The following is a 63,681-nucleotide window of genomic DNA, read 5'->3' on the forward strand; positions in this document are numbered from 1 at the left end:
GCCATGCTGTCATGGAGATCAAGAGATGAGCAGGCTAGAAAAAGCAGAAAAGCAGCCTGAAAGAGAAGCCAGTGAGGAGGAGAACTCGGGTTGAGAAGAGCCAGAGCAGGGTCCTGGCAGGTGGGAGTTGATTGCAGGCTTCTTTCCCCAAGAGTATGTGGCCTGTGGACAGCTTCAGTGGGAAGTCGGAAGTTGCAATGGTCTGTAAGATGGCTCTCTAAGGGAAAAGTTGGCTGGATCTGCGTGCCAGATAGAAAGGAGAGGAAAGATGCCCACAAGACATTTGGGTGGTGCCAGTAATTTTTAGTTCTTTGTTGAAAGGATGGATACCCATGATGCCTTGCGCCACTCTGTGTCACTATTCTTGCTCCTCCCACATCTGCTGGAGGACACCTGACACTCCCTGCCAATCTATTATCAGAAAAATGGCGCCCGCCGTCTTAGTCAACTTGTGACCTTCTTCCCAGGTTCAGGAGGAGGGTGTTCCCACCCTTCCCACGGGCCCACGCCCAGTTTCCAATCTGTCAATATAGGCCCTGCTCGCTCTGTCTAGGCAGTGTGGAGTGTCCTCTGCTGGCACAGAGGTGTCTTTACACGTTGACACTGCTAAGCTGTACAAGGCATAGGCTTCCGGAACAAGGAGGAAAGATGCTGTAGCTGGAACTGGTCAGGAAGATTCTTCGCAGTGATGGCAGAACCAGAGATTTCCTTGGTTCTGCTCCTTGGTTGTAAAGACACGGAAAGCAGTTAGGGCCCTCTTGGTAGGGGGTTCTACTGACAGTGGGTCAAAGGTCTTATCCATGAGGATTGGGCTCAGTCCTCAGCACGTGGGAGTGTCAAGAACTCCACTGAGAAGCTCAAGTGTTCCAAGGCCAGAAAAAGGGCAGAGAGAGGACTTGGAAGACCAGAGATGGTGAGGGAGGGTTGGGTGCAGTGGCCACTTTTGGTGAATGGAAGAGGGTCAGGCTTCTTAGAAATTGAGATTCACTCTGAGGAACGTTCACTCAGGCCTAGTCCTGTGAGATAAATTCAGCTCCCTTAGACCTGGAACAGAGAGGACTCTGGCTAGGGCCCAGTGTAGAGGGAACTCAAACCTGGGGAGGAGGTAGGTCACTTCTTACTTGGAGATGCCATGGCCAAGCCCACTCCTTCAGATTTCCTCTCTTGTTCCTGTTCCAAATAGTCTCAGGTTCCTAGACTGAACTTCTAGAATGTTTTGACCAGTTACTTTGAAAATGCAAAGGTCCCGTTCTCACTCCAATGGTTGGCTGCGAGAACAGGGTCCCCAATGGAGGAGTTAGAGAAAGGACTGAAGGAGCTGAAGGGGTTTGCAACCCCATAAGAGAAACAACAATATCAACCAATCAGATCTCCCAGAGCTTCCAGGGACTAATCCACCATCCAAAGAGTACACACCGAGGGACCCATGGCTCCAGTCGAATATGTAGCAGGGGATGGTCTTGTTGGGCATTAATGGGAGGAGAGGCCCTTGGTCCTATCAAGACTTAATGCCTCAGTGTAGGGGATGTCAGGGCAGGGGGGTGGGAGGGAGTGGGTAAGTGGGTGAGCACCCTCATAGATGCAGGGGGAGGAGGGATGAGGTAGGGATTTCCAGAGGGGAAACCAGAGAAGGGGATAACACTTGAAATGTAAATAAAAATATCCATAAAAGCAAAAAATATGCAAAGGTCATCGTTTTGGCTTGGGCTATCTCATAGGCCACCTGGAAAACATTTTTGCCTGATCAATTAAAATAAAAAGCTAGGGTCTGGAGAGACTGCTCAGTGGTTAAGAGCACTCTGGCTGCTCTTGAAGAGAACCTGTGTTCAGTTCCCAGAATTCACATGAAAGCTCACAACCATCTGTAACTATAGTTCCAGGGGACACAGTGTCCTCTTCTGACCCCCATGGATACCAGACATGAGTGTGGTATACATGCGTGTGTGCAGGCAAATGCTTATGTACATAAGAGGAAAATATGGAGCTCCTTTGAAAAGGAGTTCAGTCTTTGGCATGTTCTGCTCGGGTTCTTGCTACGTACCCAGAATGTCTTAACAGCTTCCAGGCGGGGACTGTAAAGAAGCTGAGGAAGCGTGTGGGCTGACAAAGTCTCACTTCCTTTTATTCAGTTGGTGGGAGCCTTCAAGAATTCCATCTTTTATTGCCCTAGGATACCTGACTTTTGCTAACCTCCTATTTGCCACCTGAGCTTTTAGAGTCTCCCCTCTCCATTGGGGCCAACACTTCTTCAGTTCAGAAGGAATGTTGCCATTCTAAGGAACATGGCATGGAACAGGTCAGGATGGCTTAGCCTCTGGGGCCATTTCCAGGGTGATATGAGCCTCTTCGCCTTGATTTTTACTAGAAAGGTGAGCAAAAGGCCACTGGTTTGGCCTCAGTCATTGGTAGGCACTGTGAGCTTTGACCATGGAATGAGCAACCTTTGGGGTGGTAATCTTGGAGTCACTGTTGCCCTTTCTCTCTCTCTCTCTCTCTCTCTCTCTCTCTCTCTCTCTCTGTGTGTGTGTGTGTGTGTGTGCACTAGAAGCCAGCTTGGTGTTGTTTCTCAAGCACTGTCTTGAGGTAGGCTCTCTCTCTCTCTGTGTGTGTGTGTGTGTGTGTGTGTGTGTGCACTAGAAGCCAGCTTGGTGTTGTTTCTCAAGCACTGTCTTGAGGTAGGCTCTCTCTCTCTCTGGAGCCACTGGCCCCCTGGGTAGGATAGACCAGCCATTAAAGCACACACCACCACTCTTGGCTCTCTACCCAGGTGCTGGGCATTGAATTCAGGTCTTCACGCCGACTCAGCAGACACTTCACTAACCGAGCTGCCTCCCTATTCTTGCCAGTCCTTTAAAAAGAGAGTTCCACCAAGTTCACCCAATACAGGAGACGAACATTAGCCACAGAGAACATGTAACTTTAGTTCAAGGCACTCTGCCTCAGGTGCTCCCATTATGACAGATAGCGCAGAAGCCCAGCTGAAGTTATTTGGTGGGGGTAGGTGACAAGGTCATGGGGTCCTGGCAGAGACCTTATCGTATTACTACCAACTTAGTTCTTTCCCAGGGCCAGGCCTCGGTGGAGGTGTGGTACTGTCGTCTGCTAAACAAACCAAACATATATATCTTTATGAAACTGCTTCTTCATCTCAGAGCTCCCCTCTCCCTTTTCGGTGCATAACACTTATCCATCCTTTGGAAACTAGCTCATGAGTGCTCTTCCTTCCGCACTCCTGTATCACCTTTTCTATCTCCATTCTCTTGCTCCTGGTCGACACGTATGTCTGGTGATGTGCCAGCTCATGAAGTCCAGTGTGTTAGGAAAAAGATGAAGAGGGTGGGGGGTATGCTCCGTGGAGGTGTGGAGAGGCATGGGGGCAGGGGGATGCCTCTGGGGGATCCATGTTGGGAATCCCTTCTCCTGATGGACCAGCCACATGATGGTATAGTACAGAATAGAGTTTATTCAGGGAATGGGGAGGGTAGTAGAGGCAGAGAGAGAGAGAGAGAGAGAGAGAGAGAGAGAGAGAGAGAGAGAAGAAGAAGAAGAAGGAGGAGGAGGAGGAGGAGGAGGAGGAGGAGGAGGAGGAGGAGGAGGAGGAAGAGGAGGAAGAGGAGGAGGAGGAGGAAGAGGAGGAGGAGGAGGAGGAGGAGGAGGAGGAGAGAAGTAGGGGCTGTCCATTCATGAGTACATGAAGAGAGAGGGAGAAGACAATGAAGAGAGGAGGGGCAAGAAGGAAGAGCAAGAGTGAAAGAGCAAAGAGCAGGAACACAAGAGAGAGGGGGTAGGAGGCAAGCAACCCTATAACTTTATAGTGTTAGGTAACTGGGGTGTAGCATACCTGGATATTGCCAGGTAACTGTGGGGTGGGGTTTACAGAATCCCACCACAGCAACGTGCCTCTGTTTTTATCTATAATCCATCATATCTTGTGATAGGCTGAGATCAGCTTTGGTGGCTATTTTTACTCCACATAAATTAGAAAATACTCCACATCAGGGCTTTCCTCCACCAGAGACCGAGCTGTTAAACCTGGACCAGTGCGTCATCTCCACACTGTGCGTCTGCGTGGCATTCTTGCTCTTAAGTCTTTCACCCATGGGTGGATGAACTTCTTGTATCTTCATCTTTTCATCCGAAGAATACAGCAGAGTGTGTATTTTACTACATGTGAACAGAGAACTCTTGTTCAGTGACTGGAACAGACAGGATTCGGAGGGAGGGACCCCATCGACACAGGTCTGTGTCCACCAATCTGGAAGAAAGTGTGTCTGGGTTGGGTCTTGGAAGGTGGGTTATGGTCTTGGGTGTAGGATCCCAGGAATTCCTCATCCCCAAAGAAGAGCCCGTCCAGCCTAGGCTTAGCTTTCTGTTCCCAAATCCCACAGGGTCTCATACTCTTTCTTCTACTCTTTCACACATGGCTACCAGTTGATCCCTTTGTTATCAGGTGTAAGTTTCTCCTGATGTCAGCACAGTGGATTTTCTCCTGTCCCATACCCGGTGACGCCAAAAGAACATTCCAGGCAAGAGAAGAATGTGATGTCTATCTCGGTGTCCCAGAAGAAAGAATGAAATGAGTCTCAGGTGAAGTCACTCTCGATCAGCACGTCCTGCGAAGAGCTGGGTGTCTTCATCCCTGCTGTGCTAACCAGAAGGTGTGCCTGGATTAGAGAAGGCCCTTTGCGTTCCCAGGGGATGCTCTGGTTTGTTGGCTGCATCTCATCATCCATTCTCTCTTGGCTTGACAGTGGATAAAAGGGATTTCCACGGTAGAGACAGGGCTTGGAGGCAAGGTAGTGTGCCAGCACTGGGCTACCTCATTGGTACTTGTGGCCTGCCAGGGGCCACCACAGAGAGGTGCGAGCTCAGCAGGAGCAGGGGGCAGCACAGTCTTCTCACAGTAAAGCCGTTGGCAGCCTATGACTGTTCAGGACGGTTTGGGCTTCCGAACAGTCCATCAACCCCTCTCCTGGCCCATCTACAGGGAAGGCAGTAGGAAGGTGCGGCTGGTCTGGTTCCCTGACGGCCCCGAGGGAAGGAAGCATTCCAATGAAAGATTTAGACAGTGAACGACACAGCCGCATCCTTCCTCTTTTCCCTCGTTATGTGTAATTGAGTGTTGACTGCAGTGTTTATTGGGCCCCTGCCTTTGGACTCCCTCGCCTTGTTCTGGCTGTGAAATCAGTGTGCCTGTGTTGGTGCAGCAGGGTGAGGGAGCCTCTGGGCTGGGATCCTGCTTTGCTCTGTCTGTCTGTCTGTCTATGTGTCTCTGCCCCCCCCCCCGTCTCTTAATTGAGTCTTTATTGAAGACAAAATTTCCCCTAGACTTAAAATCCTTCTGATACCTTTCTTATTGAGCCAGGGTCTCGGAGTGCAACCCCACAGCACTGGTTGGCTTGGAATTTGCTAAGACAGACCTTGGGCTCACAGAGATTGGTTGGTAGGGATGAAAACCGTGCCAATCACATGATTAAACTAGGCCTGGGCACTGATGAAGATGAGGTTACTCTGACAGATTCCCCCCACTTGAGGGTAGCAAGGATGCCTCTCAAGTAGAAGAGGTGGATTAAAGGCTCCTGGGAAGCCCATGCCCACTGCATAGTATCCCTGTGGCTCCCCTGACATCCTGCAGCCTTGACTGGCCTTGACCTGCCTGGGTCTCTGTTCATGTCTACAAGAATCTCTTCCATCCTGTCCTTGAATCTTAAGTCAGAAAGATCCCCTCCCACAGAATAGCAGGGTCGGGTGTTGTGTATTGTGGGTTTTTTTGTTTGTTTGTTTGTTTTGTTTTGTTCTGAAATTAAAAGTATGCAAAATAAAGGAGATGCAGTTAAAAAAAAAAACAAAACAAAAACAAAAATCAAAAACCAAAATGGTGCCCAGTTCTTGCTTTTGTTTTGTTTTCTCTCTTTTAAAATTCTTCTCTCATGTTGTAGATCTTGACCACAGCTTCTCCTCCTTTCCTTTTCCGAGTCTCTCCTCCTCACCTCTCCTCTCTCCCAGAACTACCCCACCTCTGGCTCCTCTCAGAAAAGAGCAGGCCTCCCAGGGACATCAACCAAACCCAGCATAACAAGCTACTGTCAGGGACACCACAAGATCACAGTCTTAGAATGACCGTCTGAGGCTCATGGGGCTGGCAGGGCCTGTAGGGTTCTGACCTAGGTCCTCTGCATACAAGTTATGGCGGAGTAGCTTGGTGTTCTTGTAGAAATCCTCACAGTGGGAATGGGGGGGGTGTCTCTGACTTTTCTGCCTGCTTATGGATGCTTTTTCTCCTACTGGGTTGCCTCATCCAGTCTTGATGCAATGCTGTGTGCCTGGTATCATTGAAGAATCTCTTCTTAACCGTGAAGACAGCAAGCAGCTAAGATGATCGGTCTCTGCCAGGTTTCTGAGTTGTCCACACAGAGACCAGAAGGGAGCAAGCCGGGCAAGGGGCAGAACACTTAGGTTCTGGTTTTTTTTTTTTTTTTTTTTTTGCTTTTTGGGTTTTTTTCCCCTCAGCAGGGAGAACTGGGCCAGAGAAGGTGGAGCTGACATCCGTCAGGCTCTCAGACAGACGTAGGGTGTGTGGTTGTCAGCAACTCTCTCTGCTCTGGTGGAGGCTCTGCTGGTGTGTGAAGATTTAGTATTGACTGTCATCATTTCAGAAGGAGGTTGTCAAAGCAAATAACACACAGGGTGACCTGCAGTTATCGAGAAGGGGACCTTGTCCCTGCTCCTCCTTGACAAGGTACTCAGTGCAGGATGGGCTGCATCTGGGGTTTCCGGGAAGGGCCACTTCCTCGGTGGCCAAGAGGTGTGCCCTGCCTATCCTTCATAATGTCTCAAGTATCCTCCTTTGAGCAGAAATGCTAACGCCCCTGTTTGATCAGTACATACAGTCACCTGTGTGGAGTCATGTTGGACTGTGCGCCATAAACAGGGGCAGTTAAAACCGGAGTGGAAACTCTTTCAGAAGCAAAAGCTTGGCTGGAGAGGTGGTTCCTCATTTAAGAGTGCTTGCTGCTCTTCCAGAGGACCAGAAATCGGTTCTCAACACCCAACACCCATGTGGGTCAGCTCACAGCTGTCTGTAACCTTGGCTTCAGGAGAAGCTGGCCTCTGCTGGCCTCCATAGGCGCCTCTCCAGCGCCCCATGAGAGTGGACAAACACACACAGTCTTTTAAAAAAGGAAAATCCATTTATTATGAGGAAGTCCATTTCCTAGAACTGCTATATAAAGGCTGGGATTGGCAAGAAGGGAAGAATGCAAGGATGGTGAGAGTCTGGGAGATGGGCTTACAAACCATGGGTGAGGGCTGTCCCACCAGGCAGCAAGATGAAGCCCAGGAGATGTGCATGTTTACATCTTGCTATCACAGTTAGAACTTCTCTTACATTGCAAACCGAGGGAAAGAAGCTTGCTTTGCACTGGGAGTTGTGCTGTGGCACTATGGGTCCTTTAGCTAATCCTGGCATTGTCATTCCCTCTTCACAGGCCAGATGACAAAGGCCAACAAGGCATAAATAGTTCTTGTGAGGAGGTTGAGTGGCTTGCAAGTGATGATGCCCTGCCTCTGTCCAGCTATGCAGGATAGGTACATGTTCTTCATTAGGAGAACTAGAGGAGGACTTGGGGGAGCGTCCACCCTCCAGTTAACTCCTCTTCAGACAGTTGTCCTCGAGACAGCACCGCTGCTATGTTCCTTAAAGGGCCCCATGCCAGGATTAGAGCCATTGCTTTAGCCCCTAAATAAATAATCCCCCAAAATCATTTCTCTGGGGGATATTGCAGGCATTGAGAAAGAAATACTAGGCCTGGGGCAAAAAGAAGCCCTAAATATTGGAGAGAAGTGGCTGCTGGACAGCGCCACTGTCCCAGTTCATAGGGGAAGTGGGGAATATGACTGCCACTTGTGGGCGGAAGACAGGAGCCAATGTTTGGGACAAAGCTGAACTCTGCTTTTCAAGGTGAGTATCTGCCAGATGTAGTGTGATGCTCTGTGATGAAGGCCATAGGGCCAGGCAGCCATGCCGTGGGGCCAGGCCAGAACAGGCCAGGGGCATGCTCATCTAGGGAGGAAGGATCTGAAGGAAGAACCCAGGAGGGTGTACAGTGAGTAAGAGATCAGATCTGAGGGTGGAGCTGGGCAAATGTGCTCATCTCTCAATACTAGTAGGCGGTAGGTAGAGCTGGCTCCTTGCTTCCTAGGTGCTCTCATCATTTTCTCCCCTGTTCATCTATCCATCCATCCATCCACCCATCCATCCACCCATCCATCCACCCGCCCATTCATCTACCCATCCATCCATCCATCCATCCATCCATCCATCCATCCATCCATCCATCTATCACCCATTTATCCATCCATCCATCATCCATCCATCCATCCATCCATCCACCCATCCATCCACCCACCCATTCATCTACCCATCCATCCATCCATCCACCCATCCATCCATCTATCTATCCATCACCCATCTATCCATCCATCCATCCATCCATCCATCCATCTGCCCATCCATCCATCCATCTATCCATCCATCACCCATCCATCCATCCATCCATCACCCATCTATCCATCCATCCATTCATCCATCATCCATCCATCCATCCATCCATCCATCCATCCATCCATCTATCCATCCATCCATTCATCTATCTATCCATCCATTCATCCATTCATCCAGTAGACCCATCCTCCACCTCTTCTGGAGAATCCTAGTAGTCAGTACTTTGAGGTCTGTCTCCCAGTCTTCTCTCAGCTGTCATGACAGGGATGTTGGGAACACCCTGTGATGTGGTGGCAGTTCAGCTTCATGCCTGACTCCCAAAGAAAGGCTTAGGGGTAACTCAGGCCCTCATCTCTTTTGTTAACTCTTTGTCTTCAGACTATTGGCTTAGCCAACACCGCGTGTTTCCAAAGTCAGCAGGACAAGGGCTTCTGAAACATGCCTTTAAAAGATCCCATGGGAGTTTCCTTCTGACACCACACACCCAACAGGATGTAAGCTATGCTTTCTCCTAACAGAAAGAAAGGATGACAAGACTCTGACTCTTTGAGTCTATGGCATATGGACTCTTGAGATGCCAAGGCACCAAGGGTCCACTCTTCCTCCTCACATTCAACCTGACAATTTGCAATTCTCTTCTCTCCTAGTCCTTTGGCCCTAATACTCCCTGCAGCCCCTCCCACTCTGTGCTGGCCCATCCACCGTCTCCACCCTCCAGGGTGTGAGCAGAAACCAAGGGAGTTCAGACACAGCAAAGCTCTTTCCACATAAGTCCTGGTATGTGCTTGGAGAGCAGTGGCCTAGGAAAAGGCAGACAATCAGGAGACCGCTTGGGCTCTGTCATGTGCTGGAGTTGATTCTGGGAGCCATGGCCTGGAGCAGCTAGTGAGAAACACAGGAAATCAAGGGCAGCTCAGGACATAGGCTAATGTATGTAGGTCATGAAGCCTGTGAACGTGAGATTCCTCCTCCCGGAGGAAAACTCTCCTGGGTTGGCTTCCAGCTTTGCACAGATCTCCCAGAGACTCCTGCATTAGAACCCAGCTGAGAAGTTTGCAATCTGAGAACACCAAATACTCACTGACAGTTAGGACCTGGTGTGAGAAAAGAAGGGGAAATGAAGGCAAGGCTGAGATAGAACCGAGCAAGGAATATTAGCTTAAAGGAATAAAGGCAACTGGCAGGGTGAGCAGCTTGGGAGGTGTGGCCTGGAATGGGCTTGGGGAGAGCAAGGGCAGCTTGTAGAGGAAGTCAGGGGGTGCACACACTGAGCCACCAACCATCTGGAGTTCACACAGGTGCTGGGAATCCTGTGATGAACACCACAAGCAGATGTCCTGGGCACAGACCTCACACTCCTGAGAGACTTCCTGTCACTGTTTACCATTCCCATTATTCTCCTCTCATGGGGGTGTTAGCAGATTAAGTATAAAAGTGGAAAAGTATACACACACTCATGTATGTATATATTCACTCGTGCACATACACACAGTCATGGACACACACACTCATACACACATACACTTGTGCATCCACACACATGCACTCATGTACACACATTCATACACACACTCGTGCACACACTCATGCACACAGATATGCACACACACATGCACACACCACACACATTTATGCATACACACACTCATGAACACACACATATGTACACACAATCATGCATATGCACACTCACACACACACTTGTGCACACACTTGTGCACACACATACCACACATGCCTGGAGGGACTCTCCTGTCACTGTTTACCATTCTCTCATGATTCTCTCATGGGGGTGTTAACAGATTAAGGATGAAAGTAGAAAAGTACACACTCATGCACATACATATACACTCATGCAAACACACTCATGAACACATACATACTCACACATATACATGCACACATACACATACTCATGCACACATGTACTCCTGCACACACACACTCATGAACACACACACACTCATGCACACACATGCACTCACTCATACACACATACTTGTGCACACTCATATGCATGCAATACATGCGCAACAAGCACACTCACACACACACACACACACATACACAAACACAGAAGAAGGAAGTACAGTTCCAATGAGAAGACTTTCAGGACCTACCAAAGATGCCAAAGAAAAATGGAGAAGCCGCTTCAGTCTGCTGCCCCTGCTCCCTGGGGTCGGGGGAAACAGAAACTCAAGGTGCTGTCTCCTCCTGTGAAGTGGGAGGAGCCTGCGGAGTGGGTGAGACTGGGCCCTCCTGCTTTCCAGCATCGGCACTGAGCAGGGCAACGGTAATGTATGTTGGCAGAGATCTGGCTTCATGGATCTGCCTGGACAAGCCTGCTATAACATCTTCATCGTAAAACTCTGACATTATAATTTTTCCTACCAGAGAGATATTGTTTCTGCTTGACAGTGAACGGCTGGCTTGGAGATAAACCTTCTGCAGTGAGCATTCTGTCCGGACACTTCATGACATCTGTGGGTCTCGCTCGGTGTAGGAGACACAACACAGAAGCACGCAGACCCAAACCAGGCAGGTGTCAGGTGAGCCTCAGACACAGGTGTCCGAGGGAGAGGAGGACTTGGGGGTGATACAGGAGGAGAGACTCCAATCCTTTTGAAATTTCTTTAAAGAATTCCTGTATGACGAGTGGAGTACCTCAGAAGGGAGGTGAAATAGCCTTCCCGGGTGCCCCAGAGAATACTAAGAGAAGAGAAGAGACAGGAACAATAGAGTTACAGGTTAGAGGGACTCAGCTCCATTTTAGAGGCAAAAAGGAGTCTCCAGGAGACATTGTGTGTGGATCTGATCTAGACATCTGTGAATGACCTGAGATAACCATCCCCCAAGAGCCCACAGTTGGGGGTATCAAATATAAATGTTGACCTTTTAGATTCTAAATGTCTACCGCACAGGGGAAACCCCATCACCAGCTGGTGGTACCTGGTGGCCTTCCTCTCCCCTCTGCCTGGCTTCTGAGGTCTATAGGTCCTTTGTCATTGCCTGGGACTGGGCGGAAGCCGGCTGGCACTGCACATCATTCCTAGGCTCCCCAGAGCTACCTCAGTGCTGAATGTGCTTGAAGCGTCGTCGTCATCTGAGCCTTTCGGATCAGTAGTGCAGCAGCTACGTCTCAGGAACCCAAAGCCCAGGATAATTAGGTGCTGGGGACCAGAGTGGTCATGAGTCAGGGGAATGCAAGTCCCCTGACACCTTCTCTAAGTCTCCTTGATGGTCACCAAACCCTTCAGGCCACAGGCAATGAATGGTGCCCGGTGAACTGACGTGTGCTGGTGACACATTTGCTTTCTGACACTGTTCCTGGGTTTTCACTCAGCCTCCCTTGTAAAAGTCTGCTAGCCAGAGGTGAGCACACTTTTTTTTTTGAGTACTCAATGGGCTGTGAAGTGTGCCTAAAGCTCATAAAATTAAAGCTCACGTCATAAATTTAATGCATCCAGGAAGAATGACTGTACTAGATCTGTTTTTAATCATTTAATCAGCAATGGCTTTGTCTATACCTTTTGTTCTGTTTTGTATTTAAAAGGTTTTTATAAAGAAGAATTTGCAAGATCTGTTGTTTTGGATGTCAAGAGACAAAAAGCTGTTCAAAGAATTCTGACCGGTTGTCTGTCTTTTCCTCAAATCCTTACAGCAAACAACTTGCCCAGGATGGCTGTCTTAAAATGTTTTATTTTTTAAAGTTTATTACTAGGTTGAGCAACAGAAATCACTTGAATTTTGCCTTCTAAAATAAAAGCCATTTTAACGTATATTTTGACTCATTTTACCAGGAGAGTGTGACTCCGCTCTACCAGCCCCCACCTACAATGGTCCACATGGGCACAAGACAGAATTCTCACAGAAGAGTTCTTCCCACTGATGTTGGAGGGGGTGGGAGGTTGGGTGTGAATTCCGACCATCAGTGGTGGAAGTACAGTGAGGCTCATCTCCCCACCTCTGAGGGACTGGGTGAGAACGGGGCAGCACTGGACCTGGGAGATCTCCAAAGCATGAGAAGGGCATCGATACATATCTGTGGTGACTCTCCTGTCCCAATCCTGACTAGGGTGGCCTGAGGTAGCCAATCATCTGGTTCTTCCAGGTCTGAGTGGCTCCTCATGGAATTGACAAAAGTAAGCACCCAGGTCTGGCAACCGAGGACGTGGTCCAGGGAAACCATGGGGCTAGAGGGAGGATTGGGGCTGAAATAGCAAGGCTGTCCAGGAAGACCCTGGGTAGTTCTCTGTGTGAACAAAGGCCTGGGGCCAAGATATGCTCATGTTGTTGCACGTTTGCCAACAGGGGCCAAATCTCCACTCACCTTTAGGATACCCACAGAAGAAGCTGAGTTGGTGGAGCTGCAGACTCACCATGTAGAGAACAAACTCACAATAGGAAACTTGCAGTTTTCTGAGCCAGAAATCTGGCCACAGCAGTATGTGTCTGTAATCTTCACACTTGTGAGCATAGAACAGAAGGACATCTGAGTTCAGTGCTAGCTTGGGTTATTCGACTGTACTTTTTACACACACACACACACACACACACACACACACACACACAAATTAAAATTAACTTACATATGTCATGTATGTCTGTAGCAAGGAGAACTGAAGTAGCATTCATTCATTCATTCATTCAGCCTAGCCAGCCACGTTCCGCGCTGGTGCCTTTCTTCACTGACTGCATGATTTGTTTTTTACTGATTATTGCATTTCACAAATGTTCATCAAATGCCCGCTGGCCACTGGGCCTGTCCCTGTCCTCATTTGCCCTCTGCTTCTGAAGCTTGCACACCCTGCTTTCTCCAGGAGCCTGGAATATGTGTCCTGGGATGTCCTCATTCCGGGACTATCTGTCTTCACAGAGTTGTTACAGAGTTACAGAGTGAGTGAGGCTTATGGGAACAGCCAGCTAACCTCTTTGGTGACAGCCGGCTTGGTCAGGACCCTTTAAAATCAGCAGCCACACGGTTTGTTGTTTCAGAAAAGGGGGGCAGACAGAAACCAAACAAAAGCCCAATCTGCTGAAAAAGAGCAGGTTGGGTAAGACAGGAAGAGGAGGCTAGAGTTGGGCAGGGCAACTGGGTCAGGGGCTGGACTTGGACTGAATAAACAGCTTTAGACTAATCGTTTACAAAGAAAGGCCCTGGAGGGAGACGTTGAGCAAGTGGCTCCCCTGGGAGTCTGCCAGGCTCTGTCCCACCTTCCCTTGGAGCCACTGGCTCTGTGATGGCGCTCTTTGGAGCGGCAGGCTGCTGCTCCCGCTGAGGCAGAAGTAAGCTGCGGGCAGTGCGGGCGTGCTGACCACCTTGGGAAGTGACTGTCACTGCTCTAGACTTTTTGTCCCTTTCGGCTCACAGGGGCTGTAGGAGGAGGAAGGGAGGGGGCTGGAGTGTTGTTTTATATTTAAAAACTCAGACTCATCTCTGTCTCGCGCTAATGCACAGGCTTCAGCAAAGGGAGATGAGCTTGTTCGAAGGTGTGAATTTTAAGTAGATCCTGCTAGAGTGACAGAGAAACCTGTGATGGCTCCCACAGCGGGATCATCAGGGACCCCAGGAGGGGCTTTGAAGGCTCCCGCATAGGCTCAGGCAGGTCACCCCTGTAGACCCCTGAGGACTCTGGAGGTTTCTGGTAAAGGTGACTATGATCTTAGCTCTCCCCTGCAAAAATCTAGAGACAAGTTCATCACAACACAAGGGAGGTTGTATTGCAGAGGCTGTAAGGGACAGTAAAGGACAGGGGCATGCTGCTAAGGGGGTGTGGAGTATGAGACTTCTTTTTGCTGTCACACCGACTTAGACTGTTTTCTGTGGGCCGAGGAACTGACTTGCCCTCTACTTATCACCGAGGGCTCAGTGTCCCGCACTGGCCCGCAGACAGCCTTCTGCAAACCCAGGAGAAGCATTCGGAACTTGGGTTTGCTGGCAGCCTATTGAAAAGAGGAACTGGGGTATACAAGAAGGGGTTCATTCCACAGCTTCCCGTTCTGTTCCAAAGCACAAAAGACGTCTTTTTCACCAGCAAGCTAATGTCCTTATGGCACAGTGACTGTCTGTGACAATGGTTCCAATGAACATAAACATCAAAACTACAACCAGACCAAGATCCACCCCCTCAAAGAATGCTAAACATTATTTTAAAAAGACCATCAAGGTTGTTTTATTAATAAATGTGAAATTAAAATACCCACACAGAAATAAAATATCCAAGTTCCAATTAATAGTTGGATAAGTTCTAGTTAATAGGTAATATCCAAGTTCCATTGGTTCTACCTGCCACACTTCAGTAGAGGAGGGGTAGGGAGGAAGAGGTGGAGGAGGAGAAGTTTCCTTCAGCTTGGTTTTTACATACCAGAGACTCGGGTTTTTAGCCGAGAGAGCTGCAAGATTGGTGAGGGCAAAATTAAAATGCTCATGTTGACCACGTGCAGGGCACAAAACTAGGTCACAGCAAACACTCACCAAATGGTCGCTCTTTTTCTTCACTTCGGACCCCTCTGAAGCTGGCACAGCCCGGGCAGAGTCAGAGTGGAGTAATGGGCAATTAGGGCGTTGCTTAGATATCCATAGATAATGACACATTTGGCTTTGGATTGAGACTCCGAAGCTTTTGGATTTATAGTATATTTGCATGATTGTAATTATATAAGCTGGGTTGGAAAAAAATTGAGGAGACTCTTGGACTGCTTTGTTCAGCATTCTCTACTGCAAGTGAAATGGCTCCACACATTCCCCATCTCATCTGCTGTGTAGTAACTACAGAGGGCTGAGAAGGGGGACAGCCAGAGGTGGATAAAATCCACTGGGTTTCAGCTATTAACTAGGAATTGTGTCTTGTACCTGTGTATTTCTTCTTCTTCTTCTTCTTCTTCTTCTTCTTCTTCTTCTTCTTCTTCTTCTTCTTCTTCTTCTTCTTCTTCTTCCTCCTCTTCCTCCTCTTCCTCTTTCTCTTCTTCCTCTTCTTCTTCTTCCTCTTCTTCCTCCTCCTCTCCCCTCCTCCTCCTCCTCCTCCTCTTCTTCTTCTTCCTCTTCCTCCTCTTCCTCTTTCTCTTCTTGCTCTTCTTCTTCTTCCTCTTCTTCCTCCTTCTCCTCCTCTTCTTTTTCCTCTCCTTCTCCTTCTTCTTTTTCTTCTTCTTCCCCTTCCTCCTCCTTTTTCTTCTTCCTCCTCTTCCTCCTCTTCTTCTCCTTCCTTTCTTCATCCTCCCCTTACTTTTTATAGGTGAGGAAGCTGAGTAACCCCATCTCACAGGACATGAGTTATCCAATGCCATTTCTCTCAATCACAATGAAAGTGTGACCTAGATCATTAGAAGAGAGACTAGCACACTGAGGTTGAAAGGAAAGAAAAATAAATATTTTTCTTTGTCTCACTCAAAGTAACGTCACTTAACACTCACAATAATATGGTTATCAAGACATTACATACCAATTTTCCACCCTATAGTTAAGGCAAACACAGACTCAAAGTTTTATTCAAGGTCACACAGCCAGAACAATGGCAAAATTGATATTTAAATCCAGTCTCTGACTTGGAGTTGCTTCTGTTTCTCCACAGCATCTGTATTACATGCATAGTCATGTGGAAAGGAAAAAACATCCGAATTTGGCATCCATGAGAGTCCTGTGTGGCTGTCAACTTTGAACAGACTGTCTGGGTTTCCCTAAGCTCACCTATCTTTGAAAGTCAGTGAAGAGCCTGCCTTCTTAATGCCTGCACAATCACAAGGCACTACATGGTCTCTGAGCAACAGAGTCGGTCCACACTTGGATCTCAAAGCAAACACATTCACATGCTCCTCGAGTCATGCAGACTTAAGGACCGAACCTTTGCCTTTGCTCTCTGTCCCCCAGTGGAGATAATGGTCATAAAGTTCCCGGTGACAGGACCCAATGTGATCCCCTCCGCCGTGGTTGGCTATGTGCATGTTTGGTGTGGCTTGGGAAGAAAGGGGCTGAGGAATTTTGATACATGGCTGCGATGCCAATTTCTCTTGGTAAGCACAGCTGGTCCCTCCACCACAGTCATGATAGCTGGTGTCCCCTCTCCTGGGCCACATGGAGGCAAGCGAGCTGGAGTGAGTGCTCTCAGAGTCTAAGCTGGACCTCCCTGCCCTGGCAAGATAGATGGGAAGCCCATGCAGGCCTGGGTGGTGGCCAGCTTCCCATGGGTCGGTCCACAACAGGGAGCAGCATATTCTTCAGGACATTTTTTTTCCCAAGTTGGGAAACCCAAATACTAATCTCCTCTTCTGATGATTTTACAAAAACCAAATCGCATGACAGATGCACAGATAAACAGGAGCCGTTCGCAAACCAAAGCAGGTTCTGGATCAGAGCTGATTAGTAGACATTTTAATGGCCATTAAGTTGATAATCACTCACCAAGAATAGCTTCCAGGCAGACCAAACCCATGCGTAAGTGGGCCCACACCCAAGCTCACCAACACCTAGTTGGCAGGTATATAAGGGACCCTTTGAGTCTCCCAACAGCACAGTTCAGTCTCCAGCCTCGGATCTGCTCAGGAATAGTCACTTGTCTTGCTGAGCAAAAAACATCATGAGTTGCCAGATCTCCTGCAAGTCCCGGAGAGGAGGAGGCGGAGGAGGCGGTGGATTCAGGGGCTTCAGTAGTGGTTCAGCTGTGGTCTCTGGAGGAAGCCGGAGATCGACTTCCGGCTTCTCCTGCATGAGCCGCCACGGTGGTGGTGGCAGAGGAGGCTCTGGTGGAGGTGGTTTTGGCAGTCAGAGTCTTGTTGGCCTCGGAGGGTACAAGAGCATCTCTAGTAGCGTGGCTGGCTACGGTGGTGGATTTGGTGGCAGAAGCCATGGAGGCTTCGGAGGTGGCAGCAGCTTTGGAGGCAGCGGTGGATTCGGAGGCGGCTCTGGCTTTGGAGGAGGCCGAGGATTTGGAGGTGGCAGCGGCTTCGGAGGTGGCAGTGGTTTCGGAGGCGGCAGCGGTTTTGGAGGTGGTGGATTTGGCGGAGGCGGCTTTGGCGGAGGCCGCTTTGGAGGTGGACCTGGAGGTTTCGGAGGCCCTGGAGGTTTCGGGGGCCCTGGAGGATTTCCCGGTGGAGGCATCCATGAAGTGTCTGTCAACCAGAGCCTCTTGCAGCCTCTTGATGTTAAAGTAGACCCAGAGATCCAGAACGTGAAGTCTCAGGAGCGGGAGCAGATCAAAACCCTCAACAACAAATTTGCCTCTTTCATTGACAAGGTGAGTGGAATAGGAAGCACCTTCTATGATGAGCCGCTGGGATCCTACACTTGCTGTGCTGGCTGAAAGCAAAGGACATATTCTCTCCCTCAGGAGTTACTGTTGAGGCCACCGTAACCAAGGGACTTTGCAAATTCCAAACTGGAGAGATGCTGGTCTTGTGGACTACAAATTCTTCAACCGTTTCTTTATATTTTATATTTTAGCCCAGATAAATGATACTTACAGAGAATTCTGATCTCATAGGAAAGTCAAAAACAGGCGTGTAATAACAGAGCAGGTCTGGCCAGGTGACTGACAGCAGGACTGGAAAGCAATATGGAGAAAGGATAGTTTTTGTTTCTCCAGTTACTAACCTATTAAACTCCAGGAATCGATACTTGACAAATGTTTGAGGTTGAATAAAATTCCAGCCTTCCAAAGAACCAGCTCATTTTGGTGACCCATAAAGTTTTTATTGGGGCCACTTTGGGGTGTTGCTGTATTGGTTCCTCTACCTTGAATCAGACAGGAATTTAAATGGCTCTTAAAACTCAGGGGAGGAGCCCTGCCTGTCCTCAGGACAGCAGGTGCCTGCTTTCTCTCCTTGGTCCAGAATTTATAAGGCATGAGAATGGGAAGAGGGGCTGGGGGGGTTGAGAGAGGGGGATGCCTGGAGTCTGAGCAGGAGCTAGGAGCAGAGCAGTGAACATGAAGTAGGAGGGTTCAGAGTGGAGAGGAAGAGGCCATGTCAGACTACAGAACTTCCACTGTGGTGCTGGGGAGCTCAGAAGCTCTGCCTGGTGTTTCCCAGGCCCCCCCTTAGATGGCGAGGGCAAAGTCTTGTGACTTCTACATCTCGCAGAGCAGCACCAGAGGTTTCTGGAGTAAGAGTGGCTCACTGGTGTGAAAGGTGACCAACCCCCCTTTCTGTATTTGTCCTCTGGCCACTGTAGGTGCGATTCCTGGAGCAGCAGAACCAGGTGTTGCAGACCAAATGGGAACTTCTGCAGCAGCTGGATGTAGGCACCCGAACCAGCAACTTGGACCCCATCTTCCAGACCTACATTGGCATGCTCAAGAAACGAGTTGACACGCTTAGTGCAGAAAGAACCTCCCAGGAGTCAGAGCTGAGCAACATGCAGGATCTTGTGGAAGACTTTAAGAAGAAGTAGGTGACACAGGAGACCTTGAGTGGAGATGAATTGTTCTTTAAACTGCAGTCACCCACTGTCTTATCGCTCAGCCTGGGTTGGTGCACCAGGGGGGTATGGAGGGGCATTTTTTTTGATAGAGAAGGCAGGGACCTAGAGCTAATACATGCTTGGGTTAAGAAATAGAAAAGTTCCTTCACGTTGGATGTTCATATTTTCAATCTGGGCATTTAATAAGAGTTTAAGTTTTCCAGTAGAAAGGGGGCGGGGAACCTGACCAACAGGATCTGGCCTGACTGGGGTTGTCTTCTGGGGGCTCAACAGGTATGAAGATGAGATCAACAAGCGCACATCCGCGGAGAATGAATTTGTGACCCTTAAGAAGGTGAGCGAGAGACCTGGGCCCGTGGGGGAATAGGACTGTCTCACATCTTACTGTGTCAAGAGAAAGAGAGGGCTAGGAAACCACTGTTAGGCTGCACAGCTTGAGTTAGGTTAGGGGCACGTCAGGAGCTAGTTCTCTTGAGAAGAAGGGGCCTCTGAGTCCTAACTTCCATAGGTGATGTTCCAATTTGCTTTCTGTGTTTGGGAGATCACCCCCTCATCAATAATCTACTTAAATACTGTCATAAAAAAACACCAAAAGAGAAACAAAAAGGCACTTTATCCTAAAAAGCATGGGAGGAATAGGGCTTTTTAGAATGCCTGCTTAGGAATGAGCTATGCTCATCAAAGACTGAGCTAGAAAAGTACAGTGTTAGCCTAGGTCCTGCAAGGGCTTTAGAGAACAATCCATGTAAGGTCAGGAGAGTCTGGACGGGCAGGTAGGATGGGAGGTGTGAATCCCTTGGGAGGGCACAGAAACCGTCTCACCTGTTAGGGGAGCTCACTGTGTCTTCAGCAGGAGGGAGTCTCGGTGGTAATGTTCCGTCCACCGTACGCTCCCTCGATGCTGGGGAGTGAACGGTAGATCCAACATGGATCCTCTTACAGTGGTGCCTATGATACAGGAGGCTCTGTGGATATACAGCTCACCCGGCAGTTCTGGGATGGCGGAGGGACGTTAACCAGCAGGCACTGGTGAAGGCATTAGAGAGGGAAGCTGGGACCCATGCAGGTGGTCATTTATGGCTGTCCATATTCTTCTTTGCAGGATGTGGATGGTTGCTACACGGAAAAGACAGAGCTGCAGGCCAGGGTGGACATACTGACACAGGAAGCCGATTTCCTGCGAACACTCTACGACATGGTAAAGGACGCTGTCCCCAACAGACCCTGACTTCCTACTACAAAAAGTCCCTTTCAATGCTGAGAAGTCGGCTGTAGCAGGGTCTGTTGACTCACTGATTTCAAAACAGCACAACCTCTGCAGCCCTCTGAGGTGCTTCCCTAGTGCAGGGTTGGGAGAGAGAAATTTCTTCTTCTGATGTTGCACGAGGTTTGGAAATACCAGGTCAACTTCTCTTCCCTCCAGCCCCCACATGTCCAGATTGAGACAGGAAGGAGGCCGTTCATTCTCTGTGGCCCCCGGGGCAGAAAATGATGGCTAATCAGTCTTTGTGTTGTAGGAACTGTCCCAGCTACAGCAGAATGTCACCGACACCAACGTCATCCTGTCCATGGACAACAACCGGAACCTTGACCTGGACAGCATCATCGCTGAGGTTCAGAGTCAATATGAGATGATCGCCCATAAGAGCAAGGCCGAGTCAGAGGAATTGTACCACAGCAAGGCAAGTCCCAGGGACACAGGGAGCCACAGCTGAGCTTCACTCACTGGGTTGTGCCCAGGAAAGGTACTGGGGTGTCTATCTGATGGAAATTGAATGTCATCACCAAAGCAGTGCAAGGTAATACTAAAGCCTTGGGGGCCACATGAGATGGTTTCTCATCTGCTGTGAATACAGGTGTCACGGCCAGGTCGGTTGAGCATTCCTTGCCTGTTACCAGCCTTCTTTGGCACAGGATAATTCTTCCTCAGAGAGACTGCCCTGTGAGCCATCTCCCTTTTTTCTTCTCAGTATGAAGAACTCCAGGTCACTGCCGTGAAACATGGGGACAGCTTGAAGGAGATCAAGATGGAGATCAGCGAGCTGAACAGAACAATCCAGAGGCTGCAAGGAGAGATATCACATGTGAAGAAGCAGGTGGGGTTTGGCGCTCTGTCTCTGTGTCTCTCTCTGTCTCTGTGTCTCTGTCTCCGTCTCTCTTTCTAGCACTCTCTAACGCTCTCTCATTCTCTGAGCACAGGGAAGAGCAGGAGGGACAGGATCTCTATCCCTCTGAGAAGTGCTAATCTAGTTCACACCAATCCAAATTTCCTCCAGATCAATACATTTAGACTTTTAGAGTAGTTCAGGAGATGTTCTGAAGTGAACATCAGCAAAGGGAAAGAATCATTTGACTTAAAGGGAGCAGCAGCCACTAAAGCAAAACCTGGTTTGGTTGGGCTTGTGGTGATGGTAGATGTCGCTTCCTGCTCCTGCATGGTGCATCCCCTGAACATCAGCTGTGATGACTGTGTTCACAGAAGGGTGGCGAGTGGGCTGGTACAAGCTGGACCTTGTCCTTGGAGCTGGTTGCCAGGGACACAGTCTGCTGAGTAGGTAGCAGAACTCCCTGTGTTGGGAGGGTCAAGGGCACTGCAGGGAAACCCTACGGGTCCAGTCAAGGGCGCATGGGAGGAAGAAAACTGAAGGATGGTAGCTACAAGTCAGGGCCCGGTTGTCTGCAACACCTATTAGCTCCAAAGGAGGAGGGGAGTATCTGGGACTTCCAGGACCAGTGGTACTGGCTTCCTGTGCCCAATGTCTTGTCCCTCATGCCTTGACCCTCCTCTGTACAAAACGGAGCCTTCTCTTCTTTCCCCACAGTGTAAGAGTGTGCAAGACTCCATTGCCGATGCTGAGCAGCGTGGGGAGCATGCCATCAAAGATGCCAGGGGCAAGCTCACCGACCTGGAGGAGGCCCTGCAGCAGGCCCGGGAGAACCTGGCCCGGCTGCTGAGGGACTACCAGGAGCTCATGAACGTCAAGCTGGCCCTGGATGTGGAGATCGCCACCTACAGGAAGCTGCTGGAAGGAGAGGAGTGCAGGTGAGGGGCACTGCTGGGGAGAGTATCAGGGTCTACACTCTCTAGGTGGGCCCTGGACTAGTACGAAGAGAGTCAGTAGGCTTCTCCGAGAGGACTTTCAGGACGAGAGCAACAGCATTGTTCTCTGAGCGGCCCAGAGCGGTAAGCAGGGTCTGCTGCAATGCCTGAAGAGGCCTGAAGAGGGCGCCATATCCCATGGACCTGGAGTCACAGATGGTTGTGAGCAGCCATGTGGGTGCTGGGAACTGAACCCTGGTCCTCTGAAAGAACAGCCAGTGCTCTAACCACTGGGGAACCTCTGTTACCAGACATCTAAACAGACACAGAATACTGTGAACAGGGTGGACAGGCTAAAGGGTTTGTCTCTAAGTCTGTAGGGTGACTAGCTTCCCTCCCTACCACGGTATGATCCAGAATGGGGACGTGGCATCAAATATGTCAGAGGAACAAGCTTTGTTCTTTTAAAGCCTCCATAATGACAAACAGAATCATTTGGCAACTTTAAGGCGCGTCCTTGGCTTGGTTTGTCACCAGCATTCTTAGGGACTTAAGGTGGCTAAAGCTCTTGGAAGGGAAAATGCCCTGGATATCAGCAGCCCTGGGCATCAGCAGCCCTGGGTATCAGCAGCCCTGGGTATCAATCAGCCCTGGGTATCAGCATCCCTGGGCATCAACATCCCTGGGCATCAACATCCCTGGGCATCAGCAGCCCTGGGCATCAGCATCCGTGGGTATCAATCAGCCCTGGGCATCAGCATCCCTGGGCATCAGCAGCCCTGGGCATCAGCATCCGTGGGTATCAATCAGCCCTGGGCATCAGCATCCCTGGGCATCAGCAGCCCTGGGTATCAATCAGCCCTGGGTATCAATCAGCCCTGGGCATCAACATCCCTGGGCATCAGCATCCCTGGGTATCAATCAGCCCTGGGCATCAGCATCCCTGGGCATCAGCATCCCTGGGCATCAGCATCCCTGGGCATCAGCATCCCTGGGCATCAGCATCCCTGGGCATCATCAGCCCTGGGCATCAGCATCCCTGGGCATCAGCATCCCTGGGCATCAGCAGCCCTGGGTATCAATCAGCAGCCAGCATGATATAGGAGCTGCTTTTTCCAAGTGACTGCTAGATGCTTGTCTGAGAGGTACTGTCTCCTGAGAGCAAGAAGGAACTGGCAGGAACTGTAATGTGGGTTGGAACAGCCAGGGCTTCAGTGGAAACAGGAGTCAGGGAGCCCAGGAAAGGTAGGCATCTTGACAGCACTTCTTTCTGCTGAATGTTCATGGTGTGGCCTTGTTTTGAAATGTTGGGTGTGGCAGGGACTGGAGAGCAGATTCCCTGAGCTGTAGGTACGAACTATGGTGGGCAGTTGGAAGTGGTTTGGGTTTCCAGCCACTCTGGATCTACAGTTCAGGTGTTTGTTTTTGTTGGAGCAAGACCTCAGGGTGGACTGAGATCCAGGCTGTAGATAAGTGTGGGGTCTGTCACCACCTCTGCCACCGTCTGTCATCTGTCAGCATAGAAGGTGTGGCTGACTGAAGGAGCTAAACCGAACGTTAATGAGTGAAGCTGTAAAACAACTTTGTCGATCCACACAGAATTTAGATGCCCACTCAGAAATCTTTCTCTTTCTCTTCCTGACAGGATGTCTGGAGATTTCAACGACAATGTGTCGATGTGTACGTAGAGGGACATTCACCGGTCTCATGGGGCAGCGGAGGGTAAGGGTGGTCAGAACTTCTGGGTTAATGCCATCTCTCCTGCAGCCGTGACAAGCAGCACCATCTCCTCATCGGTGGCATCTAAGGCTGGCTTTGGCTCTGGAGGTTCAGGAGGAAGAGGGTCTTATGGAGGACAAGGAGGAGGAAGCTCTGGAGGCAGAAGCTCTGGCTTCAGAGGATCTGGATCTGGAGGAGGCGGATACAGTTCTGGAGGAGGCTCCAGGGGAGGATCTGGAGGAGGATACAGCTCCGGAGGAGGCTCCAGAGGTGGCTCCAGCTCTGGAGGGGGAGGATACAGCTCCGGAGGAGGCTCCAGAGGTGGCTCCAGCTCTGGAGGAGGATACAGCTCCGGAGGAGGCTCCAGGGGAGGATCTGGAGGGGGAGGATACAGCTCCGGAGGAGGCTCCAGAGGTGGCTCCAGCTCTGGTGGAGGATACGGCTCCGGAGGAGGCTCCAGAGGTGGCTCCAGCTCTGGAGGGGCAGTGTCTGGCTCTGAAAGGGGTGGTTCTGGGTCAGGGGAAGGTTGTGGCTCTGGTGTGACCTTCTCCTTCAGATAGAAACAGGTCCCCTCTCTCTACTCTTTGATTCCAGAATGTCAGCTGTATCTCTAAGTCAGATCAACCCCAATATTTGTAACTTGCCAACAATGTGATTTTTTTTTGAGGGGGGATAATAGAAGATCTCTCCTAACAGAGTCAGAGATACTCACTGTGTTCTGGGAACGAATCTGCATTGTCCAAGTGTGTCTTCAAGCCATGTCCCATCCCTGGTCTCTCCCTTCCCAATAGTGGTGTAATGAGGACCCCAGGGCAGCCTCCCTACTCCACCCCCAACCGTGGTCTAGGGAATGATGCTTCTTTGTACATAGCCTCTTGAACAGCCTGTGCCTTCTGAGTGCTGGGGTCTGGGTCTCTGCATAATAAACTCCATTTGCAATCGATATTGTGTAACGTCTGTTGGATGTTGAGTGCGGCCCACAGAGAAAGAACATTTTGGAATGATAAAAGCATGTTTCCTGGGGGAAGGCATGAGCCTTCGAGGGAGGGGTGTTTGGGGAGCTAAGGGGGTTTTCCTGTGTTGGGAGAGGGCAGGGGATGGTCCTGGAGTCAGGGTCGGTGCAACATTCTCATAAAGGACTTGCCAGATTGGGACCTGCGGGTGGTGAGCTGAGAATGATAGAAAATTTCTTTCTAGGCACAAGTACTCTTCCCGGGTAGCAGTTCCCACAGAACGCCTTCCCCAGCTTTGCTCATGGCAAACTAGCTGAGCCACCAGGTTTGTTACAGCTGAGCACAGGACAGATTTATGTCCCTGTGAGTGTTCTCTCCCTGGCCAGGCTGAAACAGAACACCTGAAGGGGATCTTTAGAAAAATTCACTCCTGTTTGTACTGGTGAGCAGCCTGTGTCAGCACAGCAGGCACCTTGGTTTCCTTTTCGTTCACAAACTCTCCTTCTCCAGGGGCCTAGTGAGGTTGAACACTCAGCTGTGCAATGGGGAGAGCCTCACACCAAACTGTAGTTCTGAATCATTTCAGGGGGGTCAGAGTGGAAGCTCTGAACACAAGATCATAGTCTGTGTACCTTCCATTTCTCCAGAGATCATGGTTTTAGGAACCACAATCAGTGGGGAGGCTGAAGAGCTGTTTGAGTATGAGTGTGAGCAAGGGTGTGAGCATGAGTGTGAACATGGGTGTGAGCAACATGGATGTGAGTGAGCCTGTGAGCATGAGTGTGAGCGAGGGTGTGAGCATGGGTGTCAGCATGAGTGTAAGCAAAGGTGTGGGTATGGGTGTGAGCATGGGTGTAAATATGGGTGTGAGCATGAGTGTGAGCATAAGTTTGAGCATGAGTGTGAGCATAAATGTGAGCATGAGTGTGAGCATGGGTATAAGTATGGGTGTGAACATAAGTGTGAGCATGGGTATGAGCATGAATATAAGCCTGGATGTGAGTATGGGTGTGAACATGAGTGGGAACATGAGTGTGAACATGGGTGTGAGTATAAGTGTGAGCATGGGACCCTGTAACTTTCTCTCATCCTACTTAGCTAATTGTCTCACACACCATGATGGAGGCGAGGGGATGTGTTTGGCCGCTCAGAGATGAGGGCTGAGCTCCGGCCGGAAGTTCACCATATAGGTCGGGGTGGATGCACTTATTCAAAGTGGGATGCGGCTAGGGAGGTGGCTGCCTTGGGACCTGCTGTGTATATTAAAGTAACTTGGAAGCTTAATTAAAACACCCACTCTTACTTGCGGCTCCCAGAGGAGTTGGGAGGATCCTAGAAATGCACAGGATTAACAAGCTCTGGTACACCCGAGGCTGTGGCAGGAACTGCATTCTGTGGGCTCCGTGGGGGGCTAATTTTCTGGTTCTTTGAAACTCAGTAGGCACTTAGGTGCTCTTTAACAATTTAACAATTCAGAGCCTGGGTTTACACATTTACAAAACAACAAAATAGTATCTCTTTACAGGGCTGTTAGAAAGATAAACAGGTGAAAGTGAGAACTGTCTGCTTACTCCTTAGGGAGTGCTGTGTGCGCCTCACAGGTCTCATCAGACAGTATTGTGAGGACTGGGAAGGTTTCACAGCTGAGCTGGCTTTGCACATGTATGATTAAGACAAAATGACACCAGTTCCACACAAACTCTTCCAGAAGTCAGAAAGATCAATACCTTCCAACTTGTTTTATGGAACCAAAACAAGACATTGTAAGAAAAAAAAAATCCAACACCCTAAACATGTTCAGATCCCTCAAAAACATAGGCTCCAAAGTTCTGAAGAAGATATGAGCAGATTCAACTCAGGGATTTGTACAAAGGCCATGACACCAGGCTGTGTGAGGCTTATCCCACAAAGGAGAGGCTGGTCAACACTTGGCTGACTCAACGAACTGAAAAAACAAACCAAACCATTTGCTGAATTGTCATAGTATAGAAGAAAAACACACATGGCCATCTGAAAAAATGCAAAAGCACTTGGCAAGTTGAACATCCATTCCTCAGGAAATCAAAGGGCACACTGTGAGCCAAAAAGATGGGGGGAATTTGCTGGAAAATTCTCTGGCAGGTGCTCTTTGGACTCAACTTTTGGATCTGAACCGCTTTCTCCAGTTGCCATCTCCCCATCAGACTCTGCACCGTAAAATTTCCAAAGTCACATGAGTCACTGGGAGGGGGAAGGAGGGGGGAAGGAGAAAGAGAGGGGGAGATTTTCCTTGGAGTAAAAATTAAACATTGAAAGGGAAATGCTTTCCCTATAAGATTGGGAAGGGTTCCTAATCAAAAAGTATAGAACATACCAGTCAGAAGGAGGAAACAAAGATTGAGCTCACTTATACAGTGACTGTGTGTGTATAAAGTCCCAAAGAAGTTGACTAGTATTGGCTAACATGTCTGTGTCATGTTGACTCACGCAAACACCGGCAATATTTGTAACTCAGTGCTTTCCAAATAGTTTACTACTTTCTGTTGAGATAAGTGGGAGGTGCTGCCTGAGAGACTAAGAGCTCACCCACTCCACACAGGGCACTCAATGTGTGTCCCCTCAGGCACATAAGGATGGAGTACCTGACTCAAGTCTACGCATGTGTTTTGAGCAAGGAACCAGTTGGCCACGGTTCAAATCCTGCTTCGAATCATTTTGGAAAAGCACTTGATCTTTTGGACCTTAGTTCCTAGTTCTGACAAACAAAGGTATTAGCAGTAGCTGCCTCCCAGCACTGTGTGCAGTGTTTACTTGTTTTATGTGGACGAGTGATTTGCCTGCCTGTATATATGTGTACAATGTGCATGCCTGGTTCCCATGAAGGGCAGAAGAGGTTAGATCCTTAGGGACTGTAGTTACAGATGGTTGTGAGCTGGGATTCACTTGGGTCCTCAGCAAGAGCAACAAGTCTTCTTAAGCTGCCTACAAAGGTTCATAAAAGTTTATAAAAGTACAGGCTATCCCACTGACCAACATAGACAACCTCTGAGTTATCTCTTCAATCCCCATACCGTGTGTGTGTTGGGGGGCATTTCTGAAGTCAGTTCTCTCAAACCATGTGGGACTTGGGGACTGAACTTGGATCTTCAAGGCTTGGGATGAAGTGCCTTAACTCACAGAGCCCCATCTCTCTGGTCTTTTGTCTTACTTTAAAATACTTTTTATTTATTGTTTGACAATTTCATATATATGTATAGCACACTTTGACCAGATTTACATCCCCCCCCCCAAACTCTCTTATCCCATTCCCTTTGGAACCCATCTTCCAAACACATCTGCCTATTGTTTATTTATTTATTTATTTATTTATTTATTTATTTATTTATTTATTGTCAGCCCACTGAATTTAATTAGGTTTGCTTGCCTGTGCATGGATGTGGACTTATTCACTCAATCACAGCTAACCTATCAGTGGTTACTTCCCTAAAAGGAGGAATCCTGACCTCCATTTCAGGGGTGACTTTCTCCTTTTTCCTTTTCCTCCTTTCTTTTTCTCTTCCTCCTCTTCTTCTTTTTATTCCTTTTCTTCATCCTGTTTCTCCTCTTTTTTCCTCCTCTTTTCCCTCCTCCTCTTCTTTCTCTTCTCTCTTCCTCATTCTCATCCTCTTCTTCCTCTTTCTTCTCCTCTTCCTCCTCTTCTCCCTCCTCCTTTTCTTATTCTTTCTCCTCCTTCTTCTTTTCTCTCTCCTTTTCTTCCTTCTCCTCTTCTTCTCTCATATCTTACATCCTGACCACAGTTTCTCCTCCTTTCACTCTTACTAAATCCCTCTTTCCTCCCCCTCCCAAAGATCCACTCCTCCTCTGTTTCCTTCACAAAAACAAAACAAACAAACAAAACCCCCTGCCCTCCCAGGGATATCAACTGTCTTAGTCAGGGTTTCTATTCCTGCACAAAACATCGTGACCAAGGAGCAAGTTGGGGAGGAAAGGGTCTATTCAGCTGACACTTCCACATTGCTGTTCATCACCAGAGAAAGTCAGGACTGGAACCCAAGCAGGTCAGGAAGCAGGAGGTGATGCAGAGGCCACGGAGGGATGTTACTTACTGACTTGCTTCCCCTGGCTTGCTCAGCCTGCTTTCTTATAGAACCCAGGTCTACCAGCCCAGGGATGGCACCACCCACAATGGGCTGGGCCAGGGATGGCTCCACCCACAATGGGCTGGGTCAGGGATGGCACTACCCACAGTGGACTGGGCCCTCCCCCTTGATCACTAGTTGAGAAAATGCCTTACAGCTGGATCTCATGGAGGCATTTCCTCAACTGAGGCTCCTTTCTCTGTGATTAACTCCATCTTGTGTCAAGTATACTCAAAACCAGCCAGTACATCAACCAAACACCGTGACATAACAAGGTACAATAAGACCAGGCACAAACCCTTTCATCAAAGTTGGGCAAGGTAACCCGGGAGGAGGAAAAGGGTTCTGAGAGCAGCAAAAGAGTCAGAGATGGCCCCTGCTTCCATTGTTGGGAGTCCCCCAAGAGCATCAAGCTACACAACTACAAGGTTTATGGAGAGGACCTAACTCAGACCCATGCGGGTTTCCTGATCATCATCTCAGTCTCTGTGACTCCCCAGACTCTCTGTGAGTCCTGCTTAGTTAATTCCGTAGGCTGTGTTATGGGGTTGTCCTTGACTCCTCTTGTTGCTACAGTTCTTGCTCCCCTTTTCTGCTGGGTTACTGGAGCTCTGTCTAATGCTTGGCAGTGGCTCCCTGCATCTTTTCCCACCAGTTGCTGGAGGAAGTCTCTGATGACAACTGGGTTAGGCACCGAGCTATTAGTACAGTGGAATATCATTAGGAATCATTTCATTGACTTTCTTTTCCTTTTTCTGCTAGTCCTGTTTGGTTCTGTCCTAGGTCTCTAGGATTCCCAGCCTCTGGTTCCTGGACATCCAGGCAGTGTCAGACAGGGGCTCCCTCTCCTGGTGTGGGCCTCAAGTTGGACCAGTCAGTGGTTGGCCATGCCCTCAGGTTCTGTACCACATTGTTCCAGCACATCTTGCAGGCAGGACAGGTTGTAGGCTTAAGGTTTTGTGACTAACCCAGTCCCACCGCAGGAAGCCTTGCCTGGCTATAGAAGAGGAATGATTTAGGCTCTGTATCTCCCATTACTAGAAGTCCTCACTAGCTTACCCTCATGGGTTCCATGGAGTTTCCACTACACTAGCTTCCCGTATTGCTCCCCAAATGCCCTTGGATTCTAGTCATCTTTCCCAGTCATTTCCCTCCGTACCTCCCCCTGAAACCCTCTATTTCCTTCTTCTTTGCCCTCAGCCCACAAGATCTATTCATTTCTCCTTTCCAGGGAGACCCATGTATTCTCTGTGAGCCCTCCTTGGCACTTAGCCTCTATGGGTCTGTGGATGGCAGCATGATTATCCTTTATTAAACAGCCAATATCCACTTGTCAGTGAGTACCTGCCATCCGTGTGTTTCTGGGTCTAGGTTACTTCACTTCAGATGATATTTTTTTTCTAGTTCCATTTATCTGCAAATTTCGTGATGTTATTTTTTTTTTAAACAGCACTGTAATACTCCTTTGTGTAGATGTACCAATGACGTCTTACATGGCTCCTTCCCACGGATATTCCTTTGAGCCAAGCATGTGCCGAGGCCCTCTGTATTATGCCTGCTCCAACGGAATGCTCTGTTTATACCAGTCTCATCTTTATCATGGGCTCTTCCCCGGGGAGGAGGAGGAGACATGGGTTAGCATGGCAGGATGGATTTTGCACTGGGCACAGAGGAGCAGGCAGTGAAGTAAAGTGGGCGGTTGTGTCTCGAACATTAGGTTTTGCCCGTGTAGATGCACATGGAGGAACTGTATCTTTGTCGGCCCTCGCAGGGGAGAGAGGGATGGGAAGCAGTGTATGGGAGTGAGAGAGACGGGGAGGGAGAATATGTCATGTAGGAGGAGTGAGTGTAGCCATTTCTACCAGGAAGAGAGCTAAGGAGTTCCCGATGTTCACAGGTAATTCTTACGTTATCACCGAGACAACCTCTTCATGGCTCCTTTGCTACTGGTTGCTTGCAGCCATGGGCACAGTCACGAAGACAGTGAGTGACAAGGGTGAGTGGGCAGACCACATCAGACAGCTTGGCCACGACAGCAGGACATTCTGCTCTCAGAATGAAGGCCAAGAGAAGATACCCTAGAGAGACGTGTTTCCCAGGATCCCTGAGGAGCAGCTTCTCAACATTCAGTCTTCCTCAGAGATCTAGCGCAGCAGTTCTGCAGCTTTGCTGGGGCTCAGCCAATGCTGAGCCACCAGACGCTCCATGAAGGTGGGGGACATATCCCACACTCCTGCTTCCTTTTGGGTTTCCCAAGTGGGTTTTTTTTTTTTTTTTTTTTTTTTTTTGGTGGCGCTGGAAAGATGGACACTGGTCCCAATCATTGTAGGACTGAGGGTAAAAGTCTTTGCATGCTGATAAAGATAGATGGGCACCTGGCTGGTTGGCACAGGGGATCATGGGGCCTACCCGAAGGCACACAAGAGGCTCACCACCAGAGGGTGGAGCCTGATTTAGATTTCTGTCCTGTGTCCCTGTCGAATCAGCCATGAGAAATGTTTCCAGCAGCCTTGGGAAACCAGGCCTTAGGACATCCTAACCACATGAAAGCAGCGTAGCCAGGGTCTGTGAAACGGACAATCTGATGCTGGCACAGGTGGGAGATTTCTCAGTGATGACTCTGTCAATTAGAAGTCTCCTCATCACTCCTACAACCCCAACCCTCTGGAGTAGGACAGCTGGGACCATGACAAGCTTCCTAGCTAAGATCTTTCTGGGGATAATATGGCCTAGCTAATTACCCCTCATGCTAATAAGATAAGACGCAATTACATGCAGAGGACTTGCAAGCCCAGCACTTTGGGGGTTTTCATGTTGCCCCGTATCTATGATTTCGATAGGAGAAAATGATTTCTTCCTTCCAGGCAGATTAAACCCAACAATTAGAGCAATTGTCCTGTTGAGCTCTATAAAGGGGAAGGCCAAGATCACAAGCTGGTGAACAGTCGGTCTGTTGGTGAAGGTGCACATCTCATTCCCTGTCTGTGGCTTCTTCATGATGAATCGCCAATTCACCTGCAAGCCCGGAGCTGCCAACAGGGGCTTCAGCGGCTGCTCTGCAGTGCTGTCCGGAGGCAGCTCATCCTCCTACCGGGCAGGGGGCAAAGGGCTCAGTGGAGGCTTCAGCAGTCGGAGCCTCTACAGCCTGAGGAGCCCCAGGAGCATCTCCTTCAATGCGGCTAATGGCAGCGGGCGCACAGGGGGATATGGGTTTGGCCGGGGTCGGGCCAGTGGCTTTGCTGGCAGCATGTTTGGCAGTGGGGCTCTGGGGCCTTCAAATCCATCCATGTGTCTGCCTGGAGGCATCCACCAAGTCACTGTCAACAAGAGCCTCCTGGCCCCACTCAACGTGGAGCTGGACCCGGAGATCCAGAAGGTGCGCGCCCAGGAGCGGGAGCAGATCAAGGCTCTGAACAACAAGTTCGCCTCCTTCATCGACAAGGTGGGAGACTGCTGATAGCTAAATAGCTCACTTCTTCCTCTACCTCCACTGCCCTCAGGGTCCCCCTGTCTGGAGATAGGATGATGCTGCCCCTTCCCGAGACACAGACACAGGGCAGACAGCAGACAATGCCCAGAACACCGGAACTGAGAGGCAGACCTGAAGGCATGTAAGGAGCTTGAAAGAGCTCTTTACATCAGAAGGTGTCTAGGAGACAGACAGTGGCCTCTTGGTAGAGAAGTGGGTGCATGGGGAAGAACTAGAGAAGGCAGAGGAGAGGCCAGCAGTGGCCTTGGGGGGTGTAGAATGCCAGGGTTCTGGGAGTCTGCATTCCCAGGAGCCCTCTAGGAATGTAGCCTGAAGTCTAAGCACTTAAGAGTAAGTGGTAGGTGAGCATTGAGCAATGGAAACTCCTGGCATGAAAACCACATAATACAGTTGACTATAGGGCTTCCAGGTAAGTTGGGAGAAGCCATGGATGTGGAGGGAGGGAGAAGGCAAAACAGACTAGCACCCCAGGCCATGCAAGAACTTGTCAGAGAGCGGCTTTCTACAGTTGGTCAGCATTGACCCAGCAGTTTTAGACGGGCCTAGGGGACAATCAGCCAGCATCGGCAGGCTGGGGGGAAACTCACATTCTCACCTTGGGCCCTCCTAACCTCCAAAGCTGCCTTCTGGCTGCTAGACTAAGGCAGAAAGAGCTACTTGGGGTGGCTTTTTCCCCCCTCAGAGCTTACCTGTGAAGGTCATGCGACAGATCAAAACCCACCCCTTTCCTCTGGAAAGAGTCTCCCATCCCTTGACCCTGTTGGTTGTGGAGTGGGTTCAGGTGGCTTCTGTTTGCATCCAGGTGCGCTTCCTGGAGCAGCAGAACCAGGTGCTACAGACCAAGTGGGAGCTGCTGCAGCAGCTGGACCTGAGCAACTGCAGGAGAAACCTGGAGCCTGTGTATGAGGCTCACATCAGCAGCCTGCAGAAACAGCTGGATTCGCTGTCTGGGGACCGGGTGAGGCTGGACTCCGAGCTGAGGGGCATGAGGGACGCTGTGGAGGACTGTAAGAAGAGGTGAGTTGGGCACTGTGGGCTAGCTGATTCCTGGGGTGAGGCTTCCTGTGTAGGTCCTAGGACTTTTGATTGTGGCCTCAGAGGAACAGAACTTGCATAGAACAAACCATTTGAGGTCACCTGGCAAGAGCAGAGCCTTCATGGGCATAGCCAAGCAGGCTGGACCTGGATACTCAGCCTGCTGGGCAGGGCCAGGGATGCTCTTGAAGGTAGTTTTCTCCTTCATGTGTTGCCTCCTAGAGAGCCCCTGTTGTGTTTGACACAGAACTCCAGCTTCTTAACTTAGGGTGCCCTAAGCTCCCAGGAAATCCTTCAGAGCAGGAGATAGGTTTCTCATTGGGGCTCTCAATTTCACTGGGTCCCACACATTCTTTCTTGACATGGGTAGAGGTAGTTGTAGCTTCCTGGAACCCCTTCCCAGGTTGAAGTTGTTGGTGACGGGTGTCTGCTAGCAGAGCCCTGCTCCTGTGATTTGGATTCTGAGAGGGAGGAGGAAAAACTGATTTGCTTTCTGTGCATCAGAAGAACCCTAGACCCAAACCCTTCAGCTACCAGGCCCAGGTCCCCACTGACGGCTCAGCCAAATGGTGCCAAGCTGGGGCTGCTGAGAACACCTGCTTAAGGATCCACTTTTCAGACATCTTGTATTTCTCAGTGAGAACACAGACAGACACACAGACAGACACTGGCACCCTGAGCCCCTGTTTACGGATGCTTTTCCTGCAGGTATGAAGAAGAAATAAACAAGCGTACAACTGCCGAGAATGAATTTGTGGTGCTTAAGAAGGTAAGCAGGATACCTGGCCTCAGCCCCCATGGTGAGTAAGAGCAGAGGAAGGAATGAGGCCTGCATCCCCCAGAGAGAGCCTGGGGCCGACTGTCCCAGAGACAGAGGTGGGCTACGTCCACGGTGGACACAGGTGGCTGTTAAGCACAGACCACACCACCAGCTTCTTCACAGTTGTGTAGATGGACAACAGCCCAGCTGTAGATAGTGAGTCCCAGCTGAGACCCAGTAGCACACAGGGCTCTAGGAAGGGCCAACCCTGATCTCTGACAAACTCTTCAGTGTCTGTGGGGAGGTGGAACAGGCTTTTGGAGAAGGGATGGAATTTTCACAGATCAGGTTCCACCTCTCGAGTCTTGAGTCTGTTCCTGGGACAGTTAGCCACAGGGTTGAGTTCATAAGAGAGGTTGATCAGCAGATGTGTCGATTCCCCTTAGGATGTGGATGCTGCATACATGAGCAAGGTGGAGCTTCAGGCCAAGGTGGATGCCCTGGATGGAGAGATCAAGTTCCTCAAGTGTCTGTACGAGGGGGTAAGGCTTGCCCTCACCTCTAGCTTTGGATTCAGGAAGAACTTGTAGTGGGAAACTATTTGTCAGTCAGTTTAAGAGCCCAGGAGCCCTCCAACACTGTGAGCTGAGGGCTTTATAGTTCAAAGGCTGGGTGAGGGTTGGGAATTTTTAATTTCCTTTCTTACTCTTGGGACAAACATGCATGTTCTTCTCAGTTTGCTTCACATCTTCTGGGCAGTTTTTCAGCATGGAACCTCAGGCTCTATCCTTACATAGCTTTAGAGAATGCTACTTGTACTTGTTTGCGATGGTCTGGGGTTATCCTACTGGGAAAGGTTATCGTTCTGTGTCCGTCTTCCATTACGGTAGTCATTCCACACTTTTTTGTTCCCTGCAGGAGATCACTCAGATGCAGTCGCACATAAGTGACACCTCCGTGGTCCTCTCCATGGACAACAACCGCAACCTGGATCTGGACAGCATCATCGCTGAGGTCCGAGCCCAGTATGAGGACATTGCCCTGAAGAGCAAGGCAGAGGCTGAGATGGTGTACCAGACCAAGGTGGGGTTGATGGCACACCTCTCCAGAGATGCACTTAGGGAGGGGAATCTGTTTTGGTCCCATTTTCTCTGTTCTGTGACTCACTGAAGTCTCCAGCTTGCTGGGAACGTGACACTGACCTCAGCATTGTGGGAACCAGAAGGGGGAAGGGGGAAGACACAGCTCTGTCCTTGGGCTCCCCTTAGACCAATGGCAACCATTTTGGGGTGCAAACTGCAAGACACAAATGAAGTATCTCAATGCAGGACTAGGTGGGATTGGGCAGGACCCACTTTCTGGGGGCAGAGTGCTCTTCAGTATGTGTGGGGGAGGGTAAACACAAGCAGACAGAGGCTCTGTCATCATGGTAATCACGGGTCTTCTGGGGTGATCTGGAAGCAGCCAACTCCCACCTTTTCATTTAAGTCTATCTCCCAGGATGATGAGGGTGTTGCTGTCCTTCACATCTTAGCTCCCCTGATGGGTGTGGGCAGGAGGTGACTCTTAGATAATCTGGCTTCTCTGATCCTGATGGTAACTGTCTAATTGTTCCTTGCTGTTCACTGAGCTTTTTTTTCTCTGGGGAAATCACCCGTTGGAGACCTTATCTCTGTTTCCTATCTCCTTCCCAGTCTGGGATGGAGGTTTAGCCTGTTGGGGAAGGGTTAGCCTTCAGGGCCTAAGGGGTAACACAGGCCTGGGCTTTTGACAATGGTATAGGCTATGGCCTGGTCCAATTTCCTTCCCCATTTATCCTCAAAAGCCAGGGATGAAATGGTCATGTGACTTAACCCCTGTGTGTCAGGATCCAGCACTTTAACCCAAGCTGTTACCTCCATAGTTTCCTCTCAAAGAATCAGACAAGTCTCACAGATGTGAGTGTGGACAGTTTGCTGCATGGTTATCAGTACCTCCACTTGACCATGGACTTAGGGAGAAGGATACCATGGCTGGGTGCTGGCCACCGTGGTTGGGTATTGGTCCCAGTGTCTCAGTGCTGGCCACAGTTGCTGCGTGCTGGCCAGAGTATCTAGGTGCTGGCTACAGTGTCTGGGTTCTGGTCACAGTATCTGGGTGCTAACCACAGCATCTGGGTGCTAGCCACAGTGGTTGGACACTGGCCTCAGTGACTAAGTGCTGGCAACAGTGTCTTGGTGGTAGCCACAGTGGTTGGGTGCTGGTCACAGTGGTTGGGTGCTAACCACAGTGCTTGGGTGCTGGTCACAGTGTCTGGGTGCTGGTCACAGTATGTGAGGCTGGTTTTTATTATCACCATTTAAAGATGACTAATAGCCCTGCAGGAGCAGGACACTCACCAAGAGCATTAGTACAGAAGGAGTGATGGTGTTGCCAAGTCTGGGGCACTGACTGTCATACTAAAGCAGGTCAGGGGTTAGCATCCAGGGACACGGCAAGGCAATCCTTGATCCCGAAGCACTAAAGACTGCACCTGCTCTGCTTTCCCTTTCAGTCAGACTGTGAGATGATTCTGGGACATTCTCTGTTACTATTCAGTGGGCAACCCAAACAGCAGGAGGTAACTGAGATTCACAGCTGATATCCAGTGCTAAGCCCCCTCTCCTGCCAAGTCCAAGACAACCCAAACAGCTATGCTCAGCCCAGCTAGATGGGAGAATGGAAACAGAGAAAATGCAGCTGATTGGCTCCTCATGTGGTCAGTCATCAGCTCTTTCTCTTGAGCATAGCGAGGCATGATGCTATGTACGGAGAATTCAGAAATAAAAGAAAACACCCATCCACTGAGGACCAGTATGTCTGATTTTTGGAGCATATGACATCAGGAACAGAACTGTACCTAATTAGAGGATTAGGGAAGGCCTCCTGACCCGGCTAAGCTGCAGCTACTTCAGGAAGAGGGAGGGTGTGAGGGGAGACTTCTGGGGGAGAGAGAAGTTCATACTCCCTCAGAGTCATGGGGGCACGTGAGAATCATTTGGGGTGGCATACTAAGGGAGTATATGTCAAAGGTTGGAACCAGATAAATGCAGGCAGGGGGCAGTGAGAAGTGAGTACCTAGGAGTTTGAACTTCATCTTGACCTTAAAGGGCAACAGGCAGAGAGGATCATAGTTGGATCAAAAGCTGCAGTGTGGAGAGGCGGGACTTCTAAGAGTCCAGTGGCCAAATCAGCCTTCAGGAAGATCAGACAGGCTTAAGGCAAACAAAAAAAAGTGTAGGGACTGATGGTTAGGGAGGAGGAGGTTATGTCCCTTTCTTTCTCTGCCACGTGGCGCCAGGCAAAGGTACTGCTTCTGTGCTGAATTAGGCTGACACAACCCTTAAGTCATATATATGCTTGGTACCTACCGTCTGCCAGTTCCAAGAGCTGCAGCTGGCAGCCGGCCGGCATGGAGATGACCTCAAGCACACCAGGAACGAGATCTCCGAGCTGACCCGGCTCATCCAGAGACTGCGATCAGAAATCGAGAGCGTGAAGAAGCAAGTGAGTGACTGGGGCTCCTGCACACACCCCAAGGAGGGCTGGGGACTTAGAGCCTTCCTGCCCTATCTCTTTCTCTTTATTCGCTGTTCTAAACACCCTTTGCTCAGAGAATCCTCATCTCTTCCTCTACTTCGTCCCCTATCCAAAGTCTAGAACCTCACAGGGTTCTCCACAAAGAATCACAAGCTTCGCTGGGGCCAAGTAAAAGTCCTGATTCCCTGATATATCCAGGAATTATAGCAGCATAGTAAGGTTCATCCACAATTAGTACATGGGAAAAAAGTGGGACCTGGGTACCTCGGAACTCAGCGGGGTGCTACCCCTTGTCCCCAGTGCTCTAATCTGGAGACGGCCATCGCGGATGCCGAGCAGCGAGGTGACTGTGCTCTCAAGGATGCCCAGGCCAAGCTGGATGAGCTGGAGAGAGCTCTGCACCAGGCCAAGGAGGAGCTGGCCCGGATGCTGCGTGAGCACCAGGAGCTGATGAGTATGAAGCTGGCCCTGGACATCGAGATCGCCACCTACCGCAAGCTGCTGGAGGGGGAGGAGTGCAGGTAACTGCAGGGGTGCTCAGGTGCAGTCCTCCCCACCCATGTCCCTGGGATGTCCGGGACAGACACTGGAGGAGCTGGAGATGCTCTCCAGCTTAGCCACAGATTCCAGAGCGATTTCCAGCCACACAGTATGGCAGCCATGTCCTTTAAATTGTCCTTGAGCTTTTCAGAGTCTCAGCTTAGTATTGCTGGCTGCAAGGACTCGATGCCCTTACAAATGACTCGAGTTCATACAGAGGCAGCGGACCCTGAGTTCGGTCTCTCAGTAGCACCTAAGCTCTCTCCCTTCAGTTAACTTGCTGCATTTGTTTTCTCTGTATTTATTTTTAGTACCATTTCTTTTCTTATTTGGTTACGTGATTCTGGTTTTGTCCGTTGTGACACAGAACCTTCTTTCAAGAGAAACACATTTTTCCCCCTATAAAAAGAAGTCAGTTAAAAATACTCAATTGTTGACAATGTAGGCTGCACAGGGTCCAGTGCAGTTGGAGGGACAGGACACATATCATTTGGAAGTCCTGGGACTGGCTTAAAGTCATACAGATGCTTCATCCATGGCCACTTTAGTTGTCTGTATCCCCAACACCTCTACTTACTCAGGTCTCAGCTACACCGAAGCCAAGCAATGGGTTCAAGAGAAACTCCAAAGGCAGAGAGGGACCCTGGAAGTAGTGTTAGTGTGGGAACCCCAAGAATACAGCCCTCACCTCTATGTGGTAGGCAAGGCAGACTGGGAAGGGTAGGAGGGTCTTGGAGGCTCCAGCCTTGAGACAGAAGTTGTTAACTCTGACTGTTGGCAGAGGTGGAACTGGACCGGCTGGTGATTCTGGCTACTGTCTGGTGAATAGGAAGGACTGTTCAGGACCCTAAGTGTGATGGAGGATCTCTGTGTTTTTTTTGTCTGTGCAGGATGTCTGGAGAGCACACCAATGCCGTGAGCATTTGTGAGTATGTTATGTCTCTGAGGGGATAGTTCCAAGCAGTCAATAAGTACTAAGTGAATGGATGAGTGTCTGCTGTCAGGGCCCTGGGCAGCTTGTGCCCCGCTTCCTGCTGCCCCCACCACTGAGAGCTACTTCTTCACCAGTGGAGTTAGTTTCCCACAACTCTGACTTCACATGCTCACCATTTCCCCAGTGCTGAGATAAAACACTTGGTAGCCTCATGCCCTCTCCTGCTACCCACATTGCCCTGCAGGAGGGGAAACAGAGTCACCTGTCCCCTCTGCAAGCAGAGACCCATGCAGCCCTGGGAATGGATAAGTGTTAACTCTGGCCCCACAAGGTTCAGCCACTCTTTTCCTAAGGTGGGGACTCAGCCCAAGCATTCTAATTCAAGCCACAGGAAACACAGTAGAAACAATGTAAGAATGCCTTCTCAGGCCAAATGCAAGAAAGTAGCTTTGGCTTGGGCATGTCCTGTGTGGGAAGCCTTGCTTTTCTTGTTCATCCAAGAAAGAGCAGGTGCCGACTGGGGACTCTGTGACATCTGGACTCTTTTTCCTCAAAGCTTGATCTGCCCAGGACTGAGTACGTGTCAATAAACGTAAATTTGGGGTCCTTGTGAGGAGTTTTGTTAGCAGGGGCATGTCTGAGTCACTGGACACTGGAAGGGATTTGGGGCCATGCCTACCTTGAAGCAGCCACTGATGTCCGGTCTCTCATTCCTTTACAGCTGTCATCAGCAGCTCCACATCTGGGGCAGTCGGTGCGGGGACCAGTTTCGGGTTCAGTAGCACTGGCACCTATGGCTACCGGCCGAGCTCTGTTGCTGGGGGCTATGGCATACTGTCAGGGGGCTGTGTTACTGGTAGTGGGAATTGCAGCCCCCGTGGAGAAAACAAGACCAGACTGGGCAGTGCAAGTGAATTTAAGGAGGTTTCTGGAAAGACCATGGGTTTGGGCTCACCCTCAAAGAAAACCATGAGATAAACTGCCAGCCAACACACCCCCTCCACCATTTTTGCTCGGCTTTGGTTTTCCTTTGGATTACCTTCCAGGAAACCATTTTTACTTTTCTTTGTTGCCAATATTGCCTTCTTTCCAACACCTCTGCCTTTATTAATTACACCAACACCTCTGCTTTTATTAATTACATCAATACCTCTGCCTTTATTAACCACACCTACCCCTCTGCCTTTATTAACCACACCAACACCTCTGCCTTTATTAACCACACCTACCCCTCTGCCTTTATTAACCACACCAACACCTCTGCCTTTATTAACCACACCAACACCTCTGCCTTTATTAACCACACCAACACCTCTGCCTTTATTAACCACACCAACACCTCTGCCTTTATTAACCACACCAACACCTCTGCCTTTATTAACCACACCAACCCCTCTGCCTTTATTAACCACACCAACACTTCTGCCTTACTACACCAACCACTCTGCCTTTATTAACCACACCAGGATTCTAGGGTTGAGATTATCTCATGTGTGCTTCTGCTCCAGTGTGAAGGGACTCCTTCTCTTAGCCTTCCATTCATTCATGAGGACTTGCCTGCGGGCCCCCTTACAGCTCAGCTATCTTCCTACTGCACATTACAATCTGGGTGCAAGAGACCTGAAGTGTGATGATGGACATTCCTGCAAGAACCAGCCCAGCCTGGATCAAGCACTTGGCCACCATTATATCTGGCATAATCTCTTGTTATAGGGCCGGGCATCCCCATCCAGTCTGGACCTTGCTTAGGTCCCAGCTCTTTGCTCCTGTACCCCACTAATAAACTTATAAAATAAGGTCAGATTGCCTCTTTCCTGACAATGCCCCTTCTGTCTGTGGAGTGGTCACTCAAGGGGAACCTCTGGCATCTGAGGTTCTTCCATTCCACAGAATCCTAAGAATTGATAGATCTGCATGAATGAGACCTGCACAGGATCCCCACCAACCTGCAGTGGTGCCCAGCATTCACTTGTCTATGCCTGACAGGTGTGGCTTCTCAGTCCTGCTTTCTTCAGGCGACAGTCAGGGGATGTACACTGTTTAACAGCATACAGGCTACCGGGGGAAGCTCAAAATTTAAAGCTGTAAAGAGGCAGAAGAAAGATGGTTCCAAAAAACTTAGGACTTGACATGTTTTCTGATAAAAAACCCCAAAGGTAGATCCCTCTTTGAAGTAAAGACCCAAGTTCTTGTGGTGTGTAATAAAGTTTGCATGGAGTCAAGCACAGGCATGCATGCATACATGTAAGAACTCAGGTGTGTAAACACATATGAATATATACATTTGTACGCTTAAGTGAACTGAACGGCCATCCCAATTACACACGTCACGATTTTTTTTTTAACAGAATACTGTGATGTTTCCTAGGGATATGCAACATAATATCTTAGGGAGTGAGACAGGAAGAGCAGATCCACAGAACGGCACTTCCAGTGTTAGCTGGAGTGGGACAGGAAGAGCAGATCCGCAGAACAGCACTTCCGGTGTTAGCTATTGTGAGACAGGAAGAGCAGATCCACAGAACGGCACTTCCGGTGTTAGTTGAGGTGAGACAGGAAGAGGAAATGTGCGGTAACCCTAGCACTGTGAGCTGAGACATCCTAACTTGACACAGTGGAAAAAGAAGCTTGCCATCTCTTTGGTTCAAAAGATTTGCTTCCTGAAAGGTGTGTAGGGACTGGGAAAGCAATTCACAAAATGCGTAAGTGAGAGGGACTGTTTCATGAGGGATTGTACTGGATACTTTCATGATGGCTGCGCAGGTATTCCCAACAAGAAGCAACTGAAGTGGAAAAGGGACACAGTCCACTGTTGCAGGGGAGGTATAGTGGCAAAAGGTGGGTGGTCACATCACATCTGTAGTCAGGAGGCAGATGGAACCAAGAAAGGGTGAAAGCTCTCTGGCTCCCTCTGGTACAGTCAGGAACTTAAGCCAACAGAATGACACCGCCCACAGTCAGTGTTCTATCTTCAAACCTTTCTGGAAACATTCTCAAAGACACACGAGTGATATGTTTCCATGGCAATTCTAAATCTTGTCAGAGTGACCATGAAGATTAAACATCACCAGGGCAATACAATCGTATCTTTCATTAGCTACCCTCAGGAATGAAGTCTTGGGTCAGCGGAGAAGGACAGTTCAATGGGTTAGAGCCCATCATTGACATTATGGGTCATTCTTCATAGTAGACATTTTATGGGCTTGGACAAACATGTAATGGCATGCATCTGCTATCATGGAAAAATAGAGTTATTTTACTGCTCTAATAGATCCTCTAGCACTAAGCAAGTGAATGGACTAGGAAGTCCTGTGACCAGACATATGCTTATTCCACATGTTTACACATGGAAGAGAGGTATGAAGAAACCCAGTGTATGTTCTTCATGGAGATATGACTGGAAAAAAAATCTAACTGTACCCTGATGAGGTAACAACAACTGAAGAATACCCAGAGGCAGCCCTGGCAGTGAGGAGCCACAGGGAGGAAGAGTGGGAAGGAGGGAGGAGGGAGGACAGGCTCTCTTAGAAGGCAGTGTGTCTGGAGGCTTCAGAGGCCCAAAGCTTACTTGTTGGACGGCAGGAAGAAGATTGGATCAGAAGCATTTGAGTGGGCAAACTTGTTTCATGCTGCTGGAGTGTGTCTGGTGAGACAGGAGGGCGTTCAGTTGAGAGGCATGGCTGCCCCTGGAGCTGGGGAGGCAACGGTGGGAGATTACAGATACCCTTTCTCTTCTGCACAGAGCCAGGATTCTGTCCTAGGGTGAGGGGGGAAATGACACCTCAGCTGCCAAATGAAGTGAATCAAGAGGACTTGGACCAGGCTATGACAGGATATTTTGCTCCGTGGGCCACAGATTCCTCATCTGTTAAGTGGTTAATAACAGTATCTACTATATGAGGTTGCCATGACAACTAAATTTAATGGGGTAGCATTTAGAAAGTCGTTTATCTCACTGCCTGGTGCCCAGAGAGCTTCATAAGTGGCTGCTCTTGGTATTATGAGGTGCAGAATGTTATTCCAAGAAGCTCCTGTGAGGAGGGAAGATCTATTGGAAATCAGATTATCAGATGAACATGAACTTAGGATAAAGAACATTGAACAGTATTTCTGCTATCTAACTCCTATGCTTGGATCCAGAGAATCAGTGCCAACTGCCTCAATGGGCAATCATTCAGCCCTGAAGTCTGAATGTCTTAACACAAAGGGTCTAATTTCTCACCCACTGTCTGGAGCAGGCTACATACAGCACCTATCACCCAGGGCTGGTCCAGCAGGTGACTAAAGTCTTTCTTAGCTAGAGTGGGCGGGATTCATGGCTTCTAAGATCACTGAGACAGAAGAAAAGGACACGAAGGCTCCTACTGCTTCAACACTCCAGATGTGGCTCTCTTCTATGGCACTGAGTTCTCCATGAGCAACACTAGTCCATGATTCCAAATACCAGTAGAACCTCACAGGAGACTGGGAGATAAAAGAGGAGAGTCCAGCTGTTTGTCACCATCTGATAGTCTCGGGAATGAGCTGCCTCAGTCTGAGAGTTCCTTTGCCTTTGGCCAGAGCTGAAAGATGCTGGGTACATTCTCCGGAGTCCATGCAAACACCCTTCCCTTCTGGTTTTGACAATAACTCTGGGCACATACATCTAAGCTACATGAAGCTTCGTGTTATCTTTAAGCCTTTTTGTTTTTGATGTTAAGAGATGTTTTTTACAGCTTGGAGAATTATTTCTAGGGTAGCCATCTTTTTCATTTGAATGTGTAAAGTCATTGAATATATCAAGCAAAAGACTAAATAGCAAGTGGCTGATAAAGAGATATAACAGGAATATGGCAAGTGTGTTAAAATTAGGCGCTCGCAGCATCCGGCAGAATTGACTGGAGTAACCCAACATTGAGAGAACAATGTTACCATCAAACCAGGAAGCCAACTGGGAAAGCCCATGTCGGCTGTGGTCCCCCATGGAGAGTCCTAAGGGGAATAAGGATCTGGTGAAGCTTTTAAGAATACTTCGGTGCAAGGGTGCAGATGTGGAATTGGGCACTTACGACCATCCGCAGGACTGAATTCCTGGCTTCCCATTCCCTCTCCAAAGATTATATATATATTACAGGACAAACAACTTCAACCTCCACTGGAAATGGCTGACCTTCCAGCTGATCTCGAGGGCACAGTGATTTCATTCAGGTCGTTCAGTTCATTTGCTCTTCCACTGTCATGGTGGGTGAGGTCAGCCCATCTCTGGACAAGGTGGAGGATGGGTTGTTACAAACATGCTCAGATCTGAAGTGAGGAGGAAGGGACTCTTGCCAGACCCAGCCACCAGTGAGCCTGAATAGCACACGACACATTACCAATACAATATACTTTACCAGGAGGTGAAGCCAACCTTTGTGGGTTTGGAGAATTTAGGTATATTAAATGCTAAAGTGGTGATGCCCCACACAGCGTCTCTCAAAGGCTACATCCTGAAACCCTGGTTTCTATAAGGTGGATAGCCAAAGTGAGCACGTTGGTTAAAAAGGCTCAGGACACCCTGAGCCTTTCTTTTGTGAGTAAGAGGAGTATTTTATGTGTGATGTAAAGATCAACTTTCTTTATTCTCTGGTTTTGTCGAAAAGTACTTCATTTATGAAAAAGATTTTCTGCTCACATTTGAAAGGCCAGAGATAGTAAAAAGTTGAAAATTCTAGCCATTCTTAACCCTACCTTGGCACTGTATGTGGAAAGACTCAAGGCTTATAGTACCATTTGACGGGAGAAAACAAATACCTTTGTGGCTGTTACCACACATGACTCCGCCCATTCATTTATTTACATATTCTAGGTTTAAGTTTTTTTCTTTGAAATGGAGTCTCTCTCTGTAACCCTCCTTATGTAGCCCAGGCTATCCTGGAACTCACTATGTAGACCAGGCTATCCTGGAACTCATTATGTAGCCCAGGCTGGCCTGAACTCACTATGTAAACCAGGCTGGCCTGAACTCACAGAGATCCACCTGCCTATGGCTCCAGGCATGCACTGCTGTTCCCAGCTTGGGTTTGATTGTTTTAAAGAAAAACTTTATGGTTCATGGAGTGGTGAGCACAGTGCTTCCCCACAAGTCCTCTGCCTCACAGAGGCACACCCCCCCCCATTAACATCTTCCCTCTTCCCAAGCAGCACGTTCACTGGATTGATGATCGGCCATCACAGCGACTAAAAACAGCAACTGGAGCCCATGGCCCCTAACAGTGCCCGGGGGCCCTTTGATGTTTCTTTTTATGGGTGTGTGGAGTTCCAAGGTTGGTGTCCATGTTTTTCTTGATCTACTGAATATACAGATGAAGGGTCTCTTAGATTACTCCAGAACCCACTGATTAGGCTAGTCTAGCTTGCTCTAGGAATCCCCCTGTCCCTGCCTAACACACATTGTGATTACACGTGGTACACCACATCTATCTGGCATTTGTTTGGTTGCTGGAGATCCAAACTCTGGTCTTTGTTTATGCACAGCACACACTATATCCAGTGATCATTCTCCCCAGCTCTGGTGTAGGACATCTTATGGGCTTGGATAACTGTAGAGCAACATTGTACTGTCTTGAAAACACTCCACCGCTAAGTACATAAATATACTAACAAATCCTGCACAAGAGATCCGCCTTTTTCTTAAAACCTAAGCAAGCAAACAAACAAACAACCCCCCCAAAACAAAAACCAAACAAACAGAAAAACCCTAAAACCAAACAAAAATCTACTGCCAACAAAAAGCAACCCACCACCGTTTTCACATGACACCTTATTAATTTCTCAAGAATGGGTGTTCCAGGACTAACCAGACCCGGTTTAACCTGTACATTTGTCCCACCCCAGAGTGGTCTCATCTGTCTTTTGTTTTAGGGCTCTGATTTTGAAGGGTGGCATTTCTGTCTAGGTCTATCCACCTCTAATGGAATCTCGATCCAAAAATGAATTGAACAGAAGTCACCTCCAGACCCTGAGGTGACATAGAGACCTGCTATCAAAGGCAGGTGCCAGGCAAACCCCTCTCCTGCACCTCAGCCACCTTTGATCTACCCACGTTCCCACACATCAGATGCCTCAGAAGCCACACGTGTCTCTCCACCATCTGTAATAAAGACAGTGCAGGGGTGAGGAGCTCCTGATTCATCCAGCCTTGGAACCCTCAGGGGAAGATAAGGAAAGACCATCTTTTACCTGTTCTCTCCGGGGAAGAGGAGACCTGGCCCAAGAGGAACAGAAATCTCTGTGCCTTAGTTTTCAGAAAAAGGTGATGCAAAGGTTGCCTCTGCAAGCCTGTGTTCCATAAAGATTATCCACTATAAACTGCTTTCTTAACTTTTCTGGCCTTAATGGCTAGCATCTATAAACTCTTGTTCTTGTTGTGAGGGAAACTGCACGGGACTGAAATAAATTGTTGAAAAGCACAGCCTGGAGTTTCTTAAGAGACCCCCACGCCTATCTCTAGCAGCACCCCCACTTCTTCCCACTGGGGACACCTCAGGCTCCTCAATCTGTTCAGTTTGGCCTGGTGCCACCATCTTAGCCACTCCCAATACCCACATCACATTGTCCAATATGGGCAAACAGCTCAGCTGTTATTATGCCCGCTGATGGGCTCACTGGAAGCCATGTCATTTGCCCCCACTCCGGGACTGCCCCAAGGGAATCTAAGCTCTGGTGTAACGAAGAGGCCTGTCTGAGGCACTTGTGTCTTTCAAAGTCATCTCCAGTGTACCAAGACTTGCTCTGAATCCCGGGAATAGGGCAAAGAAGAGTTAATCTGGGGCAGGCTGTCAATCATATGGGGGAGTTTCTGAAGCAGCGCCAACCTAGACGTCTACTCTCCGCTTGGTGCCCTCTCCCCAGTTCTCCACAAGCCAGACCCACTGGAATTTCCTACTGCAGATCTTGGTAGTGATGACCTACATAATTGGAGGGAAGCCTATGGAGATAAGGCTGTGAAATGATTATAATGCAGGAGACAAGCACAGGAAATTCAGGGTTCTGGGCCATTTTATAGGGGGTTCGTGGACAGGTGAAGTGGAAGAGACAGAAATCTTTGCAAGTGAACGGTAATTTCCTAAATGAAGGACCCAAGAGATCGTCTGACCCCCCACTCCACCCCAATGACCCAAAAGGGGTTTCCAACATACAAATTAGCTGACTCCATCCTGCCAGCCCAGGCAGGACTATATAAGGGACAAGCTGGGCCAGGAGTGCAGCTGCATCCGTGCCCCAAGCCTGCCTGCTGTCGCCCTCCATCCAGTCCTAGCCCGCTGTCAGCCATGAGCCGCCAGTTGACTCTCTACCCTGGTGCTGAGCGCCTGGGCTTCAGTGGCTGCTCTGCAGTCATCTCAGGCCGGCTCAGCGGCAGCCACGCCTCCGTCCGGGCCGGGGTCAAGGGGGCAGCATTCGGCAGCAGAAGCCTTTTTTGTGTGGGGGGTGGCCGGCGGCTGGCGTTGAGCTCTGCGGGGCGGAGCGGCGGCTTCACGCTGGGCCACGGAGGCGCGAGCGGTGGGCGTCCCGGGGGTTTCGTGGGCACCGTCTTCGGCAGCGCTGGGCTGGGGCCCACGTGCCCATCTGTGTGCCCACCCGGTGGCATCCCCCAGGTCGTCGTCAACAAGAGCCTTCTGGCCCCACTCAACGTGGAGCTGGACCCAGAGATCCAGAAGGTGCGCGCCCAGGAGCGGGAGCAGATCAAGGCTCTGAACAACAAGTTCGCCTCCTTCATCGACAAGGTGGGTCTGTTAGCCCTGGGTTGGTTGAGCCACAAGGTGCAGAGTTCCTGCTCTGCGGCTGATGAATGGGAACCGGTGTGAGCATCTGTCAATCAAGGGAGCTCAGTATGCATCTTATCCTGGTGGGACCAACTGTCCCCGTGTGCTTAGGACAGTGCCTGGTACATTCACCCAATTAAGGGGAACCTTATCCGTCCTTCCACATGGGACAAGACTTTGAGAAGGATGGTGTCCGGTATTAGACAAGAAGATAAACACCCATACCCAGAACAGGGATGGCCATGGGATGTCATAAGGCACGGAAGCCAAAGTAAAAGAAGGGGAGACAGATTTCCAGAAGAAAGGAGAGAAGGGGCCAGAAAACTCACATCAACCTTAGGGCCATTTGCAGGGGAAGGCATACATTCGAATATTCAGCAATGAATGGGGTAGTTGGAAAGGTGTCTTTGGAGGGCCAGTGGCAGGGACCCCAGTGAATGGGAAAGATGCAAGAACTGGATTTCTCTAACCCAGACACTCACAGAATAAGAGATCTTGACTATGATGGCGTTAGAGGCATAAGAGGCATAATTGCCAGCGTTGATGAAGGAATTACTGCATTTCTATGCCGACTGGCGACCATTACCAACCCAGGACCTCTGATTCTGTTTTCCTGGCTTTTATACAAAGGAATTGGGCCGGGATGACAAGACGCAAGCCCACACTGATAGAAGAGCTGATGTAGTTTCTCCTCCTAACTCTACCTGAGTATGTTTCCTCTGTCCCTGATCTCAGAGACAGGCAGGGCAGGGAGGCTGGTGATCAGAGAGGACCAGACACGGGAGGAGCTCTGAAATACTCCAGAACTTACTCTGAACAAACTGAGACATCAACTAGTAACAACTAAGCCCCCAAAGGGAGCATTGTCCTTCCAGAACACCCAGGTTTTTTTTCTCTCCTCTACTCCTCAATTCCCAACATCTTTAGCAAGAGGAACTGACCCAGTCACATGGCAACTGAGTGGGCAGGTGGGAAACTGTGGGCCATGACTGCCTTTGGGTTCCAGGTGCGCTTCCTGGAGCAGCAGAACCAGGTGCTGGAGACCAAGTGGGAGCTGCTGCAGCAGCTGGACCAGAACAACTCCAGGAGGAGTCTGGAGCCCGTACACGAGAGTTACATCAGCAACCTACAGAAGCAGCTGGAGGTCCTGTCTGGGGACAGGGTGAGGCTGGACTCGGAGCTGAGGAACATGAGGGAGGTGGTGGAGGACTGTAAGAAGAGGTAAGTGGGAAGCAGAGATGGTGCCACTGGTTGGTGACTGTGGAGGGTTGCCTGTGGACAGTTTGCCTTAGCTCCTTTGTTGAGACCACTGGTATTTCTTTCATGTCCCACAGAGGAGACGCCTAGATAGAATGAGATTGGATTAGATCTACTCAGAATTTCTATCCCTGGAGACAGGAAACCAGGGCAAAGAGCTGAAATTCATCCTCATAGCTCAAATGGCTTTGTGGTTCCCCTAAGTAAGGTTTCTATGGCATTCCCCCAAAGAGAGACACCTCACCGACCCTGGGACCCAAATTTAAAACCAATCAGAATAAAATGTAGAATGCAGCTTATCTTGAAGTGTGCACACCCAAGGAAGTATCGCCCAGGAGAAAGAACGGATTTGAAACTGGATTGAGAGTAGGCCCAGGAAGGAGTACGGGGAGGCAAACCTGGTCTTTGGAAAGTTTGCTTCCAGGTGCCAAGTCTATAGGGACAGTTCCAGGGGGTGGAGATGGGCAGAGCTGGCAAGTTCTCTTGTTCCACAGTCAGAAGGTCTAAGCACCTCTGTTCAACAGTCCCCTCAGCCAGAAGGCTGGCCTGAGCCCTGCATAGAGACCCCATCGGAGCTGGTCATTGCCCTGACCACAGAGAGTCTATGGAAACAGGCTTAAAACAATGCTTTCAGACAGTTGCAATGAAGTACGGGATAGCTAAGATCAAGGGAACTCAGACGGGACGGGTGAGTAGGCTCTGCCAAAGAGGGACAGAGGGCCAAGGTAGAGGCTGTGCTGTCTCTGGGCCTCCCACGGCGTAGAGAGCTGGAGTTTCTGAACTGCTATTCACCGAGTTGCTTAAGTGAGACGTCTTGGTCCTCTGCAACTGCAGCATTAGTAAGTACAAGGAATATCAAATGCAGGTGACCGTCTCAGCCCCTGAACGAGCTTCTGGGAGGAAAACGGCAGACAGCAGCATGCTGGCAGCTCTAAAGAGCTCACAGTTCAGCACAGGGCATATGTGCCTACCTGATGCCCAGAGTCCCGAATGTTAATTCCGACTTCACTATTAGCTCTGTGACCTCGGACAAAAACACTCCCCCCACCCCACTCCCACATACAAAATCAGGACAACCAAAAGACCGCATAGAATAATAGAAAAGATTCTACTGGCCCTGTTGTGGAGCTGGGCATGGCACACACCTTTAATCCCAGCACTGGGAAGGCAGAGGTAGGAGGCTTTGTGGTTTACACAGTGAGTTCATAGAGAGACCTTGTCTCAAAAACAAAAACAAACAAACAAAAAAACCCCAAATAAATAATAAAAAAGAAAGAAAGAAAAAAGGAGAGCTGACATGGGAAATAAATAAATAAGACAACGAAACATTTAGCATGTTCTTTGTCATGCAGCAATGAGAAAAGAAGCAAACATTACTTGGATGTATTATGATTGTTTAAAGTTATTGGCTGAAAGACCATCTGTAACCATAGCCATTGCTTCTGACAGTCTCTCGATCAAACATTTCCTATGTATCTTACAAAACAGATATAAAGTACTAAATCTATAAAGTACTAAAGTCTAATCAGTCTGGCAAGTAATGTACACCTTAATTTTTGTCGTGAGGCAGCGGATATCACATGGCTGTAAGACAAGGTAACGGGTTGAGTAAGAGTAACATTTCATGGTAGAATGCTACCCCAGAGCTACATGCAAAATCTGGGATAAATCATATGAACTTTTTGCATTTATCCAACGTTCTTAGAAAAGCAGGGCAGCCTAAGAAAACCTCCCAGGCATATATTACATGATTGGTTTGCTTGTTTAGTTATATTGGGGATTGAACCTATCACCCCTTACATGCTAGGTAGGTAAGTGCTCTACCACTGGGCTACAGCATCAGCCCCCCAGTTATCTCTTGAAGAACTCTCTTTCTAACTCATGCTGATTTTGTTCCATTCACACTTTCTGGGTGGAGGGGCTGCCAGGGATGTACTTAGGGATACATGAAGATCTGCAAAGCTTTGTTTCTATTTAAACATGTCGAAGGAACTGTTTTGTAACATTAGACCTCCCTCTCCATTTATAGCAGTAAAATACGTATAACAAAAATTTACCACTTTGAGCTCTTTAATTAAAACATTAACAATATTTTTTCCTAATCTACAATGTATCCACATGAAAAACATCCCAGTACCTTCCACACACTAAGACCTTGCTTCACCTGAAATGGAAGTCTGAGATTGGCATAAAATAGTTTCCGAGTTAGAGTAGAGGGTTGTCACATCACTGGGGTTGGGGTGGGTGAACCTTGTGAATGGCTACTCGTGAAGGGGGAGTGTAATGGATCCTGCATGTCCTCACCACGGTGATGTCTCAGGCAAATCACATCAGGGCAGACTGTATATGGATTAAGGAGCCAGAAAAATAAAATACTCCTTGAACCATTTCTCTTTCTTGGGGAGGCCATCTGCCCCCAGGGTAAACACTCTGCAGCTGTGATGCAGAAGCAATGGCTTACCTCACGGTCAACGTCTGTGGGACTCAACTGGCTCAAAGGCAAGGCTGTTTCTCTCCCACAGGTACGAGGTGGAGATTAACAGGCGCACGGCCGCTGAGAATGAGTTCGTGGTGCTGAAGAAGGTAAGGGTTGGGTAGGAAGAAGGTTTGAGCGTTTCCAGTCATCTGTGACAGTGATGTGGGTAGCGTAGGAGAGGGACCCTCAGACCACTTGGTTCCTTGGAATTTAACATCTCAACTCCTTCTTCTCAGTCCCTATCCTGGATGGCACAGTGGTTCTAGGATCTGCAAACTTGGCATTCAAGGTATTAGTTAGATCCAAGGTATTCTGCTACATTTCTGGAGTGGCCACTGAACTCCAGTGAGTTAGTTTCTGCCTAGGGACTGGGCCATCCTTGAGCACGAGGCTAAGGGAGGGCAGGGTGGACAGGCTAGGGAGAGCAGCCTGACCATCACATGTGCCCCAGGATGTAGACGCTGCTTACATGAACAAGGTGGAACTCCAGGCCAAGGTGGACTCCTTGACAGATGACATCAAATTCTTCAAGGTCCTCTTTGAAGGGGTAAGCTCGTTACTGGCCTCTCTCAGGCAGCTGCTCCTAAGGGTTGGGAGGAAAAAGCCTTTTGTCCTGGTGTAGCTAATGTTCACTGAGGTCATACTAAGGGCTGGGCACAGAGCCAGACTGTGAGGAGACCGCCATGGTGTTTGTCCTCCAGGCTTGGCATGGGAGGTGCTTTGTGTGTGGGGGGGAGAGGGGTGGGAAGAGGAAGGCATGTGAACCCTGCCGGGGCCTTCAGAGACTGTCTCTGAAGAGAGGAGGTCTGGGAAGGAAAGGTAGCAGGAGACTCTGTTGAGTCATTTGAGTGCCACTTGGAGTCTTGGTGTGATTGGCATTGCTGGCTCCAGAGAAGGGTGCAAGGGGCCCGAGTAAAGTAGGGAGCAAACCAAGTACCACTGCTCAGGACAAAGTTCAAGGAAGCCAGTGTTACCCTCAGCTGAGGAAGGGTCAGGAGAAGTGGTGTCCTCCTGACCCCCCTAACAGACTCCCCTCCCCCACTGGCCACCAGGAGATCGCTCAGATGCAGTCCCACATCAGCGACACGTCCGTCATTCTGTCCATGGACAATAACCGGCAGCTGGACCTAGACAGCATCCTCGCCGAGGTCCGAGCCCAGTACGAGGAGATCGCTGTGAAGAGCAAGGCGGAGACGGAAAGCATGTACCAGTGTAAGGTGAGCCTGGTGCACAGTGGGCACTTTGTTCTCAGAGTGTGCTTGTGATTGCAGCTGAACCTCGTAGAAGTGCTTCCCTGTGGTCTAGGGAGGTCAGTCTTAGCAAACCTTATGAACAAATATGGGTTTAGCCTTTCCCTCACCATGGCTCTGAGTGACAGATGAGGCCATGCTTGTTACAACCCTCATAAGCCTGTGAGTAATCCACACACCTCAGTGTTTTTTCTTTTTCTGACTTTGGTGAAACAAGAACAGAAAAGGGACTCCACCAGTCCATCGTGCCTAAGAACCCGAGGACCCCGCTGAGCTAAAACAAGACTCTCGCTCTGTAGAGGGTTATTGCTTTTCCAGTTCCTTCCATAACCTCCCTTCACGCCCCTCCCACCTTGGCTGCTGTTTCTACTTCCCTAAGGTGAAGACCATGGTGTGGAGCACTGGCCTCCATGCTGAGTGCTCCCAATCGGGTAAGTCCTTAACCACCTTGCACACTTCTCTTCTGGTGTGACCACAGATCCAGGAGCTGCAGGCCACTGCCGGCCAGCACGGGGATGACCTCAAACTCACCAAGTCTGAGATCACAGAGATCAACAGGCTGATTCAGAGGATCCACTCAGAGATAGGAAACATGAAGAAGCAGGTGGGTTCTGTGGGACAAGGCAGCGAGTGGGTTTGCTCAGCACCGGTCTGGGCTGGACGGTCCTCATCAGGTGGGCTGGACGGTCCTCATCAGGTGGGCTGGACGGTCCTCATCAGGTGGGATGGACCGGCTGTGATTCACCCATCCAAAATTCTGTGCATGTTGACAAACCTGGGGGCTGCTTATCAAAGGATGGGAGGACAGTTAAGGAAAAATCCTAGAAATCTTTTTGGTGTCAAAATCAGTTGTTGTTTCTTCACTGTGGAGCAAACTCCCATAGGAAGGGGTGTCCCTCCCCCAAAAAGGCTGGAATTTAGACAACCTCCCCCAAAACCTTAGCTGAATGGCCAAAACACATTCAAACTAAAAGACTGAAGAAGCTCCCAGAGTCTTTACACATGCAAACACACAACCTTAACTGACACATTGCTAACCTCCTGACTGAAAGCCACCTGCAAAGTCTGCTGGGTATGCATCTGTAAGGCCTGTTCTTGCCCTGAGTATGATTCTTTGCTGGATGGGTGGGTGGACTGAAGGCACAGTGGACTTATTAGATATTTTACCAAGAGGAACTCACTAGCTGCCATATCCCCCTCAGATTTATGCACACCCCAGACACCCTGCGATGTGTAGACCTCTAGCCACAGGGAGACTTTCGCCCTGGTTTTGTCTTTAGAATCTGACAGCCGATGGTTTCTAACTGAGTGTGGCAGGGCCAGGGGCACAGACCCAGGTATCCTGCCTTCTCTATGTCCTTCTCTCTCCTCTCAGGTGACAGTGTCTACCTTTAGAGGCTGAGGCATGAACGGGGGTGGTGGCAGTGGAGGGATGGGTGGTGCCTGGCATCAGGGAGAGAATAACCTCACCTCCAGTTATGTCCAAGCTGGACCATCCCGTGCGGTCCCAAAGCATTTGTTACTGGTCAGCATCAGGGGAGGAGGGCTGAGCAAGGTTTCAGACCTAAAGTGACCAGTCTGTTTGCTCCCTAGTGCTCCAACCTGGAGACGGCCATTGCTGACGCTGAGCAGAGAGGAGATTGTGCTCTCAAGGATGCCCGGGCCAAGCTGGACCAGCTGGAGGGAGCCCTGCAGCAGGCCAAGGAGGAGCTGGCCCGGATGCTGCGTGAGCACCAGGAGCTCATGAACGTCAAGTTGGCCCTGGACATGGAGATCGCCACCTACCGCAAGCTGCTGGAGAGCGAGGAGAGCCGGTGAGGAGCAACAGCTTTGCCTGGGGGTGGTTTTTGCTGTAACAGGAAGGCCAAAGACAGTTTGGCTCTGTTGAAGTGAAATCACACAACAAGGGTGCTTGCCTTGTGTTACTGAAGACATAAATTAGAAAAATGGGCCAACTTGTAAAATCCCTAAAATGTCACGGGAAAGCAAGTATCAGTGCCACCCATATTAGAGCATCCCCTGGGTCTCTTCATGGTTCCTGGATGGGAGAGAGGGAAGAAAGCCTTCTGGAGCCATCCAAATTCAGAGTCACTGTGGCAAAGCCAGAGCTTGACAAAGACGTGGAATCATTTTTACCGTCACACTAGAGAGCAACAGGGTTGTACTTCCGTGAAACAGATGGTGGCCCAGGAGCCTCTGGTGTAGAGGGGCTTCTCACAGCAGAATTCTCATCAGAGGCTGCTCAGAAACTAGAAGAAAGGAGGCTAGGAAGGGGGTGGGGCTTCTCTGACTGGAAAGACTCAGATATGGCTGAGTCCATGAGGTGTTTGTGGTGGATTTACCTGTTTGTTCTCTCTCTAGGATGGCTGGTGAATACCCCAGTTCTGTGAGCATTTGTAAGTACCTTTATGTCCCGGTCTGTCCTTGGATGTCTCATCAGGACCCTACATAGCTTTAATTCCATGGCACAAAGGAGTCTTGGAGTCTCGGGGACTCCTGAGACTGGGAGAGGGGGCTGGCTTCAATGACCCTGGGAAGCAACAGCTGGGGAATAATGCTATGTTGGAATATGAAAGAAAACAATCCAGGATTCCCAGTGTCTGCAAATGATGCTTGGCCACAGCGCCCTTCCTACTCCTGCCAGAGCAGCACGGCCACTCCTGTAGCTTATTTCTCTGTAAGAAGTTCAAGTCTTATACAGCCATGTAGGCCCAGTCCACTTGCAAAATTGGTTGAATGTTTGGGGTTAAGTACAGGTAAAAATGAAGCTGTGTACTCACAGACACAACATACTAACTCAGTTTCTTAAACACATACACACATGCATGCACCTATGCAAACACACATACACAGACAGACAGAGACAAACAGAGAGACAGAGATAGATGAGAGATAGAGACAGATAGAGACAGAGACTGACTGGGGCGGGGGGCCTTCTGTCTTTGCTTCTAGCTGTCATTAGCAGTACCAATGCAGGACCAGGAGGTGCTGGCTTCAGTGTGGGCTTTGGTGCCTCGAGCAATTACAACTACAGACCTCTGGCCCTGGAGGTGAAGACCAAGGGCAGCTGCGGCAGCGAGCTCAAAACCTCGGGCAGCAGCTGTGCAAGCAACAAGACCTCCAGATGACAGACGGGGGCAGTGCTGTGAGCAGAAGGCTGTGGGCCCCATTCTCCTGTTCTCTTCCCTCGGTCCCTTTCCAAGTCAGGAAGTGTTTTCTCCATCACTGAAATCTCAACAATTTTTCTAGCCCCATTTCCCCTGGCGCAGGGAGCCACTGGGCAGGGGAAGCCGGCCAATCACATGCTCTCCCAGTGACCTCTCCCACTCACTTCTTATTGGATAGCTGCCCCCACACAGAGATGAAGCCAGCGGCCAGCCCCTCTGTGTCTTCCTCCAGCCTTCACTGTTCTCTGATGGGGTTTCTGTCTAACTCTCTGCTTCTCTTGCAATAAATGATCGATGGATGCCGTCACCCTAGTCTCTTGTGTGTTGCTGTGACAGGACACTTGAGATCGGGTATTATGGTTTGCACTGGAAATGTCACCCCACCAGCTCATGTTGGGAACAGTTGGCTCCCAGCTTCTAATACTCTTTGGGGGTCTATGGAGTCTTTAGAAAATGGGTCCTGGTGGGTATCAGGAGGCTACTAGGCTTTGAAGGTCATACCCAGTCTGGGCCCCAGCCTACCTACTCCTTTAGACAACCATCTGAGGGGTCTGTGCTCACACTTGATTGCCACGAGCAAGTCCGATGGACGGCAACACACTTTGCTCATAAGTCAAAATAATCTCCGCAGGTGTTCTGAGTGTTTTAGCTGACAATCTATAGAGAACATGGTGTATTTTGGCTCACGGTTCTGGAGGTCTAAGAGCAGGGCACCGCCGTCTCCCCATCTCCTGGTTATAGCCTGGTGCTAGGTCACACTATGGTGAAGATGCAGACAGGGGAGGCGTGCATGTGTTCCAGGATGAGCCTGTATTCAAGGGTGAGCAAGGGAAGTTGCCAGGCTCCGTTAATTCTTACGGTAGAGAAAGTCATTAATCCAATCATGGGGCAATGTCTCCATGACTTAGTCCAAGTCCAAAGATCTCCCTGGGAATCAAACTTCAGCATGAGTTAATTGGAGACAAATGTACCCAAACCTGTTCCTTTGGTTTTCAGTGTTCATGTGTTGCCCAAGTGTCACCCTTAACACTGGTCTAACTTTTGGGGGGGGTCTGACACTTGCTCTGTTCTGGATCGTCAACCACACATCCTTTTTATCACCTGGCTTCAGTCTGATAGGCATCAGGTGACAGCCAGGGGGGGGGGCTCGATACTTCTTGTGCCGTCACATGTGGAATAGGTGATGTCACCTTCACTGTGGAGGCTAATGGGCCTGGAGTCCCTCCCCCCCCCCCCCAGTGTTTCTTTCTTCCCAATGCATGGCTCCACTTTCTAGCACAAGCAGGGAACCTGTGAACAGGAATCTTCTGGCTGTGTCTGCTCCCATTGTTTGTGCAAAACTGTGGTGGCTTACGGAACAAGCATGGAGTGAGCCACTGTCTGGGCACCAGAGATACTGAAACAAACATCGTAGGCAGAGACCTGGGAGATTCACAATCTCCTGAGGATAGGAGAACCCAGCAACAGACAACACAGTGTAACGTGGCAGTGAGTAGGGTTAACGTTTGTGAAGAATTATTAGGAAGATGAGTGATTTGTGTGATCTTTGTAGGCGTGTGTGTCTTTTCAAGGATGCTGGTTTCTTGGGTGGCCAGCCAACTCCATGAACAGAGTTCTTATCGTGGGCAGGGCCATCTTCCAAGAACGAGCCTTACTGAAAGGTGGCATTCTGTGTACCTATGACTTGTCTTTTCCTGTGTCCATCCTTTCTTAACCTATCAGCCTGTCCCCTAGCAGGTCAGACTCTTCACACCCAGGGGCCATTTGTCAATTTTCCACTTATGGGGGGGAATTAATTCCTTATTTTTTCTGCGGGAATGTGCTACTGAGTGGAGTCCTCTGGACAATAAGAGTCCTAGTTACGAAGATGCCTCAATGCCTTGCCACGCAAGTGAGAAAACACCGGGTTAATAGGTTTGTGTTTCTTACATAGCCTCATACACGCAGTTTACATAATTTATTATTCAAATGGGGGCCCTTTGATATCATCAAGTGCTAAAAAGAGGCAAAGAGGCAAAGCAAAGATTTCCAGGCTAATGGCCCCTCGGGACCTGGCATTCCGACTTTGGATTTGGGTTCTTTTAATTGTCAGTTGGGGTGGCCCAGTATGAAATCGTGCCCTTGTAAAAATGGGCACAACAGTAGCTAGCCTTGCCCTTTGCATGCTGGCAGCTCAGCTCAGCCCCACTGGAGAATTCTCTACCTGGCAGCGTGGTTAACTCTCCTGAGAACTGATATGATATGGCTCATTGTCAATAGTGCCAGGGACTGTCATACTGTCCAGTTTGCTCTGGGGACATCGGGCCTCGGGAAAGGGAGGTTAAGCAGCTCGCCAAGGATCAGGTCACATACTGAGGAGGGACTGAAGTGGGTGTTAAAGCCTGTGAGCTTCTGGAGTCTGTGATCCCAGTTGTGGAGGACACCTCACGGCCGTTACACTGTGGCCACGTGTTGCACAACAAAGACTCACGTGAGAGCAAAGTGTTGCGAGCTGATCGCGTCACTGGGCAAGCATTGGAGCGTGCTTATGCTACCTAGACAGCGTGGCTCAGCCCTGAAGAGAGGTGTGAGGTGTCAGTTGCATGCAGCTGCTGCTGAGGCAGCACCGTGGCTAGGCAGAAGTCACACACCCTGAGATGATAATTCAACGTGTCATGGAGCAGTTCAGGCACCAGCGACAGCCATCTGTCTTCTTGTCAAGTTTTGCGACTTCCCATAAGTGTGCAAGCTGCAGGCTTTCCGTCTGGCAGTGCTGAGTGTGTGTTCTCCAGGCTTACCGTGAACACCCGAGTCCTACCCAGTGCTTTGATAACATCATCCAATGACAGAAGGTTCCCCCCTTGTTATCCCGGTCACATAGACTGCTGTTTGCTGACCTGAACCTGCAATGTGTCATCGCTGGATCTGGGTGGCTGATAACTTCATTTGGGAAGAGTCTTGCTGAGTAGCCCAGGCTAGCTCGGAACACCCTGTGTAGCCTAGGCTGGCCCTCAACTTGCAATGGTCCTTCTGTCTCTCTCTCTCCAGAATGTTGAGATTCCAGGTATTCAGAACCATGTTCTGTCCATGGGACTATATTAACTTGGGTCTCTGGGTGTCTCTCAGTGTGTTTGCAGGGTGCGTATTGATTGGTTTGAGTCTGGCAGCAGCAGCAGTTGGTGGAGTTGGTCTGTGGAACGCTGGATCCAGAGCCACTCCTGGTACTTCTAATCTGTGCACACACTGCCCTCTGCCAGCAGCTCCTGGTACTGCACCTGCCGCAGCTGGGGGATGATCCTGGGCCAGCCCGGTGCCTCTCTGAAGGAGGAGCTGCTTGGCTCCCTGACATGCCAGGACTGCTCCCTAACACTAAGTTGCCAGAGCCCTGTCCCCCCCTCCTCTCACGGAAGGAGAATGGAGGCAGCCCCCTCTTTCTGAACCTCCTCACCTTCAGTAGCTAGCTGTTCTTTCACATGGCTTTCCCTCGGGTGCCTGAGAACCTCTGTGTTGTGTCAGAGGTCCTGGGAGTGTGGGAGGTCTGTCACTCAACAACACTCCCTCCTTGAGTGAGTGTTGGCCCTAGCTACAGGGGCAACCTTTGTATAACTGTCTCTTGAAGCGGGGAAACCAGCACAGCAGAGCTGCACATAGACAATCCTGGAAGGCTTCCTGGAGGAGTACGTGGAAGGCTGTGAACTGTTGGAAAGGGAAGCCTTTGTAAAGACCCTGTAGATCCCCAAGGACTCCATTGCTTGAAGTGCCTTCAGGGTGATTTTGTACTGGCCTTCTGTCTCTGTATTCCTCTCTGGCAGCTCCTTTCAGCACCAGCAGAGGGCTCCTCCCTGTTGGGGTGTCCTCCCTGTTTCTTCTAGTATCCACTCCACATCCCGTGGATCCCCCTTAGGAGGTCCGTGGCCCTAACCTCACACTTCCCACCATCTGTCCCCACAAGGCATGGGGTTTAGATCTAGATCTCTGAGGTTCCAGGTCCTTCCATCTCCAGGGGAAACACTGGATATGAAAGCCTGAAGTGTCCCGGGCTGGAAGGACTCACCACAGCCAACCAGGGGTGCATTTCATTCCTGGCTTTGTTCCTTTTGCTACTTACTTATGGCCGACTGGGGCAACTCAGTCTGCCACTTTGCTGCTGTTGTTTGTTTGTTTTTTAATTTTCTTTAACAGTGGGGGGGAATGAGAAAGGACTGGCATGAGGGGGAGTGAGTTAAAATGGTCAGGGTGCTGGATCCAGTAACTGGTGCCTGTTAGCCGTGAACAAGTGGTTGCTCTATTTTTCACTGAGATGTGCCCACTAGGTTAGCCAGAGTCCAGCCCTGCTCCGTACCGCTCCCACTGGATTCTCTAGGACCCCAGAAGCTCTTTCCCATGGCTGCTGGCTCCTGCAAGCACTATCCCTGGTTCGTTCCACACTGCTCTCCCCTCCTCATTTACTCCTGTGCCCGCTCCCGGAGCTCACTGCTTCCAGTCTCCTGCCCCCTCCCCCCCCCATGGCTGCTGTTCTCCTCTCTTGGCTCTCCTGGCTCCTGGCTCATTTTACAAAGCCTCCTTTTGATCTGGCTGTGGTATTTCGACTTGTAGCCAGCCATAAAACCCCACTTGCCTTCTTGGGACCCCTGGTCACCAGGGAAGTGAATATTTGGTTCCCTGGTATCCGCCTTCCCTGCCACTGTGAGGGAAGGGTGGGTAGACTTTTCTAGCTACAGCGGGAGGAGATGATGCTGTGGTTCTGAGCTCCAGTGTGGCTCCTAAGCACCTCTTGCTCCAGTCTCTAGTTCTATGACCAGTCTGCTTCTGTGGGGACAGGGCTCTGGCAGGATATTTCCTGAAGTCAGCAGGTCACCTGTCCTCCAGTCCCTTGCTGAGCAGCATGCAGATGCTTGTGTTGAGGAACTCCAAGGGCTTGGTTGACAGGCTGTCACCAGCTATGACATGCACCCTCATTCTTCAGTCTCGGATCCCAACTGAGCAGATTTTCTCTTCCCTCAACACCCTTCATTTCCCTTGATATCCTACGTCTGTGTCTCTTCCTCCCAACCCCCCACCTTCTCTTGTATTACCTGGTGCCCAGTACCTTGGACCTACCCAGTAGTGTCTCCCCACCTCTCACCCTCTTCCTAGTTCTATCTCCAGGGTCTGGCAGGCTCAGTCTGGGTTATGTTGACCCAGAGAGGGGGCTGGCCATTCCCTCTATTTCTGGGGCACGTGCCACCACGGGCCTGGCACACCACTCTGGCATCTCCTTAGAGATGAGATGGGGTAGGGCTCCTCCTTCCTGTTTGGACAGGGATGGTGGGAGACAGAAAACATGTCATTAGTGATGACTTGGCTTAATTACAGCCCGCAGCAGAGCCAGGCTTGTTTACTCTGCAAATGCGCAGAGGAAGAGGTGGGTCAGCCATCAGACTTCTCAGTCATGATCAAAAGATTAAGGCGTTCTCCCTCCCCCAACCCGTTTGTTCCTTTTTTGAAAAAGAATCACGCCACAGAGGACAGAGTCAGAAAATATCTTACACACATCTCCCAGAAGTGGCTGAGGCCTGAGGAATTCTGGGACAAAGAGATAGATGAACCGGTACCCGAGGGGGGGGAGGGGGGCGGCTGTGGTATTTTGGAACGAGAGAGGGGAGAAACCTTGTTCTTTCTTAGAGCAAGACTGCACTTGCCTGGACATACCTGAAAGCATGTGAGCCGGGAGGCCTGTGATGGCTGGGAGGGGGTAGGCAGGGCTGCACGGGCCTCGGAGAACTTCTCTTTTAAAGGGGACAGGAGAAAGGGAGCCGAAAGTGCTTGGTCTCTGGTAAAGACTGAGGGGTCTGTCAAGTGGTTACCGTCATGAGTCAGAAGGGAGAAAGAGCTGGGGGCAGCTTAGTGAGCCCAAGGCAGGATTTGCTGAAGGTGAAGGACACCCAGACTGGGAACATAAATTTGAGTCCACAGAACTGAGTGGGGGCAGAGCTCATGCGCTGGAGCCCTAGTGAGCTAGGGTGAGCATTCTGTCATAGACGAAGCACCAGGTGACATCCAAGCCAGGCGGTCACCACAGTCAAGACCCTGTGTTTCTCACTGCTGACGACCGAGTGCCAAGCACATTGCGCCCTACGCTCCTACGTACATAAATGTTCAGCAAGGAAGTAGAACCCAGTGGTCATTCCTCTTACTGACTGCTCACAGAGTCTCCCCTGTGGAAAGATCTCTCTATACACTTCCTTCAAGAGCCAAGGGCTTTGCTCTGCAAGAGAGTGGGATGGATGTTCAGGTGGCTGACACTTAGGACTTCCCAGGAGATAGCCCCGAAAGTCCCACATCCTGGGCAATGCCTCACACTCGGACCAACTTTGTGGCTTTTACCTACAAAACAATATTGAGGCAGTTCTGGTCCCTCCTCCCACACACAGCTTAGTAACAGAGTCCCGCTTACTGCTTACTGTCTCCCTCGGCCTCAGCCTCCCCCGACCAAGCTCCTGCCTCCAGACTGGGCCTTCCTGGTGTGGGACTGAATCCCACAGCCAAAGAAGCTCATGTCAGGAAGGTGATGGGCTTGGAGGGGGAGCAGGAAGACAGTGGGAGAAAAGATGTCTCCTGTCAAAGGAGCTCCCTGACTGTGGGCCAAGAGGGGAGAAATCAGGCCCTTCATGCCGAGGAGAGGCAGCAGGGCTGGGTTTTGGCACTGAGCTCACATGGCCGTCATTAACCCCTGCAAAGCAGACAGGCATGACCTAAATCTTACCCATTTGGCACTGTCAAGGTGTCTTGTTGAAAATCCTTTCTATCTTTCTTTGGTGTGATGTGCTTTGCAGGGTTGTATTTTTGCCTTCCCAGGATATTCTGTATCGACATGGTGACAGATCACAATACAATGGCTCAATTTCCTTGGGACTTTCTAGGGTCCCTGAAACTCCTGAAGCTCCAGGCAATGCAGAGCCTAATTCAGATTCAGCTTCTATGAGGTTGCCCCCTGGAGACTCTTCCCTGATTCTACTAGGAGAAGGGGACTGTTTACAACCTGCTTTCTGTACCTGCCCAGGCTACCTGGCCTTCCAGATCCCAACACACACCGAAAAGCATGGCTTCTGTTTTGGTCAGGGTTTCTATTGCTGCAGCAAAAACACCAGGACCCAAAAGCAAGTTGGGGAAGAAAGGGTTTATTCAGCTTACACTTCCAGATCATAGTTCATCACTGAAGGAAGTCAGGGCAGGAACTCAAGTAGGGGTGGAACCTGGAGGCAGGAGCTGATGCAGAAGCTGTGGAGGGGTGCGGCTTACAGGCTTGTTCCCTGGCTTGCCCAACCTGCTTCTTATAGAACCCAGGACCACCAGCCCAGGGATGGCAGCACCCACATCTGGATCTCATGGAGGCATTTCCTCAACTGAGGCTCCTTTCTCTGGGATGACTCCAGCTGGTGTCAAGGTGACACAAAACCAGCCAGTACAGCATACTTGAAAGTAATTATTTTAAGAGTTCAAATTTCAACAGTAGCCATATAACATTTTGTTTCCTCCCAGTTGGACATGACCTTTGCCATCCTGAAGCAGAGCAGCTGTAATGGCAACCGAAAACCTCAGGCCAGCAGGACTATTGACATTGTCTCAGAGGGAGAAAGACTGTCACAAAGCCCATGACACAGGGCCCTTGAGATACACTCGTGGTTACCTGGTTACCTGGTCCCTTTTCTCCCCAGCATTCCAGGAA

At 49.8% G+C, this 63,681-nt stretch overlaps 3 protein-coding genes across 4 annotated transcripts; all 3 read left to right on the forward strand.

Moving 5' to 3' along the window:
- Positions 1-17,073: 17,073 nt before the first annotated feature.
- Positions 17,074-24,233, forward strand: KRT2 (keratin 2; the record flags this gene model as incomplete). Its single annotated transcript, XM_080939570.1, has 9 exons — positions 17,074-17,730; positions 18,666-18,880; positions 19,188-19,248; positions 20,017-20,112; positions 20,432-20,596; positions 20,885-21,010; positions 21,737-21,957; positions 23,600-23,634; positions 23,722-24,233. The coding sequence occupies 9 exons, from the start codon at positions 17,074-17,076 to the stop codon at positions 24,231-24,233; spliced, it is 2,088 nt and encodes a 695-aa protein (XP_080795696.1).
- Positions 24,234-31,742: 7,509 nt separating this feature from the next.
- On the forward strand, positions 31,743-40,039 carry LOC308438249 (keratin, type II cytoskeletal 73; the record flags this gene model as incomplete). The annotated part of the gene is made up of 9 exons (XM_080939591.1): positions 31,743-32,186; positions 33,037-33,251; positions 33,978-34,038; positions 34,476-34,571; positions 34,948-35,112; positions 37,429-37,554; positions 37,888-38,108; positions 39,018-39,052; positions 39,783-40,039. The coding sequence occupies 9 exons, from the start codon at positions 31,743-31,745 to the stop codon at positions 40,037-40,039; spliced, it is 1,620 nt and encodes a 539-aa protein (XP_080795717.1).
- Positions 40,040-47,352: 7,313 nt separating this feature from the next.
- Positions 47,353-55,955, forward strand: LOC308438252 (keratin, type II cytoskeletal 72; the record flags this gene model as incomplete). 2 transcript variants are annotated; one of them, XM_080939594.1, is made up of 9 exons in its annotated part: positions 47,353-47,805; positions 48,851-49,065; positions 51,624-51,684; positions 52,029-52,124; positions 52,630-52,794; positions 53,306-53,431; positions 54,421-54,641; positions 55,189-55,223; positions 55,780-55,955. In XM_080939594.1, 9 exons carry the CDS (start codon positions 47,353-47,355, stop codon positions 55,953-55,955), a joined length of 1,548 nt encoding a protein of 515 aa, XP_080795720.1. The 2 variants fall into 2 exon arrangements, with proteins under 2 accessions (XP_080795720.1, XP_080795721.1); XM_080939595.1 differs by lacking the exon at positions 53,306-53,431.
- Positions 55,956-63,681: the final 7,726 nt, after the last annotated feature.

This window comes from Micromys minutus (genome assembly GCF_963924665.1).
Source record: "Micromys minutus genome assembly, chromosome: 27".
NCBI classification, from domain to species: Eukaryota; Metazoa; Chordata; class Mammalia; order Rodentia; family Muridae; genus Micromys; species Micromys minutus.